The 72,089-nt window shown below is 40.3% G+C and overlaps 2 protein-coding genes across 6 annotated transcripts in view; one reads left to right on the forward strand and one right to left on the reverse strand.

The window, feature by feature from the left end:
* Positions 1-1,502: 1,502 nt before the first annotated feature.
* On the reverse strand, positions 1,503-42,833 carry arhgef38.L (Rho guanine nucleotide exchange factor 38 L homeolog). Of its 3 annotated transcripts, none has more exons than XM_018251855.2 (14): positions 42,050-42,833; positions 29,878-30,065; positions 29,058-29,181; positions 27,111-27,258; positions 24,774-24,791; positions 20,978-21,177; positions 19,899-20,029; positions 19,272-19,376; positions 16,699-16,821; positions 13,913-14,233; positions 9,242-9,379; positions 6,381-6,579; positions 3,199-3,455; positions 1,503-2,387 (listed from the first exon to the last, which is right to left on the reverse strand). In XM_018251855.2, the coding sequence occupies exons 1-14, from the start codon at positions 42,255-42,257 to the stop codon at positions 2,202-2,204; spliced, it is 2,346 nt and encodes a 781-aa protein (XP_018107344.1). In that variant the 5' UTR covers positions 42,258-42,833; the 3' UTR covers positions 1,503-2,201. The 3 variants fall into 3 exon arrangements, with proteins under 3 accessions (XP_018107344.1, XP_018107352.1, XP_018107360.1); XM_018251863.2 differs by lacking the exon at positions 42,050-42,833 and adding an exon at positions 30,714-30,863; XM_018251871.2 differs by lacking the exon at positions 42,050-42,833 and adding an exon at positions 30,718-30,849.
* A 21,943-nt stretch (positions 42,834-64,776) lies between these two features.
* Positions 64,777-72,089, forward strand: part of ppa1.L (pyrophosphatase (inorganic) 1 L homeolog) — an 18,801-nt gene continuing 11,488 nt past the window's right edge. The window contains exons 1-4 of one of the 3 annotated variants that reach the window (XM_018250197.1): positions 64,777-65,044; positions 68,546-68,610; positions 69,535-69,579; positions 71,923-71,976. In XM_018250197.1, the coding sequence (XP_018105686.1) occupies positions 64,891-65,044; positions 68,546-68,610; positions 69,535-69,579; positions 71,923-71,976 (318 nt within the window). In that variant the 5' untranslated portion in view covers positions 64,777-64,890. The remainder of the gene's footprint in view (positions 65,045-68,545; positions 68,611-69,534; positions 69,580-71,922; positions 71,977-72,089) is intronic. The other 2 variants (XR_005967034.1, XM_041590587.1) reach the window with 2 other exon arrangements.

Consider the following 72,089-nt stretch of genomic DNA (forward strand, 5'->3'; position numbering starts at 1 on the left):
GTGCATGTTACCAACAATTATTATATGTACATTTTTAAATTGATCACATTACCAGAACTAAATAAAATATAGAATTTGCTACCTTCATATACACCATAAAATCTTATATTAATAATAATAATATATATATTTTTTTTTAAAGCTCAGTGATCCCATTACCTGCTATAAAGACACTGTACTGATACTGTTAACCCCTTAAGTTTAGAGGTGGAAGAGGACCAAGTTTGCAGCTGAGAAGAGTTCGAGATTGTTGGTGTCAGGTAAGAGCTAAAGTTTTGTATAGCTCCCCCAACTCATTACCCGACCTCATGCCGCTTGTAATATGCGCAATATGGGAAACGACCCTCATTGTGTGCAGTAACCGCTCTGGTACAGGTTGTTAATGTTTGCTTACTCTGTCGTTTGTCAACCTTTCTCTCCAGCAAGCTGGCAGTGTCACTGGTTAATTTGCTTTTTATTATCCATGTACCATCTGCTAAACCTGTTGTTCATTACCTAATAGAAGGAATGAGAAAGGCTAAACTTCAGAATATGACACCTGACAGCAGCTCTAATTGGCTGAAGCTGCTTGGCATAATACTAGTATTTTGCACGAATCTGCCTTTTTCTCTGTATGTTTGCTGCGCAGTGCTGATTTATACTGTCTGTCTGGAGCATATGCGCCTCAGTTCACGATGTTCTTTGCTTTATAATTCCACTTTAACTAAGGCATTGTAGGCACATGCTTGCTTGTCTTTTCTTCTACCACCTGAGCTAATGTATTTTAAGGAAAGCGCTCAGACTCTAAAATACAGTTAACCTGTCGGTGCCCTGCTCTAGTTTCAATTGACCGGCTTCTGCGCAATGCCCCAGTATTTTATCTGACTTCACTATTCAAGGAATAATCTAATCACATCTTCCCTAAACTATGGAAAACTATATAGAAAAACTGATGATACATTCATTTATGTGATATCAGAAAAATACATACACAAATAAATTTGTGTCTCTTTAGCTTCCTGGAAATTATAAATAGTCACATAAAGCCTTTCTATTAAATGTGGCAGCTGCATGAACAACTAAAAAGAAAATGTTCAATGCTTCACCGTAATGAGCAATGTCAGTGGTTTGTTAGTCCTGGATGTTTTGTCTTAAATAAGGACAGAGTGAGGCCAATGGCAAAGAACAGCCATAAGAAAATATACACAGAATGCCCTTTGTACCTTGATGGAGAATATGATATGTACTGCATAAGTAAACAGTAATTCAGAGGTTATTGGGTGTATGTTTAGGGCTCTTACTGACAAGCATTTTTACCTGCACTCCCCTGCGTTCCGTTTTTCTGCGTTCAGCCGCAGGGGAGCGCAGGAATAGACGCATTACATTTTTTCCAATGGGACTGTACTCACAAAGGTGCGTGTAGGCGCCGAACGCAGGTTGAGACGCAACATGCTGCATTTTTCCTGCGTTCGGCGCCTACACGCGCCTGTGTGAGTACAGCCCCATTGGAAAAAATGTAATGCGTCTATTCCTGCGTTCCCCTGTGGCTGAACGCAGAAAAACAGAACGCAGGGGAGCGCAGATAAAAACGCTCGTCAGTAAGAGCCCTTAAAAGACAGAAAGACCAGTAAGTACCGTGCCCGTGAGCTTTGCTGTTAGCCCGTAGCCTGTTTTCATTACTAAAGGTCTAGATAGATAGGCAAGGCAGGTCTGCTAAAGTAGAAAGGTGCATTTTAGAAAACCTGTGCTCAAATGAAAGTAGGGCAATCGGTGAAAATGTGGCAAGTGTTTCTGAACATGATTCACATAGCAGCTATACAGAATACTAACGGAGAGCGAAACGTGGCTTCTGTGTGCAGGTTTGCATGATGCATCTATCGGCAACATACCTGGTGATTGACATTCATTCGAAGAAAACAATTAAGTGCATCAAATAAAAATAAATTATACATGAGAAATCCTGCCTGAAAGAGCTAACAAGTCATGGTAAACTTAATGGTCTATGATCAGAGGGATAACCCTCTTGCTGTTCAACAGCTCCCAGCATCCCTCAGCAGTAAAAGGGATTATGGGAGAACAGCAGGAGGGTCACTAATAGGACATCCCAGACTGAGGTTGACCAAATATGTTGACGTTAACAAATACTTAGCAAGACCTCCTTGTATCTGTTTCCTAGAAAAACCTTCATTATCCATCCGCTTATTTTCCTTGCTTAAAAGTTCTTAAGCGTATGTCATCTTGCCTAGGTAGTTAGCCGGCACGTAACCTTTCTGTCCTTGTGCTTCTCCAAGCCACCATTCCTTGTTGCCGCTCAGGTCTGAGAACTGAAGGATCCTAACTCGCTGATTCTCTTGAAGGCTGAGCTCCTGTTGGCTCCGAGCTTCAAAAGCATACACGGCATAGAACATCTAAAATGTACAAGGACAACAAAGTCACACAACTACCAAACTAGTGCTAAATGCACAATTTAGAGCAGCCATCTGCCATTCACGATTTCCAGCTCTTGGGAACCTACATCTCTCAGCTTTCAGCTGAAATTGTTGTAAACTGCATGGAGTTCCATGACCTGTATAAAAGCAATTGGCCTTCAGCCTCATGCCTTTATATAGTCATGGCGCTCCTCAGTAATAATATCCTTGTGTTTTACAACTATACAATGCAGACAGAATATATCTAAATGTGTGAAAATGAGTAAGGCCTTCTTGTACATTGTAAATACTGCCTATGTATAAAACACATGAGCATGAGAATTCCTATTGTTTACTTCTGTCGGACACTGTCCATAATTCTTGTACAGATGTGTGCGTTTACAAACTAGGGTCACTCATTCATGCTCTTTCCCTGTATGTGGGAGGTTCACAATGCCTTTGCCTTTCCTCCTTATTAAGCTGGCCATACATGAAGAGACATCTGGCGACATTGACAAATGAGCGGATCTTTCACTGATATGCCCACCAACAACAGGGCTATATCGGGGTAATCCGAACATTTGTCTCTAGGGCCGAACGATCGGATTACAATGAGGAGCAATGGGCTCCGACAGGTCGATTGGCAGAAAAATGTAACTTTACCAATCAATATCATGGCCAGATATCGATCAGGAACACCCATCGGAGACCCCCATACACAGGCAGATAAATTGCCAAATTGGTCTAAAGGACCGATATTGGCAGCTTTATCTGCCCGTGTATGGCCACCTTTAGAGCTAGTAATACTCACTTCATAATCGTCTCCATTGAAACAACTGTCCCCATCACATTCATGAAGCCTGTCATCATCCCCATTAATGGAGGGGCTACTTTCACTTGTGCTCCCCACAGAAGCTCGGCTATTTCTGTCCCGGGCTGGTCGCGGTGAGACAAAAAGGCTAAAGTTATCAAAATCATCATCACAAAAGGCGCTGTCGGGTGAGTCCTTTTGCGTTTTTCCTGGAGTATATGGTTTCAGGAAGGAGGAATAGACATATCCTTGTACAACTGCAAAATGGAGAAAAGGGGAAAGATTGGTGAGCGGGTGAGATTTATGGCCAAGTGTGAAACTTTAATCGCTCCAAACCGGTGCATTTAGGGCTCTTACTGACGAGCGGTTGAAGCTGCGCTCCCCTACGTTACGTTTTTTCAGCGTTCAGCCGCAGGGGAGAGCAGGAATAGACGAATTTACCTTTTTTCAATGGGGCTGTACTCACACAGGCACGTGTAGGCGCCGAACGCAGGTTGAGACGCAACATGCTGCATTTTTCCTGCGTTCAGCGGCTACACGGCGCCTTAGCAAACTTCATTCTGTATACAATAATACATAATAAAATGTGGTTAATAACATCACATTATGCCTGTCATTGGCCAACTTTGGTCTTAATAACTGACTATAGGAGGGCTGACTTGTATATGAACATCAGTTCTTAGATATCAGCTTAGATATCCCTGGGATATGAAAGTTCTCAGTAAGCATCAGGGGTGCATTAACCTGAAAAAAGAATATAACCTGCATTGGAAGAGAACTTTTATTCCAGTATAAGAATTGCATCCAGCGGGTTGCACAACTGACTCAAATGACAGTGAATGCAGGTTTTGATACAACTGAAGTCAAAGTCAAAGAGATGCAACATACTTTAGCACTTGCAATTGCGTTGCTTAGACTGCAAAAACTTAACCCTGTTATTATACATATATTGCCCATTGATGGCCATAAGGACTTAAATAGTAAGGAAAAAATGATGTTCCTGAGGCCTGTGACAACAAGGGAGCTCTAACAGCTACTGTGTCTGCCCATAGAGCTGCATGGGAAATGCTTTTGGCACATTTAGTGGATATAGCCAGATGGTGACAGGTTATACAACCCCCTGTCTACTGGGAGACTGACTAATTAAAGGGGTGATTCACCTTTAAGTTAACTTTTAATATGTTATAGAATGGCAAATTTAAGCAACTGTATTGATCTTAATTTTTTGGGGTTTTTTTTGTAGTTTTTGAATTATTTGCCTTCTTAGTCTTTCCAACTTTCAAATGGGAGTCACTGACCCCATCTAAAAAAAACAAATGCTCTGTAAGGCTACACATTTACCCCCTGATGTAATAAAAGTCACTATGTTTGCCCTGGAGCATTAACCCATAGCAACCAATAAGATTTTTGGTTTTAAACAGGTGACCAGTAAATGCTACCTGCTGATTTGTTGCTATGGGTTGCTGCTTGTAGGCAAACTTAGTGCCTTTTCTTATAACCCCCTTACTGTTATTGCCCCTTATTTTTATTACGCCACTTTCTATTCAGTCCCTCTCCTATTCATATTCCAGTCTCTTATTCAAACTAGTGCATGGTTGCTAGGGTAATATGGATATTCTGGAATGCTGAAACTGCAAATTAGAGAGCTGCTGAATAAAAAGCTAAATAAGCTCTCCGACTTGCAATTTCAGCAATCCGGTTGTTAGGGTCCAAATTACCCTTGAAAAAGGAACTGGAACAATAGGAGAGGACCTGAATAGAAAGATGATTAATAAAAAGTAGCAATAACGATACACTCGTAGCCTTAAAGTGGCCATACACAGAGATATCCGCTCGTTTGGCGATGTCGCCAAACGAGGCTATCTCTCCCTGATATGTCCCACCTTGAGGTGGCCAATATCGTGCTGAGGGCCCATGATTGGATCCGAACGATGGGTAACGGGCGGTCGGATCGCAGGACCGCATCAATAAACAGATGCGGCCGCGATCCGATGGGATTTTTAGTCCTGCGAGATCGACATCTGCCCGACTTTCAGCCAGATCTCGATCGGGGAAGCCTGTCGGAGGGCCCCATAGACGGGTCAATAAGCTGCCGACTCGGTCTGTCGGCAGCTTTTATCGGCCCGTGTATGGCCACCTTTAAGCTGGCCATAGATGCAAAGATCCGATTGTACGAATCATCGTACGATTGGACTTTCACATCTCCCGACCCGCCACTAACCATTCAGATCAAAGTCTTACCAGTCAGATTAGTTAAAGAACAGATCAGCAATGTTCTGCCCCTGACAGCAATCGTACGATATCTATGTCCAACCAAAGCTAGTGACAGTCTCCCACTGAAAATCGTACGATCGGCAATACACGCAGAGATATTATCGGCAGCTGACAGAAATTTTCGAACCTGTCCGATCGACCAAACGACCGATCTCCGCCGGACGAAAAATGTCGGGACTCTCCACACACGGTCCGAAAATCGTACGAATCCTCGATTCGTACGATCAGATCTTTGCGTCTATGGCCAGCTTTACAGAGCATTTGTTTTGTTGAAAGAGTGATGGAAAAAAGGCAAACAATTCAAAAACTATAAAAAAAGAAAATATGAGGTCCAATTGAAGTTGCTTAGAATTAGATATTCTATAACATACTAAAGGTTAATGTAAAGGTGCTCCAACCCTTTAAATTGACGATTCAGAAAAAAAATATGGGTGCAGTCTCCCTTATTTAACAGAAAGGGTAGCCAAAAAAACACAAAGATTTTGTCACATTTTTTACAAGTCGCAACAAAATCCCACCTTAAAAATGAATACATTTGCCCCCAAGATAGGCAGTTCCACAGTTAGACTAGAAAAAACTATAAAAAAAAGTGAGAAATATTTCCTGCAAATAGTTATAGAGAGCAATTAGATCAGTTAATAACTTTGTTTTTTGGGATCTTAGAGTATCATAATTGCTTCTGGGTTTTTTTTATCCTGAACATTCTAAATATGAGTCTTACAGAGAATACATAGCAAGAACTTCAAGTTCACCTCTGCTAAGAGGCCTTCATTTTTTACAGATCACGTGATGGTGCCATTTGTAACCTGTTCTCAGGTTTCTTAGCAAGGCACTGTGCTCAGAGAATGGAACAGGCAGATAGTCACACAAAGGAAAGTCAATATTTGTCTGAGTGTTTGGTTACTTACTTCCCGTGTCCACAAGCCACCTGCTGGTACTGCCAAAGGGATCCTTGTCCTCAACAACAGCCACCAGTTCTCCCTCATAGAGATCTATATCAAGCTCCTGGGAAGCGTTACACTTACGCTTTGCCTGATAAAGTTTCTCAGCGCCATAAGTAGACAATAGCTTGCTCCTGTGGCTTTCAGACTGCCGAGGGAGTTCAGGCTTAATGGAGAACAAAGGGGCATATTATTGATTCTCATTTTTTTTTTCTTTTTCAAATGCTTGTCTTCATTTGAATACTAAAGAATAAAAAGCATTTCACCATAGCAAAGGGAGACAAGTATTTACTGTAACATACGCTAACCCTTTAGGCACTATAACAAATTTCTTTTTTGTTTCCATCACTGCCAGGCTACATAGCAGAAGCAGGAGATGTTGGTCTCGCTATATTTCTGTTATGATTCTAAACTGTTACCATTAGAAATACTAAGAAGGTAGCTTGGCTTGACATGAGTTTTTTGTGCCAATAGCAAGCTATAATCCTTGTGTGTATACCCACCAGGGGGTAAATGCAACAGCAGACAAGGAGAAATACATTTGAAATAAATAAAATCTCAAGCAGGCTGAAGACGTTTGGCACATGTAGTGAACTCATGTGAGCTTTAAATCTATTTAAGATTGTTGTTTACCTATAACTGTGCAATGCCATTTGGCAACTGTTCCTGAAAAATTAATTAACTTCAGACTGAAACACAGCACGCAGGTAAACTACCTTTTAAAGGAGAACTAAACCCTAAAAATTAATATGGCTAAAAATACCATATTTTATATACTGAACTTATTGCACCAGCCTAAAGTTTCAAGCTTCTCAATAGCAGCAATGATCCAGGACTTCAAACTTGTCACAGGGGGTCACCATCTTGGAAAGTGTCTGCGACACTCACATGCTCAGTGGGCTGTGAGCAGCTGTTGAGAAGCTAAGCTTAGGGACCGTCACAAATTATCAAACAGAAAATGAGGTTGGCTTCTCATATAAACAGATGCTACAAGGCTGATTATTAAATTCAGATTCTAGTTGCACTGGTTTCTGTGCTGCCATGTAGTAATTATTTGTATTAATGATTAATCCGCCTTATATTGTGACATTTATATTATATATATATATTCAGTATATTGTGTGTCAATCCCTAAACTCAGTAAGTGACAGCAGCACAGAGCATGTGCAGTGAATCAGCAGAAAAGAAGATGGGGAGCTACTGGGGCATCTTTTGAGACATAGTTCTTCTCTGCTAAAGGGCTGTGGTTGCCTTGGGCTGGTACAGAAGCTCAAAACATATTGTACAACGTTTCTAGCAGACTTCTTTAATTAAGCTTTAGTTCTCCTTTACGTGACCTCTTTTATTTACCATGTTCCAAAGACAATAGCTGGTAGCAGAGAAATTAAATAGAATGTGGTTAACGTGCTTAAAAAGTTTAGTTTAGTGGAATTATGATACACTTCAGCATTTGTGGAGACCATAAAGTGTGCTGTTATGGTAGACAAAGGTGTGTGTGTTTGAAGGAGGGGTGAAGACAAACTAGGAAAGTTGTGCACAGCAGGTAGGTAGGCAGTAAAGGTGGGAGTCAATATTAAATCCTGCCGTTAGTGGCTGTCACTCCCCCACCCCCCATTCTTTACTATATGGGTAAGGGAATAGGGCAGGGTTATGCTGCCAGGCCTTCCTATGTCCCCACTATTTTATAAATAAAATTAAAATACATTGGGTTCCTAGACATCCCCCACCATACATTTTTAAGAAGTGTGCCTTTGTATTAACAAATATATAGTAAATATGATCCCCTGTCATTTGACTCATCACCTCAATATTCCTGTGGGCGTAGGCTGCAGTCCAGGGTCCATTATTGTGCCCTTCTTGTGTAGTCAACCAAAGCCCTTCATTCCATCTTCCCCCCCCCCCAAAAAAAGAAGATACATGGGGCAAATTCACTAACCGGCGAAAATTCACCAGTGCTGGCTTTGCGCACTTTGCAACACTTCGCCAGGCTTAAATTCGCCTGGACAACGATAATTCACGAAGAGCCGAAGTTGCGCACCGGGTGCCGAAAGCTGGCAAAATTACGCCAGCTAAATTACGCTTGGCAGTTCGAAGTTACGCTAGTGTTGGCTAATTAGCATACGGTGTGCAGTTAAAATACAATGGCCGTATATGCTGCAGCAAATACATTACACTACACAACGCCAGGGAACCTTAATAAAATTATATAAGTTGTTATATTGCCCTACACATGTGCCCACTGTATAGTTTAGGTGCCATATGTTAGCAAATGTAGGGGGGAAGGAGAGTACCCCAAAAAAAATGTACAATCTTTTTCAGTCTATCACCCTTTAAATAGGAGTTCCTCAAAAAATAGTTGAAATTTTTTTCCTATTTACTCTATTGCACTTCGCCTGGTCTGAGGTGGAGAAGGCAAGTCTGGCGATAGAGGTAACGGTCAGTAAAATCAAAAACGTAGTGAATTTGCATAGTAACGCTCTTTCGTCAGACCGAAAATTCACCTGGCGTTAGCGTGCGAAGTTCTTGGCGAAATTACGACAGTGAATTTATGCCAACTACCGTTAGTAAATCGCCAAAGTGCCAAAATGACGTCATGCTGGCGAATTTTCGCAAGCGTTAGCCACTTCGCCCTTTAGTAAATTTCCCCCACAGTCTCTAATAAAACAAAAAGAGGGCATTGTTATTCAAATTGTACTTTTCCATTTTGGGCTGGAAGCTGCATGGTGATGGTTCAGTAGAGATGACTATTCTTTAGAAGAACTTAATGTGCCGAATAGTATAAATGTCTGACTACATCATCAGATGTTTTGTGAAAGTGTTGCACTTACCAAAGGGGAAAGGGTTTTCTTCCTCTCAAAGCTCAGTTTTCTCTCAATAAATGTGGCAGTGCTGTTTTCCTTAAAAAAGTTGAGATTCTGCAGTTCTTCAATGATGTGCTGCTGGACATTATTCACGTTTCCACAGATCTGCAGTCAGCAACATAGGACAAATCATGTCATGACATATTAGGGTAACTGCATACATTTAGGCTCTGTTAAAAACATTTTCTTGCTGGCTTAAATCGAATATAACCAGCATTGTTTATAATATAAGCTTCTTATGCATTAACTATTCACTTATAAGAACTCTATTGACATGAGAAATTATGCACTGTTTATAAATTAGTATTTCCCTTGTGGAGCTACCCATTCATGAGGTGGAGGAGACATAGTCCGCCCTGCTGACTTTTCCCGTGACTGCTTGCCTGTCCAACATTTTATTCCCAAACCAGGGGTGTTTGTATGAATCTGGTCTTCCCTTTGCTGCATTAGTAGCCTCTAATCTGCATTAGATTTTGGCACATTGTTGGTGGTATTTGCTTCCATTCAGCCATGAGCCAAGTGAGCTTGAGCACTAATGCTGGAAGTCTAATTCATCCCACAGATGTTCAGCTGGGCTAACGTCAGATCTTGTGTCAGCCAAGTACTTCTACCCCATGTCAGTGAAGCCATTCTGTACAAATCTTGATATGTGCATGGGGGCATTATTGTGCTGAAACAGGAAGGAGCCTTCCCTAAACTGTTGCCACAAAGTAGGAAGCACAGACAAGAATGTCATTGTAGTCTTAAGGTTGAAACTACAGCAGCAGATCAATTATTCTCTGCCACCAAACTTTACTGTCTGTCTGTCTGCATTGGCAGGTAGAGTTCTCCTGGCCAGTGTCGGACTGGCCCACCGAGATACCAGTAAAACTCCCGGTGGGCCCAGGTGTCAGTGGGCCCTCATGCTGCTAAACTTTTGGACTATTTTATGTTCTCTGAGAACAAAGTGGCTAAATAAGTGGAATAATAGATTATAGTATGTAATGAAAAAAGACTAGAAGAATAGAGGTTGAGTGAGGAGAGGAAGAACGTAGTACTGAGAGTGGGCCCCCGGTCTAAAAACTTTTGGTGGGCCCCTGGTCTTAGGTTTTTTGGTGGGCCCCTGGTGTCCCAGTCCGACACTGCTCCTGGCATTTGCCAAACCCAGACCTTCCTGATAGATTATCACTCCCAAAGATATTGATCCACTGATCCAGAGCACAATGGTAGTGATGTTTACACCACTCCAGCCAAAACCTGGCATTATATACAGCAGTGATACTAAATCTGTTTCCCCCCCCCTTATCCCTACAAATAGTTCTTGTTGCTTTTAGAGGCAGTCTGGAACTCAGCAGTGATTGTTCCAAATGAGTGTGCAGATAATTTTCGCCATATAGTGTATGTCTAGCTCGTAGTAGTAGTAGTAGTAGTAGTAGTAGTAGTAGTAGTAGTAGTAGTAGTAGTAGTAGTAGTAGTAGTAGTAGTAGTAGTAGTAGTAGTAGTAGTAGTAGTAGTAGTAGTAGTAGTAGTAGTAGTAGTAGTAGTAGTAGTAGTAGTAGTAGTATCATCTCTGTAATAATAAAACAGTACCTTGTACTTGATCCCATCTAAGATACAATTAATCCTTATTAGAAGCAAAACCAGCCTATTGGGTTTATTTAAGGTTTACATGATTTTCTAGTATCATGTAAGATCCAAAATATGGAAAGATCCATTATCCAGAATGGACCCGAGCATTCTGGATAACAGGTCCCATACCTGTATTAGACTCTACCTAATAAAAGCTCCAAGGGTTCCTTTCATTATACAACTATCCCATACCTGTATTAGACTCTACCTAATAAAAGCTCTAAGTGTTCCTTTCATTATACAACTAAAGTGATTTTACTTGAGTAATGACCCTGTCCTTTATTATAATATATATGAAAAATAAACAAAACATAGATAGAATCAACAATTTAACATTCCTCATGCTTTTATTCTAGGAAAAACCAAATTGCAGATTCTCCTGAAGGTAGCAGCGCAGTTTATTTTTTCCTCTGGAAGGATGAGCTCGCCAGCAATGTACTATGAATAGATGTCAAGAAAAATGAAGGGAATCCAGTGATACAGAAAGGAAACATATGAGCAAGGTGATTGGTTGTGGCACGATGGATACCAAGCCGTTTGGAATTCAGCTCAGCTCTGTGGGGGATTGAGCAGGATATAAACTGGAGCTGATAAGCCTCAGGCAACATAGATAAGCTCCTTCCTTTTTGTTGCTTATCGCTATACTAAAACCCATGTGACTGCTGATACCCCTTGCATCCTATTGTTTATCTCCCCTGCTAATACAAAGCCGCAGAAGGCACTGTTGTGCTAATTATCATGCACTGCCAGGGTCCTTCAGGAGCTAAGGAGTTAATCTAAGGCTGTCAACCAGCCAATGAGAATATTGTGAAATATATTTAAGACACAGCCAGCACATAAGAGATTAAACACACATACTGCTTTTCAGTAAAAAGCTTTCTACCCATGTTCGCTTCTCCCAGTGGCACCCTGCCATCCAGTATACCGTGAATATTCCCCATCTGTGTGTTACAGATTATGGCAACTATTTAGAGTTACAAATCTAGTGAAAAAAATGTGGCTACAAAATAATAGTGAATTGGTTAAATCCCCCAAGTCAAAGCATACACAAAAACAAAAAATGCAAATGACTCCAGGATAGTAAAAATAAGAAGGAAACATATACAGGTATGGGGTCCCTTATTCGGAAAGCCATTATCCAGATTGCAATAGAAATTTGGCCAAACCATGTATGTATGCACCTCGTATGGTATTCCTCCCAATCACCCACAGCCACAACAGTCAAATAATATATGGGATCCCTTTTATTTGGGAATAATACATGCAGCATTTAAATATTTATAAATTTGCTTTTAGGGCAGAGACACACGCTGCTATTTCGGGAGATTAGTCGCCCAGCGACAAATTGCTTCTTCTTCGGGCGACTAATCTCCCTCTGATTGCTTTGGCTGTTCAAAGTCACCCGAAGTTTCCTTGTGATGCAACTTCGGAAAACGAATCGTTTCCGAGTGACATTCCGCCGGAGCCCGCCGGCAATTTACATTATAGCCGGCAGGAAGGCAGTTCGGGATGATTAGTCGCCCGAAGAAGAAGAAGAAGTGATTTGTCGATGGGCTACCAATCTCCCGAAATAGCAGCGTGTGTCTCTGCCCTTAAGGTCAACTTAGAATTGGACAATGCAGAGGAAAAGAGATAATGAAATTATACAGCTGGGAAGAATTAAACAAGCAGGACTGACTTTACTGAACTTTTTCTTCTGTGTGCAACCTTATTGTAACAAAAGGTTAGGTAGCTTATTTTAACACTGCTATATTGTTTGCAAATGAAATTAGCCTTGAAGAAATTGGTAAGTTGTGCATTATTGCTGAAGTATATTTCAAAGTGATACTGACACTAATATAACTACTCTTGAAAATATTAATGTACATTAGGGGGCAGATTTATTAAGGGTCGTAATGAAAATTCAAATTCTCAATTTTTTTTATGGTCTAAACTGTCAAATTCGACTAGTGAACTATCCATACTTGATTCGAATTTTTTTCAAAATTTCGAATTCGATTTTCGAGATTTATCAAACTCTGGCCTTTTAAGAATTTGAATTTGACTATTCGCCACCTAAAACCTGCCGAATTCATGTATAAGTCAATTAGAGAGGTCCAGTGACCAATTTGTAGATGTTTGTAGCCTTCCTGACATTCAAGTTTTTTTCGGAGGAAGACCTTTAAATCGAGTTTGGATGAATACGATTGAATTCTATTCGAGTTTTCAGGTCAGTAAAATTAGGATATTAAGAATTAAGAGTTTAAGATATTCGATTTTTTTAATATATAACCCCCCAATTTTCGAATGTAGAGGAAAATTGAATTGATTAGAGTTAAAAAAACTCAATTTGAAATTCAACACTTGATAAATGTGATAAAACGAGATGATGTCTGTGTGGTCTTTTAACTGTGATGTGGGAATTGGGCGGGATCTGGGGTGGGGCTTGGGGGCTGGTGTGGGCGTGATTTCTAACGGCGGCCCTGTAGGTCATGTTGACTGTTTTTCTCTTATAGTTCTGCTTTTATAAGTATTTGTTACTTGAAGTTCCTGGCTGTTTTGCCAACCTGACTGTACCTTCTCAACCGGTCAAAGTTTCTAATGCTAACAGATTACTGCTGCACAAATATGGCAGCACCCTGAGGGATCATATAGGCAATGTAAAATCATTGGGCAAATACTATTAAAATGATATATATATATATATATATCTCAAGCAAAGACAATGTTATGCAGGGTCGGACTGGGGGGCACGGGGCCCACCGGGACTACTGTCCAGGGCCCCTTTCGACCCCCCCGCCCCTCTACTATGACGCACCGAGCGCGCTACTCTGTGAAAGGTGCCACGCGCATGCGCAGATGGCACCCTATTTTTGTCAAATACGATCGGGACAGGGGACTGGCCCAGCGGGGACCCATTAAGGGTCGGGGCCCACCGTGTTTTCTTCCAGTATCCCGCTGGGCCAGTCCAATGTTATGATAGATATAAAAAAAAGTTTCTGGTGTAAGTATCACTTTAAAACCATGTACAAAACCATTTATTCCCCTTACCATGAAATCGTCGGCAATGTTGGAAGCTGACTCCAGTGCAGCAGACAAAAGTTCCCTCATAAGAGTGATGAAGAAGTACATACAATTGGAGAGAATTTTCCTGGCAGCCTTGTTAAAGGTTTGCAGTTCCTCCACCAGCTGAGCGTTTAGAGCCTCATAGTCTTTCCGTGCCTGATCCAACATACCATCAGGTGGCTTTTGTAGACAACTGTGGTAGTCCAAAAGTTTATCATAGCGCTTCTGAATTAGCTTCTGGGGCATGGGAAACATAGCATGAAGTGTGCTCAGAGGCGTATAGACACGTTGTTCTAGTCTGTTAACCTGCAGCGCAAAGAAAGAAGTACAAGATACAAAACTTCATGATAAAATACTACCTTATATATAAAATTCTCATCATATCTATTTTCAGAAATCACTTGGGCAGCAACACACTGGAAATGTTCCCATGTGCCATTGCTGTAATTATCCAGTAATCCAGAAACATATTTAGAGTAGTTTAAAAATACAGGTATAGGAATTGTTATCCAGAATGCTGGAGTTTTCCGGATAAGGGGTCCTTCTGTCGTTTCGATCTCCATACTTTGTCTATTAAAAAAATCATTTAAACATTAAACAAACCCAATAGGATTGTTGCCACACCAATAAGGATGAATTGTATATTAGTTGGGATTAATTGCAAGTTACGGTTTTATTATTACAGAGGAAAAATTTTTTAATTTTTTTTTTAAAAATTGAATTATTTGACTATAATGGAGTCTATGGAAGATGGCCATCCTGTAATTCAGAGCTTTCTGGATAACGGGTTTCCCGATAATGGATCCTATACTTGTATAACTATATACATGTACATTTAATTTTTTGGTAAGATCAGTTATGGACCACCCTACTTGATATACTGTAGGTAAAGAGCATTCTAATTTGCCTAGTTATATTATGTATTAACAAAAAGATCTGCTTAATTTTGCCTGATTTGACCATCCTTATTTTGGGGACATAATGATTGAATCATAAGAGGGACCTGTGCAGGGCAATGTGGTCCTTTCCCAATGATACTATTAAGCTTGAAGGAAAAATATCTGGTGGTTTTGCATATTAGGTGGGTTTCAATCACACCCCATTACGACCTAGCCATGTCATGTTATGCCAACGATCATGCCTCATGCTCTGCCCAACACTTACTGCATCTGAGGAAACTAAAGGTGACCATACACATAGAGATCCGCTCGTTTGGCGATTTCGACAAACGAGCGGATCTCTCCCTTATATGCCCACCTTGATGGCCGTTATCGGGCTGATCCAATCTTGGGCCCTACGGGCGGTCTGATAGCGGGACCATATCAACGAATAGATGCGGTCCGTGATCCCACATGATTTTTACCCCTGCCCGTCGGAGGGACCCACACATGGGTCAATAAGCTGCCGACTCGGACTGTCGGCAGCTTTTATTGGCAAGTGTATGATCATCTTAAGGGGAACTTTAGGCGTTTTCACTTGTAAATGTTAACATTAATTCAGGGGCAAATTACAGGTAAAGGGTGATTAGGGGTGGCTTCCAAAAAAAATCTTTTGACACCTGTCAAATACTTTGGCTGAAAAACTCAATGTGCAACACCAGCCTAACGGCAGACCTGTGATTTCCTTAAAGGAACAGTAACATCAATTTTTTCCAATGCATAATTCTCCCCAAAACAGCTATAATAATAGGCAAGGCTTACTTCCCCTTGGATTTTTTGAAATCTTTAGCTTGAATTTGACTTTTAAAGTGCCTCATAGGAGAAAGGCGAAAAAATGACAGCAGTTTCAATTCCTCTGTGTGCTGAACCAGAACTCAGCTTTGCACCAATGACCTAAAGCACCTAAGATTTTTTTTTCAGCATCTGCAGCTTAAATATATGCTCACATCATTAACCCCAAAACTGTCTGAAGGAATAGAAACATAAATTTAAGCTGCAGTCCAGTTCAGCACACAAAAGAATTCAAGTCGCCTTTTCTCCTTTCTCCTATGGGGCACTTTAAATGTCAAATTCAAGCTGAAAATTTAATTTAAGGGTAAGCAAACCTTGCCTATCATTATAGGTATGAAAAAATTGGGTGTTACTGGTCCTTTAAAGCCAGTAAAAGCTTTTCATTCACTTAAAATTCTCCTCTGTTTTATTCTGTTTACTGCAGGATTTTCCCCTGTTATTCCTCATTAAAATGTAAATACTCTTGTAAATCTCATGGTCTGTATAGGTCAGTTTTAATCCCATTAATCTGGAATTTCATTCTGTCTGTGTTCTTTCTGCTTTCCCTGTATAATTACCCTAATTAATTCAGATGGACACCTACCTGAGAATCCACCCTACCTTTTAAATTAAGCCACCATTGTTATTTCTTTAAAGGCAAGCAGTTTAAGGGGGAATAAAAACTATTTGGATTTTTTTTTTTACTGAAAGTTTGTCAGAAATGAGTGCTGAAAGGTTGTTAGAATTTATTGACACTGTGATGTATTCTATTCCTAAAATAATAGATATTTTGGTGCCATTGGTGAACAAACTGAATAGGTCGCCACAAATGGGTCAGTGCTCATTCTCTGGAGTGTTCCTATGAAGCAGGGAGAACCAAGTGGGAAACTGTTTCTGGGTGGCAAAGTACTGGAAAAAACCTTCCATTAGAAAGAATGGCAATCCTGCAAAGAAGTGCCCCATATGTCATTACCATTACAGAGGGTGGTGTGTTTGCCAATTACAAAAATACAGTCCAATAAATTAAGTTGCCTAAACAGATGTTTGACATATTTAACGTACAAAATTCCTATACTGTTCTCCAGTTTTATTGTGGTTATTCAGGTCTCCGTTGCTATTGTAGTTATCATCATGCAGAATGTGATGCATCTCCAAAACACCTTGAGCAGCCAGGGGCATTGCATCCTAATGGGGAAAAAAGTTAATTATGAAATTAATATTAAGCATAGTTTTGACTTTTCAGGCAGTTCATTTTGAGATTTTATTTTAGAATGTTGTAGACGTGGTCCCCAACCTTTTTTATGTATGCGCCACATTTAAATGTAAAAAGAGTTGGGGCGCAACACAAGCATGAAAAAGGTTCCTGGGGATGCCAAATAAGGGCTATGTGGACTGAGAGCCTAAGGGCTCTTACACACGGCCGTTCCGACCTGCGCTCCCCTGCTTTCCGTTTTTTGGCGTTCAGCCGCAGGGGAGCGCAGGAATAGACGCAAGTCATTATTTGAAATGGGGCTGTACTCACTCAGGCGCGTGTAGGCGCCGAACGCAGGAAAAATGCAGCATGTTGCGTCTGAACCTGTGTTCGGCGCCTACACGCGCCTGAGTGAGTACAGCCCCATTTCAAATAATGACTTGCGTCTATTCCTGCGCTCCCCTGCGGCTGAACGCCAAAAAACGGAACGCAGGGGAGCGCAGGTCGGAACGGCCGTGTGTAAGAGCCCTTAAGAAGCCTTTAATTGGCAGAACGCCCATTTTTTATGCAACCAAAACTTGTCTCCAAACCAGGAATTCAATAATAAACAAACACCTGCTTTGAGGCCACTGGGAGCAACATACAAGGGGTTGGAGAACAACATGTTGCTCATGAGCCATTGGTTGGGGATCACTCTTGTAGATGGCGGTATTCTAAAAAAGTTTGCAGTTAGTTTTCATTTTTACATTTCTCTGGATTTAAATTATAAAAATATTTAAGATTCCCTTTAGGTTTACCCCATGAGACACTTGCTGTGCACCTGTAACCTGCCATGCTTAGAATGCTGTCACTGCACCAAGGAGTCAAAGCTGTTAGATTTCTGGTAGCATGAATTGTGTGCTATAGCAAAATGTAGAATATGATACAGGCAATATTATTCTCTGCCTGGTACATTTATCCTATTCTTCTGTACAGGTATGGGATCTGTTTTCAAGAAACCCATTATCCAGAAAGCTTTGAATTATGGGAAGGCGATCTCCCATTGACTCCATCATAAGCAAATAATTCTAATTTTTAAAAATGATTTCTTTTTTCTCTGTAATAATAAAACAGTACCTTGTACTTAATCAAAACTAAAATATAATTAATCCTTATTGGAGTCCCAATCCTGTTGGGTTTATTTAATGTTTAAAATATTTTTTAGTAGATTTAGGGCAGAGACAGATGAGAAGATTCGGGGAGATTCAATCGCTCAGCGACAAATCGCCTCTTCTTTGGGTGACTTATCTCCTCAAACTACCTCCCCACCAGTTAGAATCTAAATCACTGGCTGCAGGGCCGGATTTACATAGTGGGTGTCTCTAGGCCCACTGCCGTTCGTCACCCCTGTCCCCCCCTTTATTCGTGCAAATTTTCATAATTAATGGGGATTGGCGCATGAGAAATTTAAAAAATTATTGTATCTCCAGCGCATCCCCAGTGTTTTTAAACCAATGTGGGTGTGGTTGGGCAGCATGCCACCCCCCTAAAATCCTGCCGTCCTAGGCCTGGGCCTAGGTGGCCTTTCCACAGATCCTGGCCTGACTGGCGGGATGGCACTCGGAGAGCTTCATTTTCCGAAGTCGCCCAAAATTGCCTTACGAGGAAACTTCGGGCGACTTCGAAAAATTAAGATTTAGATTCTAGCCGGCGGGGAGGCAGTTCGGGGAGATTAGTCGCCCAAAGAAGAGGCGATTTGTCGCCAGGCGACTAATCTCCCCGAATCTACGTGTCTGTCTCTGCTTTTAAGGTATGGAAATTACTGAAAACCACAGGTCCTGTGCAGTCTGGATAACAGGCCCCATATCCTGTATTAGCGAAAGTATGCAGTTTACATTAATATGGCGGGATTTTCCCAGTCCTTTTTATGCTGTATGATACCTTTTTGATCATTTACAGCAGGGATCCTCAGATTTTTTTTTCAACTTGTGAGCCACACTCAAATGTAAAAGAAGTTGGAGAGCCAATTATGAGCTGTGATTGGCGATTTGATAGCCCTATGTGCATTGGCTGTCTCAAGGAGGCTCTCTTTGGCAGTACACCTGGTTTTTATGCAACTAAAACTTGGCAAGCCAGGAATTCAAAAATAAGTACCTACTTTAAGGCCACTGGGAGTAACATCCAAGGGGTTGGTGAGTAACATGTTGCTCATGAGCCACTGATCAGGGATCACTGATTTAGAGCAACCGCACACATACACCCATTAACATTGTTAAAAGATACAACGTACCAAATATTTTTTTCACCTATATCTGTTATAATGTATATTTCTTTGCTCTTAGCACATTAGCTATAGATAATGGCCTGATATGACCTTATTTTCATATGTCCAACAAAAGCTGAAAGATAGAAAGGAATGGCAACCAGAAGAGCTCAAAGAGACATTTATCCTTAAAAGACTCACCTGCATATGTTGAAGGGTAAATGAAATGTTCTTTACACACAGTCTCACAGTCTTTTCCAAACTTCTGAATATTTTTTCTTCCTTGTTAAATATTTGGTCTTTCACCTAGAATATGTTTCCATAGAAAATCCTTAATGTGTGCTGGCGGTACATTCATAACACATTTTTTTTTTATGATAGGCCTGAATAGAAGTGCATATGGCTGGAATATATACATTTAATTTACATTCTACATAAAGCTTTTATAAAAAGAGGGTGAACATTTTCATCTGAATAGCATACAGTTAACCTACAAACATGGGACGCACTGAATCCAAGATTAAGTGGAATTCTAATACATTTCGCAGAATTCAGATGCAGCCAAATCATAAGCTTTCAGCTGAACTAAATACAAATGCACGTGACTTTAAAATTGTACACAACTACACGTGATATTGTTTGTGATTTTTTTTCATTTTCCTCGATATGTAAATTAGAGTTCAGATTCGGTTAGGAGTCTTTTGTGGAGGATTCAGTATACACCAAAATCCATAAATTGCACTTTAATGTGGGTTTTTAAATATAAATACCTTGTAGTTGCATTCTGTGCATGTTTTAGACAGCTGGAAAATATAATGTATAATGTACCTGTTCTCTGCCGGTCAGAATCTTCAGATGGCTGGTTACTCTTTTGGATTTTTTTGTTATGGAGTGAATACTGAGCTTGGAAAGCTTGTCTTTCAGTGATTCCTCTTCATCTGCCCTCCTGTATTTCAGCACTAAAACACATGGGAAACAACTTCACAGTTGAGCTTTGGTAGATAACAAATCTATGGCATTTTATGTTTAAATTAAAGGAACAGTAACACCAAAAAATTTAAGTGTTTTAAAGTAATGAAAATATCATGTACTGTTGCCCTGCACTGGTAAAATTGATGTGTTTGCTTCAGAAACACTACTTTAGTTCATATAAACCAGCTTCTGTGGCGGAAATTGAAAAACGGCTATATGGCACAGGTTAACTAATGGATAACAGATAACACCATTAGACAGACAGAGCTTATTTGATATCTTCTGTGTAACCTGATCCTTTTCTCTTTTGAATGGCTGCCCCCATTGCTACACAGCAGCTTATTTATATAAACAATAGCAGAGTTTCTGAAGCAAACACGGCAGTTTTACCAATGCAGGGCAACACTGCATTATATTTTTATTACTTTAAAACACTTTTATTTTTTGACGTTACTGTTCCTTTAAAAGCTGTATAAGCATAAGGGCACCCAATTTACGAAATGAAATGAAGAGGATGACCATTGACACCAAAGAATTATATTTACACTAATTTAGAAACAATAGGGATCTTTTACTTATGTGCCTCTGCAAGTACAAAGTCACTCCCCTTTGTACTCATTGACAAGCAAGAGAGGAGACAGCTATTTCCCCAATTACCAGCCTGAGCCTCATGAATACAGTGCTGTACAGACTCATGTATTTTGAGCACAGAGACCTGCAGCCAGTCAGCAACATGCAGGTGCAGTGCCCTTCACTTGGTAAATAAGCCCTAATGATTAGGTTTCCCATAGAATCACATCAGTCTGGGCTTCCTTATATGGTGTAGCAGAATTATTGCCCCTTTATCAGAGTTTTATTTCCTGGCTCTTTGTCAGCAATGAAAACCATCGGCTCCCAGTATTAGAACATTTAACTTTGCAGAATGTTTGTGTTACCTAGATCCTTCCTCCTTTTCAGTTCATTGATGTTCATGTTGGTGGTTCTGACTGCTATAAATGCGTCTTGAAGTGGTTTATAGTCCGGGTGACTCTGAGGTGTGGTGTTCAGCAGTTCACATAGCAAGAGTGGGTATTTCATCACACGCTGAATTGGCTTAATCATGAGAGATCCCATGTCCAACAGGTTTGGTTTGCCCCTGAAATATTAAGTGATACACATTATGTGCATTGTAGACTCCCCAATGCAGGCACCAGTTTGTCATGAAACCCAACACCCCAAGCTGTTCCTATGACCCCTGACCCCAACCCTGTCACACTTATATACTTGGAATAACATTAGGCCTAAAGATATTGCCGTAAAGGTTGCCATGCATGAGCGGACAAGGTACGAATCACCTCAATTGGGTGACAGACACTATATGAGGGACTATACATGTGCAAGGCCACCTTTAATTCGTTCCATTCGTTCATGCTCTTATACCATCCTTTGGCCAATGAATGGAAATTTTTGTGTCCTTTATTGACCAGAATCCCAGTATTATTGGTCGGTATGGCTGCATGACTGTCCAAACATACCCTGATTGCCAGTTAATATGACCAAACAGGTCTAGGCATGTACAGGAACTGACGATGTGGATCTTGACCTGCCTCAGCTCGGGCGCAGACAAGATCCACATCCTCTGTCCCTAGCCTATAAAGCTCTGTTCTAAATAACAAATGGGGCATTGTTTAATTTACAGATAATGGAACTAAACACAGGGCTGATAAGAAATACACTACAATAAAACCAGGACTTCTGCTTCAAAGAAAAGTAAAACTATAATTAAAATTATTGTCATTTTTGGATGCCATACAACACCCCCCTTGAAGTGGACACATTTTTTGTGGGGTTAATATGCATGTATTTTGTTTTTAAAGGCCAAAGTTAAAGCGTCAAAGAAAAATTACATGGGAATTATCCTTTGGAACTCTAACATTCAACTCTAACATTCAACTGCCAGTCACAGACTGTCATTCACTCATTTACAGAATAAGACAAAGCAAGGAGGACAATGAGTGATGGATTTTCTGTTATAGAGAGACATTCTCTACTCTTACCTTTCTCACACAGCAGGCTCATAGTACAGCCCCAGGGGACACCATGGGGCTACAAAGGCACTTCCATGCTAATCACTCACTCTACATGCTACAGTGGCATCAGTCATAATAATAATAATGAGAGAGAGAGAGAGAGAGAGAGAGAGAGAGAGAGAGAGAGAGAGAGAGAGAGAGAGAGAGAGAGAGAGAGAGAGAGAGAGAGAGAGAGAGAGAGAGAGAGAGAGAGAGAGAGAGAGAGAGAGAGAGAGAGAGAGAGAGAGAGAGAGAGAGAGAGAGAGAGAGAGAGAGAATAATAAAACTAGTTTCTGCTATTACAACTGGTGATGGGTGGTGCATTGACAACAGGAGTAGTCAGTAAAGGGCAACAATGTGCAACACCAATATATAGTTTACAAAATAATGACACCAACTGAATGAGTTTATGACAAAAAGGGTGTCTTTGATATGAAGGTAACATCTACTAGTAATAGTCAACAGTCTCTGTACATAACATTACGATTTTTGACATTCACCATCACCACTGGGTGTCCCCAGACACTACTGATTATCGCCTAATGCTCTGTTAAGGTGGATCAGTGATTATTGATACTGAGCAAACAAGGATATTTCCTGAACAGTTTGCTTTCGTGCAAGGCAAACAAACAGAACAAACACACATTTTAATTTTAAGTTTCATACTCCAAATCAAGGAAAAGCACAGCAGCAGATTGAAGCACATTAAATCTATTTCATGCTAAGGCTTTTGCATCATTTTCACACATTCGATTCAGACCTACCGTATCATTGAAATATTCCTGGCAGCTAGTGCTTTATATTCACCCTTTCTCCATTTCTTTCCCCTTTTTTATTTTAAGATATAGTACCTTTAATCACTTAAAGGTAGAGCATGAAAATGAGGAGAGACCAGAGTAGTCAATATTGTATGTGCTTCAACCACTTTATTTAACCTTGTAGGTTGGGTGAAAAGCAGTCCGGAAACCCTTGCCAGGGGTTTGCATAGATATACAGGAAAAAAATACTGCTGCAGCATCTCTTTGTTGCAAAAAGTGAAAACTTGGACTTATTAGGTCAAACAACTAGGCAACGTTTCGGGCTTACTCTCGCCCTTTCTGCAGCAAAGAGGTGCTGCAGCAGTACTTTTTTTCCCTGTATGAAAATGAGGAGAGAAGCAATCTATGGTTCGTTGCTTCTATGTATATGAAAAACCCACCTGTCCTGACATTAAATCAGCCTTTGGCACCAGCTCAAAGGTTCTAAATCACTTTGGAAAGTTTCTTTGATAGGAAAATGATTACTTGTAGTATAATGCAAGTGCTGGCTAGTGTCAGGAACAGTCCAGTCCATGCAGGCAACTGTCTACTTGGTAATATGAATGAATTTGTTTTGCATGTACTAATTACTTTTATGGAATTAGGTTACTGTGCTGTTTTACACCATTGTATATTCTTCTTCAATTCATTCCCAAAGCTACTGAGAAAGTGTTACTGGCTCAGCTTGCAAGTTTAGCTTTGATTTTATTTAGCTGCCATTATTTTTCTGGAAGGTTGGCCACAAACTTCCTCACCACCTACCTTTTGTGTTATTGTGTTACTAGACATTAAGCCGTTAAATGAATGGGCGCTAGAACATATGTCGTCACATACCTCCCAACATTTCAGAATGGGTAACATTAGTAGGCAGGGCCCCCTTTGTAGCACTGGTGGCCAGGGGGTTAATGCTGGTGCCCAGGGGGTGTTAACATTGGTGGCCAGGGGGTGTTAACATTGGTGGCTAGGGGGGTTAACATTGGTGGCTAGGGGGTTAACATTGGTGGCCAGGGGGGTTAACATTGGTGGCCAGGGGGGTTAACATTGGTGGCCAGGGGGGGTTAACATTGGTGGCCAGGGGGGTTTAACATTGGTGGCCGGGGGGGGTTAACATTGGTGGCCAGGGGGGTGTTAACATTGGTGGCCAGGGGGGGTTAACATTGGTGGCCGGGGGGGTTAACATTGGTGGCCAGGGGGTGTTAACATTGGTGGCCAGGGGGGGTTAACATTGGTGGCCAGGGGGGGTTAACATTGGTGGCCAGGGAGGGTTAACATTGGTGGCCAGGGGGGTGTTAATATTGGTGGCCAGGGGGGTTAGCAGCATAGCCCTGAACACTTCACATCTCCCCTGTTACCTCCTTTCTACTCCCTACTATCTTCTCCCCTCAATCCACCACAAAGACGACATCTCGCCTCACCTCGAGCCACAAGTAGCGTGACCCGCGTCAGTAAAATAAAGATGGCGGCGCCGGCTGGGCTGCAGCAAGCTCTCGCGAGACTTCGGGCCCGTGGGGCACATGCGCAGTAGCGCATTTCCACGGACACAGGGACTGGGACTGGACGCAGAGACACTTGGACTTTATTATATAGGATAATACAAGAAGACAAAAGGGGGAATGGCCTAGCAGTCCAGGGGTATGGCATGATACTGTTAGGGTGTGTTCAGCCAAATGAGGCCAACTATCACTATATGAAGGGTACATATTATTATGCCTAAAATAGGGCTCAGAAATAATTATAGTTTTGCTAGTTATGTTGTAAAATTCTTGCCATGCATTTACTGAATTTGGGATTTGAGTAATAATTCTGTATTATTATTGAATTCAGCTTTGACCTTTATTTTAGCAATATGGCAACAAACAACAGAAAAAGAAAAACATTGTACTTACTGATCTTCATAAATCTTTCTGTGGAATAAGGGAAAAAAGATAAATGAGTAAAGTGTGCTTTCCTTATTCATTTGATCAAATACAATACAGACATACAGTATAGTAAAAGACTGGCTATTACGCTTAAATTAAATTCTTCTCAGTACAAATCTTCCCAGCTGACTCATTTGTTAATAACACAGGCGCATCCATGGAGAGCTGTGACTTCAAAAACATAACCTTATTTTTAGCTTACTTCATAGCTGCCTGAGGGCCATAGTGACCGTATGCATACCAGTATTAAACCTAAACAATCACTTAGGTTAAAGTTTGCTGATTCTTGTCTGTAGTGTATGGTAATTAAGAAGCATACTGTATATTTCTGTAAGCTTTACATTCTACAAAAAAGAGCAAATGTAGAATCCTTCCTTCTTATGTGCCAGACTCTGCTGTTTTACTTTGACCAATGCCATGCTATGGGGCAAGCATGTGGCTTAGCAAGAACAAAGGCCAACAACAGAAAAAGGACTGACATAAAGGGTCCAAAATTCTTTTAGTGCACTGCGATTTGTTGTGTCCACATGCACATGCACACAACTTAGAGAAAGTTGGGAGACACTATTTACAGAATATTGCATCTGAGATATCATCTTTAATGATGGTGGTGCATCTCCAAGAAATGGCTGACACAAAAGTACTGTCGGAATTTGCATTCATACATTTGAGTGGGGGCTGACAAAAAGTAGAATGTACATTGCAGGGATTTTCTGACAGATTGCAACACATTACAGAACAGGCAAGGCATCTTGTTTAGCATCTCTCAAGCATGGGTACCATACTAAACATTCTTGTTGGTACCAGTGGAGTAACTAGATATTACTAGGCCCTACAGCAAATTCAATCTAGGGCCCCAAAATATTGATAAGTTGGCCTTTTCTACCAATATAGAATAAAATTGCTTATTAATTAGGGCCTCACTGAGCCCCCTACACTCCTGCCCCCCATCCCTGAAACCACAGGGTCTGCTTCCTCTGTAGTTATGCCCCTGTTTGGTTCAGTTCCCATAGAAAAAAACTCTAAATTGTGCTGGGGGACAGGCCCCCTTAGTAACACTGTATTTATGGTAATTATATTACTTTTTAGAAGCTCTTCTGTGAGCTAGCCATCTATAGTTCCATTGTACCACTGTACAATCATTTTCATTTCCTTTATTGCAGACACACAATAAAGGCAACAAAGTTCTCAAATGATGCAAAATAAGCACTAGGCAGGAATGCACTTCTTTGCCTGTTGTTGAAACGAGCAGTTTGTTTGCATAAGGAAATTCACACATCAAGGCAAACCAAGGTGTCAGTGTGTATTTTGGATGAAGCTCAGGGCTGTCTCCAGTGAGCAGTGTGGAAGGTGCTTTGACTGCACAAGAAATGGGCAGGAGTTGGCACAAGTGTCACATGATGGTTTTATTATAACACTACTTCCATCACAAACACAGCGTCATGGTGAGTGGCCCCCATAGAAACAAGGTATTAACATTTGAGCAATAATAGGCTATGTGCTGTTTCACCAGTTCAATTTAGAGCTTTGTGTATAACGGCCTTCAAAAGGATGCCTACCTAATTCAATGGCAATTACACAATAAAAGTTAGTGATTGGTTAGCTTTTAAGCTGGACTACTGCTTTCTCAGCAGATAGCTAGTATAATGATGTACTTAATAGCCCAATATAGCAAAACTGGACAGAAATTAAGTTGTCACGTGGTTGGACACTGCTAACATTGATTTTTGTCTATCCTTGCAGTGGTTAAGCCTGTGGGATGCAAACATGCAACTGTCACAAGTAGTGTGATCAAAGTAATGCACATCCATTTAGCGCTTTGGGTGCAACTGCATCTGATTTGACTTTAAATGCAAGGAGGAGTTGCAGTGTGTGACATAACCCCTTTTGATTCCCATATATTTACTTGGTGCAAATGGATTTTTCCAAGTGTCACTCAATTTTTCTTTCCCCACTGGATGCTTCATATTCGACTCACGTTACTGCACAGCAGCTGGAGAGCCGGCCTCTTTCTTTTCCTGCTTCAAATGGCTTGTTTTTGCACTGGATATTTAGTAAGGCTGTCTATTTATAGTGTTGCTAATGGAAGGCAGAGTCTTCCATGAACTATTTTTAGGATCATCACAAAAGGATCCCAACTGCGAACACAAGCATGCCAGCTTTCTGAAGGTTTTGTAAGAAGCAGTTGGAGATATATAGACTAGTCTCTACGAGTCTCGATTTAAAAATAAGCTTTTTTTTTGTGCATCGGTCTCTAGTGGACCCTGGCTAAATGATAACTAATTAAATTCAAAAAAATCTTACTTCAAGGCCTGTGTACAGTGTTTTAAATGTTCCTTTATTTCAGGATCCTTTTCATAAGTCTCCAGCACAGTGTGAGCTTCATCATTTTGGTAACAGTAGATTTTATATACATCTTCCATTGGGCTCTTAATCTCCAAGAATACTTCCCCTGGCAAATGAAAAAAAAAACTTTTGTGAAGACAACAGGTTCTGCTGCTGCTATTGCAAAGTATCAGGTTGGCATGTCTGCTGTGTAGCCCTTACAGCTAGTTACTACCAGAGCTGGATTATGCACAAAGCTCCCCAGGCTCCTGCCTATAGTGCAATAGGGACTCAAAGCCCAGTCCTAGCAACATAACAAGCATTGTTCAGTATTTTCTTTGCTTGTTACTGCAATGCTGTTAGTGCAGCCACAAGGCCAAGATGTATATGTTGCTAGGAGAGATTAAGGAGTAACTGTAAACTAGACTTCACACAAATGTTTGGTCCCAGTATAACAGGCAGACCTCTTTGCTTGATCATTTCTGAGCACTACATGTGCTTCAAACATAGTTTTACTAATAGATTACTATTCTAAATGGGGACAGGTCAAAAGGGGCATTTTGACTGCCACTTTTCCACCTAATGTGTTCAACAATGTGACAGTAACCTATATCATACAATAATATACAGATACCAGATAGATACCATTTAAAGGGATACTGTCTAGATATTTATGGTGAAGCTTTTATTTCTAAATTACACTGTTTACATTGCAAATAATTAATTCTACCATATACAATTTTATTCTTGAATCAACAAGTGTAATTTTTTTTTTGTAATATTGGTGTGTGGGCAGCCACCTGGAGTAATTTTGTGTATTACAAGTAACACTTGTGTATTATAATAAATAAAGTACCCCCTGTTGCAAAATATCAGAAGTCACCTAGGAGTTCTATGACCTGTAGGCCTTCGGCCTCATGTTTTTATATGGTCATGGAACTCCTCTATAACCTATAATATCCTTATATTTTACAAGAGGGGGTACTTTATTCACTATATATTCCCATTGTTCTGCTGGGGGGAAATGGAGGGGTGTGACTTCACTCCAACTTGCAGTGCCACAGTGTAGAGGTGACTGAAGGTTATCAGAACACATGTCACATGACTAGGGGCACCAGGGAAACTGACAACATGTCTAGCCCCATGTCAGATGATATAAAAAAATCTGTTTCAGTACAGAAGTCTGCTGGAGCAGCACTATTAACGGATGTGTATTGAAAAGAACATGTTTTTCCGTGACAGAATCCCTTTAAAGGAATAGTTCAGTGTGAAAATAAAAACTGGGTAAATAGATAGGCTGTGCAAAATAAAAAATGTTTCTAATATAGTTAGTTAGCCAAAAATGTAATATATAAAAGCTGGAGTGAACAGATGTCTAATAAAACAGCCAGAATCCAACTTCCTGCTTTTCAGCTCTATAACTCTGAGTTAGTCATCGACTTGAAGGGGGGCCACATGGTACATTTCTGTTCAGTGAGTTTGTAATTGATCCTCAGCATTCAGCTCAGATTCAAAAGCAACAGATATGACCCATGTGGCCCCCCCTCAAGTCTCTGATTGGTTACTGCCTGGTAACCACGGTAACTAGTCAGTGTAAACCAAGAGAGCTGAAAAGCAGGAAGTAGTGTTCTGGCTGACATGTTATACATCAAATCACTCCAGTCTTTATAGATTACATTTTTGGCTAACTAACTATATAAGAAACATTTTTTATTTTGCACAGCCTATCTATTTACCCAGTTTTTATTTTTACACTGAACAATTCCTTTAAAGTTCATATCTTTTTAATCCAGAGATTAAAAACAAATATCCCTGAACAAGTCCAGAACATTTGTACAACAATAAGCAAGACTAATCAGACTGAATCATAAAGCCTCAAGCAATCCCATCCCTATACACATAAAAGGAAGCTCCCACATAACGTACCTATCACTTGAAGTTCAGGTTCCACGTTTGTTGTGGCTTCTTCAAGCAGTGACACCAGCTTAGTTGATATCTGGCAAACAGACTCAATATTGCTGAACAAGGCATCCACATCTATCTGCTCGCACTGGTTAGACACAAGAAGAGAAAAAGATCTGCATGAATCATTTACAGGACATGAGTTTATAGTTGAGAAGAACATAAATAACAACTAGATATAACAAAAGTATCTACCACTTTTAATATTTCCAGTTAAGGCACTTTCTGTACTTCCGTTGAGAACAATGAGAAACATCTGCTGCCATTTTTTCCTATAATTAAACTGCTCTTGTTGTCATAGCCTGGCTTTAATTTGCAGTGAATATACTACAACCATAGGGTTGCAACAAAACATAAAGGGATGGTTTGCCTTTACATTAACTTTTAGTATGTTATAGAATGGCCAATTCTAAGCAACTTTTAAATTGGTCTTCATTTTTTCTTTTTTAATTATTTGCCTGCTTCTGCCTCTTTCCAGCATTCAAATGGGGTCACTGACCTCATCTAAAAACATTTTATTATTTATTTTTGTATTCAGGCCCTCTCCTATTCTTATTCCAGTCTCTTATTCAAATTATTGCATGGTTGCTAGGGTAATTTGGACCCAAGCAACCAGATTGCTGAAACTGCAAACTAGAGAGTTGTTAAATAAAAAGCCAATAACTCAAAAAACACAAATAATAAAAGAAAGAAAGATCTGATCATGTTGATTACACAACTTGGTAAAACTTTTTTCGGTAGTTAGTTCGGTGGATATTTTGGTAAAGAAGATTTTATTACTTACATGATTACTTCTAAGAGGCTTTACAACTTCTCTGATGCAGAACTCCAAGTCATTCAGATAGTCCTTCTCTGTCTGGATCAACTCACCAATAATCTTAGTCCTTTTAATAATCTTCCTCTGTTGCAGCTCCTCTGAAGATTGCGTTGGGGATACTGGAGCGGATGATGAGACATTTGGGGCCATTTTTTCTGTTAGATGGTATAGAACAAATATAAGGCAAGATGTTCCACATTTCCATAGATGTGCAGTAGATTACTACTTTGCTTGGTAAATTAGAATACACATAACACAAGTAATGGGGGTCACTGGCCCCATCTAAAAAACAAATGCTCTCTACTGTCTACTGTCCATCTTTCTATTCAAGCCCTTTCCTATTCATATTCCAGTCTTCAAATCAAGGTATAGTTACTAGGGTAATCTGGGCCCTAGCAACCAGATTGCTGAAATTGCAAACTGTTAAATAAAAAGCTAAATATCTCAAATAATAAAAAATGAAAACTAAATGCAAATTGTCTCAGAATATCCCCCTCTACATCATACTAAAAGTTAAATTAAAGGTGAACAACCCTTTTAAAGTTGCCTTGGGCACATCAACATTAGAATGAGTTAAATGCTATGGCTTCTGCTCTAGTGGTGTGTGGGTGTAGAAATTCTCCACACCCTCAACCCTAACCGCCTCCTCCCAACCCGCATCCGGCCAGGCCCACCATTCCCCCTCTATTTATAGACCCCTGCCCACCCCACAGTGACATCACAAAAGAAGCCGGGAGAGCAGGCGAAGAGCTCAACCCGGACCCGCCCGCGACCCAAAGATTTTGTGCAGAAGCTGGCCGAACCTACACAATCCGTGGGTAAACCAGCAGGTCCCGGGGGTATCAGGCCAATCCCGCACATCACTATTCTGTTCCCCTATTTGTCTGTGCACTGCACCTCATGCCAGACATGTTATCCAGTCCAGCTCAGCCAGATCTCAGACACAAGTGCTTTTTAAATTAGCAATATGGAGCTCGTTTGGCACGCCTTAGAGCACCTTAGTGCACTTATGTCTGTAAATGGCACCAATAGTAGACAGCTCGTAGAATACAACAGAATAGCAGAAATAAGTGCTTTGAAAAAAGAAAAACATACAGTCAAAATATTTTGCCTGAAAAAAATCTTAATTATTAGAATGGTTCTCCTAACAGTTTGTTTTCACTAAACTTCAGCCCTTTGCATCCAGCATATTCAAGCCAGCCACTTTTAATCCAAATGCATCCCAGTACTGATTTGGGTCTAATAGCTTCTGGTGAAGCTAAGTGGCAAAATCTTTTTTCTGTGTTCAGCTTTATTGAGGCCTGCTTTTATATAACGCTAAAGTCTGAGGGCATTAAATTAAATTAGAGGGTAAATGCCTATGGGTACATTACTACGTGGCCACTAGTGGTCCTCAGCCATATTTTATCTAATTTCATTAAAGAAAGAACCTTGGCTGTTAATATTTAAAAGAGGTATACTGGTTCTGTGGTTCATCCTCTTTTTTTAACTTCAACTTTTTAATGTAAGAAAATAAATGCTGACTGGTACTTTACACACAGGACTGGGAAGAAACATAGTTCAATTATTTTTCTGTATTGGTTCTAGCAAGAAAAAAATGAAAAAATGAAACAAGATCCACCTTGCATTTGGTTTAGACTACAAATTAAATTTAACGTGGCCCCAGGGTATTGCATGCCACCAAGCACAGTTTATATTTTCACAATTTTTGCCAATTACTATAAATCAGGTCTGTAAAGCTATGGGTGAGCAATATATTCTGCAGCCCCCATCAGTTAAGGCAAACCCAATGATCCATTCTCCCAAATCGATTCATACAGCCAAAGTGTATTACAGAGTCTGTTTTATTTATATCAGCTATATATGAACTATAACCATGCGCTAGTCAGCATCCTCATCCACCTGCAGAAATCATAAAAAACACAAACAATTGTAATTCTGGTTTTAATTTCTCTGTTTTTGTAAATATAGAATGATAAACCTGTTTCATCCCTCTGATGTTAAAAACGGCAACTCCCAGAATTCTCAGCATTCAAGTGTTACAGATAAGTGTTGATATATGAAAGGATTTGCTCATTAAAACAATTTGCTTTTTGGAATGGGTATTAGTAATTCAATTTATCTTGTTACTGTAAAACTCTGACCTTCGTTTTTTGGTGAGCAGATCTTTGGCCACACTCTGTGCCAGATTGGGATGCATCAGACATGTGTAGAGCCATCAGGCAAAAAATGTAATCTTCAACCAAAGGCATTGTTAAACCTGCCCAACAGACCTGGTCGATTTTCATACACTGGTTGGGCAGGCTGCCCCAACGTCACCATACACAGGCCGATAAGCTACAGACTGTAGGAGTAAAGTTAGCAGCTCTTATCAGTCCAGGTACCGCATGGACCCTCTAAGGCATGAAATAAGTTTTATTTGTTGTTTGAAATATGTTTTAAACTGTATAGCAAGATGACTGAAATAACAATGTTTTTATTTATCTGTGACCTTAACAAATAACATGGAGTATTGTGTTCACTTCTTAAATCTTAGACCACAAAGGAGGCTTAAACCAAAATCCATTGGTTTAACTGCTTATATGCCACAAATTGTAAACTCTGTGGAATCAGCTGTCATATATCTGGCTATCATATAGACATAGTTCCAAGTGTTCCCCCAAACTCTCACCCTAACAGACCTAAGGCTTAACCCCCTGCCATTGCTTCAACCCCCTTAAGGGTACAGTCTGTCCAATTGGAAGAATTGTTCTATGCACAGCATTGTCTTCCAAAAACGGAAGTATCTGAGTATTGGGTAAATGTCAATCCTTTACTAGAGGCGCTACATTTCCATTGACATGAATTAAAAGTTGTTTTACTGCAGTGACATTTTCCTTGAAAATGTTGTGGTAATAAGAGGTGTAAAGTGTTGTAGTCATTTCAGTATTGTAACAGAGGAGTCTATTGTACCCTGCAAGCCATCCAGTCAATGCTGCTTCCAAGCAAATATATATGTCTGTCTGTCTGTCTGTCTCTATCTATCTCTCTCTCTCTCTCTCTCTCTCTCTCTCTCTCTCTCTCTCTCTCTCTCTCTCTCTATATATATATATATGTGAAAAGGTCTGATATATATATATATATATATATATATATATATATATATATATATATATATATATATATATATATACCAGACCTTTTCACATATATATTGAATGTCAGTGCCAGCCCTCCTTTACATATTAACCAGCCCCATTGTTGCATGAGGCAGGTCACGGAAATATTAAATTAGCCTGATTGTAACATAACAGCTCCTCTGCCTATTTAAGTATACATGAAAGAGAATCATGAAAAAGCAGCAGTTGTCTCGAATCCTGCTTTCTGTTGCCACTTTTTCATTTCTAAATCATTGAAATAAAACCGCCATTCTGGAAGGCTTACAGAGTTAATGCTCTATGTTTAAATAATGATCTAAATGTACACTTACTGTTTTATGGTTGTGGAGTAGCTGTAATGCCATACTTCTCTTAGTAACACCATAAAATGCACCTGGGCTGTATGTACTTTGCAGGAACAATGCACCACCATAAAATGAAGCCATGTTAACCCTTAGCATTGTTTTTCCCAATTTTATAGGTCTCAAAAAAAAAAAAAGCACTAAAAAAAATGGGAAGGCTGTATCACATAGACTCTATTTTATCCAAATAATCCAGATTTTTAAAAATGATTTCCTTTTTCTCTGTAGTAATAAAACAGTACCTTGCACTTAATCCAAACTAAGATATAATTAATCTTCATTGGAAGCAAAACCAGTCCATTGGGTTTCTCTATGTTGAAATGATTTTCTAGTAGACGTAAGGTATGAAGATCCAAATTATGGAAAGATCTATTATCTGGAAAACCCCAGGTCCTGAGCATTCTGGATTATAAATCCTATACCTGTATTATTTGCCATTTTTATGTGATATTCTAGGCCCCAATATGGCATTTTTATAATACCCTATCTGCTCAGACTTAGGAAAGAGGGGATCTTGGGTAATGCCAATTATTTGTATGTGTGGAGGGGGGTGAGAACTGTGGACAACTTTCCAGTTCTTGTTGCACTTCAACGTACAGCACCTCCCAACAGGTGCCTGTAGGATTCAGGTATTGGTAGTGTAACAACAGCAGGACCAATGAGGAACATAGAGTGTAATTTATGACTGCAAGTTCAGTGTGCAAAGTGCAATTTCAGATCCCCTTGTTTTTTACCCACAGTGTTTTCTCTGTAATGCTCAAATGCAATTGCGCATTCAGTAGCAAATAAGATACAAGTTTCAAGTTCCAGTTTCAAGTCAGGATTGCTTTTTTTCCAGTGCTTGGAATTTTGCCATTAGCAAGTGATTCTTTTGCCACAAGTAAAGGTGGCCATACACGGGCCGATAAAAGCTGCTGACAGACAGAGTCGGCAGCTTATTGGCCCGTGTATGGGGCCCCCCGACAGGCTTCCCCGATCTCGATCGGATGGGACTAAAAATCCCATTGGATCGCGGCCGCATCTGTTTGTTGATGCGGTCCCGCAATCAGACTGCCCGTTCCCGTTCATTAGGATGTGATCCGTGTATGGCCACCTTTAGCTGTGTTTATAGACACAACCTGCTTTGGGACACCTAGAATTACTACCTCTTTAAGGGTGGTAGCAGCTCCAGGATGCCCCAGTGTCAAAATTTACATATGAATACTGCATCAAATTGCAAACAAGTTAGCAAAATTAGAAAGAAAGAAAATGAAAGGCAAAAAATAAGTATATAACCAAGTGAACCTTTCTAGACGTGCTGTCATTCTATTTATAGTGAATATTTGTTGGGTTTTGGTTAAACAGAGCTGGAAATCAAGGCTATCCCTTAGCCAAAGTGAGGCAAGAGTCTGTTTGGGGCGATGAAAAACATATCTGTAGGGAAGGTTGCTGATTTATTTAAGCCTTAATGGGTAAAAAAGCAGATTGAGTGGTGTGTGGAGACAATTTTAATCAAGAGACCCATTAACTACTGAAGTAGGGCTGTCTTATGCCCTTGCTTTTCAGAATCTAAAATCACAACCACCTTTAGTTATGTTTTTCAAGTCAGTGTCCTCCAACAATATAGATGGTGAAAGCAGGGAATGACAAACAAATGTACCTTTTCACGTTTGCCCAGATTACACATAGGGAGCATTTTCATTATGAATAATCAGATACTGACACATCAAATGGCTTTGTTTTACTGGAGCTTTTCTGCATATGTTTATATGACATTGTTGTGTTTGGTTTTCTTTGTTCAGCAGCAAAGAGGAACATTTACAGCAAACAGACATAAACCAATCAGCTGAGAGCCCTGTGGTGGGAAAACTGGTATAGCATGAAGTACAGGTACGAAAAGAGAGTATTTTAGTTTGTATGGCACACTGCAACACAATAATGAATATATAGTACTGTGTTCTTAGCTGTTTCAAAAACATTGTCATCTTAAATGATTTAGCGACAGGTAGGAATGTAGCTAGCCATTTACACCTGGAAGTACAATACCACTTAACTGTATTGTAAATGCACTTGTATACAAGCAGTAGATCTTGTTTTGTAGAAATTATAGACTAAAGGCTAGACAAATATTCTACTTAAAGTAAATAAGGGCTAGAAAATGTCTGTTTTCCTGCTGTTATTATACATTTTTGTTTATCTTTATAGATCAGCTTGTGTTGAAGGAAGGAAGAATAGATGTAAATCAATAATATATGCTGCTTTTTAAAAGCATAATGCCACTAAAATAAACAGAGGTAATTTGTGTCGAAAAACTGGGTTTTACAAAAAAATATATATTTACTCGGCTTTTGAAAATATTATAAATTATTTTATAAAATTCTGTGCATTTATTTCCTGTATTTGTGTGGCAGTCTCTAACGCCTTAATGGGAAAAGAAGTCCTTTTTTTGCTTTGTAACTTCAGCTCTACGTAGATTTGGAACAAAAGAAATGGTTTTAAGTGTCTCCTGCTTGATCAATGCTTCTATATCTGCAGGGCTTGTGCTCGTCTGGACTGTAATAGATTGTAATGGAAATGACAGCCCTTCAATATTCACATCTTTATGTACTCTATATTACTTTAACAGTGTTTTGTTAATTAACATTTTTTCATATTATATATTTGTGATATTTTGCCATTCCAGTCTTGTTGTTAATAACTGATGACAAAACACTAAGGACACATCAAATGTTTGGATACAAATAGACACTGAATCCAGCTCAACAAATTCAGCAAAAACAAAACTGGATTCAAACTCTATTTTACAAGTTAACGTTTTTAGAAAGAAATGCATCCTTTGTGAACAAAAAGTTACAGCATTCAGTTCTTTTGTTTCATGACTTGTAAGGAGGGTTCAGATTCTGCTGAAATCCAAATCGTGCAAAAAGTGCTAGGATTCAGACAAATCCTAAACTGAATGCTGGATTAGGTGCATACCTACATAACACAGATGTTGCAGACTCTAGTTTATCATTAGAATGAATGCTGATTGATCAATGAAAGGTTAAGAATCTCTCTTGTTCATACCTAATTATTATGGGATGGTAGTCCATGTTTTGTAATGTAGATTTTACCACAATCAAGTAAAAAAATAGATAAAATGACTCAAGCCCATCTGCAATTTTGTATGCAGTCAGATCCAACCTGATCATCAGTACACCAGTTCATTTCTAGGGTACTCACATCTAGTCATTCACATCCAGGAATAGATTTAGCACACTGGGGGTAATGTCATAAAAAGTACAAAGTGGCTGCTAGCATAGCAGCCAATTTTAACCAACTACAAAGAACTTTTTTAACCTTGACTGTTTGAAAGCAAACATCTCATGTTTTTATTATGGTGAGGTCGCTAAATGAATAATAAATGCTGTTCATTGGTGTGAGGAGCTGATGTGGTCCTTACCTTGTCCAGATGTTTAAACCTGCCTGATAAATATCTCCCTGATTCATCTGAATCATAACCGTGCCAATAAGTTCCCTACTTGGTCTGGACACGGACCATATCCAAGATTTGTTTCATCAAGTGGTCCCCAACCAGTGGTCAGCAGTGGTCCCCAACCAGTAGCTCGTGAGCAACATGTTGCTCTCCAACCCCTTGGATGTTGCTCTCAGTGTCCTCAAAGCAGGAGCTTATTTTTGAATTTCAGGCTTGGAGGCAAGTTTTACTTGCATAAAAACGAAGTATAGTGCCAAGTAGAGCCCCCCTGATGTAGTGCATGTCTATTTATCTGTATAGAGTTTAATATGAGTTGCTCTTTTATGCAACTCCCATGTGAATCATTAATAATAGTTTGGAATTTTGCAGCCCTTAGCACTCCTGTGGGTGCACCTAGCCATTGGTAAATAAGCCCTTATCTGTCCATCATTGTACAGTCCTAAATTTCTGAATCATTGCACACTGACATACTTCTGTGACCATATATACTTACAGTAGGTGTAGCTGTTGTATGTGTGCAAAACTGATATATTTCCCTGCAAAGAAACTACCAAAATTAACACAAAACAATGTGGGAATAGAAAAAAATATATGTCACTATGCCAGAACTCTAACACAGCGAAGTGCATGGCATATAATAAATAACTGCTTTACTCTTTTCTTTTGCTTTAAAGCAAAATACCAAATAAGGACCCAGACCTATATTTTGCTTTCTCCCATTGTTACCCTTTAGCAGCTAAATTGATATTGTCTCCTAGAAAAGTCAATTGGGAACATATTGCCATGGAGACTATTCTTAGGGCACTGTCACTCAGGTCAGCTTTCCCCAGATACCAATAATGTCCCTTTCAATGCACAAAATCACTATGCAAATGGAAAACAAAGTGGGACATACAGAAAGACTGTTACCAATCAGGATATTGCTAGTGGCGTTCTGTGACACTCCATCCCAGGTTTACCCACTGTATAATTCCTACAAATAGACAATCCTGCTGCATGTACCCAACTAAGTAACTAACATCCATATACTCCACATACAGAATATTGTTATTGCTGCTTTGTATTACTCATCTTTCTATTTAGATCCTCTGCTATTAATATTCTATATAATCAATCTGGTTGCTAGGGTCCAAATTACCCTAGCAACCAGATTGCTTCAATAGCAAATTGAAGAGCTGCTGAATAAAAAGCTAAATAACTCAAAAACCACAAAAAATTTAAAATTAAAACCAACTGCAAATTGTCTCAGAATATCACCCTCTACATCATACTAAAATTAACTCAAAGGTGAACAATCCCTTTAACGTACAAGGATATAAGGGCTGCTTTCCATAACCCTGCTTGGCCTGCTGCTTTTAGTTTGTCACTGAACACCTTGGGGACTTTCAGTGGTAGACTTAATACATATACACACACACACGCATACTTATTTACTGAGACCCCTAGACAATTCTGAATCGAATCAATGTGTCCATATTTGATCCTATATTACAATCCAAAGAAATCAAAGTGAAGCAATCACTTCTCCCCATTAATCCATACATTTGCATACGTGAGCAGCAAATAAATTGTTCCAGCTGTAGAAAGTATTATTTGCTCATTATGGCAGAACAGAAACAGGTTACTATGTGGACACACCAGCAATATTTGTGCTCTTCCTCAATGTCAGGCTGGGCAGTGAAAAGGCCTATCAATGACATCATCTTTCTTGGTAAGCTGCCTGGGAAGTGATAGTAGTATGTGTGGGGAGGTAATGTTCCTGTATTACAAAACACCGCCCGAGACCTCACTTCTGCTGATTATAGTGAATATAGTAAGGCAAAATTGCAGATATTCTTAGGCAAAACCCATCTACTTTTCTATGTGTTAAAGCAACAGGCGATAGGCTAAATATATGTTTATCTAACAGTAAACAAAAACAGAATACTGGTCAAATACTATATATATTCATTGCCCCTAACAAAACAAGAATGTTTCCCATGAATTGTAACACAACATGATTTGATTCGCATGAAGTCTTGGGGGTATATTTATCAAAGAGTGAAGGCACAGTCCTCTAGAGTGAAATTCCACCACTCTCTATTCATTTTTATGGGATTTAAGAGTACTTAGAGTATTTATCAATGGATGAAAGTGAAGGTTCATCTTTTGAGAAATGCACTTTTCAAAATCCCATAGAAATGAATAAAGAGAGTGGCAGAATTTCACTCTAGAGGACTGTGGCAAACTCTAACTTCACTCTTTGATAAATATACCCCCATGTATCCACCAACCTCTCTGTGAAGTATGACTTATTTTGTTCCCCTAAGGGTTAGTCCACACGAGGAGATTTGAGGAGATTTAGTCGCCTGGCAACTAATCGCCTCTTCTTCTGGGCGACAATCTCCCTGAACTGCCTTCACATGTCTTCCTGTCTGCTATAATGGAAAGTCGCCTGCGCTAAAGCACACGCGGCACTTCATTTTCTGAAGTCGCCCGAAGCTTACTCGTGAGGCAACTTCGGCCGACTTCAGAAAACGAAGCACTGTGTGTACTTTAGCGCAGGCAACTTTTCATTATAGCGGATGGGAAGACACGCAAAGGCAGTTCGGGGATTGTCGCCCAGAAGAAGAGGCGATTAGTCGCCAAGAAACTAAATCTCCCCGAATCTCCTCGTGTGGACTAACCCTTAGTGCAAGGGCACATGGAGCCTTAGCTCAGCTGCTCTCAGCCTGCGGTTTTGCTGCTGGTGGAGAGAAGGGATCTGAATTTGAATCCGTAAAATGCAAATGCTGGCAAATGTTGGTATTTTTTGCCTAAGGGGTAAGGGCGCAAGGATGGCAAGGGCACATGGGGGTATATTTATCAAAGAGTGAAGTTAATTGTGAAGTTCCGCCACTAGAGTGAAATTCCGCCACTCTCCATTCATTTCTATGGGATAGAACTTTCACTTTCACCCATTGATAAATACGCCTTTCAAAATCCCATAGAAATGAATTGAGAGCTGCGGAATTTCACTCTAGTGGCGGAACTTCACTATTAACTTCACTCTTTGATAAATTTACCCCATGGAGTCTTGGATCTGCTGCTCTCAGCGACCTGCTCTGCAGGCAGCGAGAAGTGCATCTGCTCTCATGTGCACCTCTGTTCAGGGTCTGACGGGGCTGGCCACACCGGCCCAAACCCGCTCCCTAAAACCGACAAGTCCTGGCCTACTGCGCTCCCTTTCTGACTTCCCCTGCTTGATGGAAATGATGCGCAAGAAGGAACATGCAAGCAGGTCTGCGCTGGCTGCTGGGGGTTAAAGGAGAACTAAACCCCTAAAAATGAATAGGGCAAAAAATGTCATGTTTTATTTACTGAACTTATTGCACTAGCCTAAAGTTTCAGCTTGTCAAGAGCAGCAATGATCCAGGACTTCAAACTTGTCACAGGAGGTCACCATCTTGGAAAGTGCCTGCGACACACACATGCTGAGTGGGCTCTGAGCAGCTATTGAGAAGCTAAATTTAGGGGTCGTCACAAATTATAAAACAGAAAATGAGGTTGGCCTGTAATATAAACTGAAGCTTCATGGCTGATTATTACATTTTGATGCTAGTTGCACTGGTTTCTGTGCTGCCGTGTAGTAATTATCCATATTAATTACTAATCAGCCTTATATTGTGACATTTATATTCTATGTGTACTGTATATATTGAGTCAGTCCCTAAGCTCAGTAAGTGACAGCAGCACAGAGCATGTGCAGTGAATCAGCAGAAAAGAAGATGGGGAGCTACTGGGGCATCTTTGGAGGCACAGATCTTTACTGCTAAAGGGATTTGGTTGCCTGAGGCTGGTACAGATGCCCAAAACATAATGTAGCCTACTTCTTTAGTTTAACAAACAGGGAGGGATTTGCTGGGGCAGGGGGCTTGTAGGGATTTGCGGCTGGGGCCTGGGGGGTGGCACTGATGTGGCAGCACCGGTGGGCCCAGACCCCACCAGTCCGAAGCTGCCTCCGTTTATCTGCAATGGAAAGTACAGCTTTCGGCTGAGCGTAAGCAAACAGAGAAGGTTTGGGCTGTTAAAGCAACATTTTCAGGACTATATCCACTCCTTGTAACACAGAAGTTGTACTTTTCATTGCAGATAAACAGAGATGCAGAAAAAAGCGTGTCTGTATCTCTATGCCTGCAGAAAAAAGCAGGCTAAGAGCATTGGAACCACGGCTTCATGTGCCCTTGCCCTTAACGCAAATGCCATGCGGATTCCTTCTCTCCTCCTGCACAAAAATGGCAGGCTGAGAGCAGTGGAGCCAACACTCCATGTGCTTTTGCCCTAAAACCTGTATAGTGCTACAGTTATTATCTGAATGAGATAGATTAATACATTGTAAATGGAGGGTTGCCAGCAACAGTACTTAAAGATAAGTGTAATGGCAAAGGATATAAAGATGCAGATTATAATTGGCACACCCGTCTGCTGGTAACTACATTTCCTCAAGTATATTCAGTCAGCTAAGTTGCTGGGAATGCTGGTAGGTGAAGTTAAATGGCTGCAGTGTTTCATATACATATTCTGTTGTTGCCCTGCATTGCTGGGGTTCTTGGTTCCACTCTTCCTGGGACACCGTCTGCCTAGTACTTGCATATTCTCCCCATGTCTACATGGGTTTGCTTTGGTTACTTTGGTTTCCTATGACACTACATATAAATATAGGCAGGTTAGCCAGCTTCTGTGCCCTATATACATAAGGAAGAAATTAACCTTTCTTCATAGTATCCAGAAAAGCAGCAGTGTCAGAGGTCCAAAAAAAACCGAGAAAATTATTTCCTGATAAATGTAATCATACTGTGTGTGACCGTAACAGGGACCTTAGCTTGGAAGCTCCACTGATGTGAATTATATAAAATATCTGTATAGTACCAACATACTATTTACATATTGATTAAGAATGTGGGTACTGATAATGATTTCCCAAAGTTCTATTCAAAATAAAAATTAACAGAACCCCTGCAGAAAAAGGTGAAAATGTGCAAGGAATGCAGAAAAGTTCTTTATAATACACATTTCTAGGCCCAGCCTATCCATCCAAACGTTGTGCAAGTCCTCGAGATGCTTAACAAAGTGCTGCAAATATGGTGACAAGGAAATATAGTGAATGTGTCATTCCTCCACCCATGCAAATGACCAACAGATGGTTTCCCAAGGCTATTTCCACTTACCTTTTAGCTTTTGATTATACTCTGTTCTGTCAGACTGGCTCCTGCGCAAGGTGCCTGAGTTCCCACAATCCACATTATTACTGGGCTCCACAATGGTGTCAGTTTTCCTTCTCTCTAACATGTACAATCTACTTTTCAGGAAGGTCAGATTCCTTTTCTTTGGCAATGCTGTAGATGTATCCTTCACATTGCTTTCCTTGGCTTCCATGGCAAGTCATTGGATTTCTTTAGCTTGTTTGCCCCAGTTTTATTGTGACAGACCCCAGATCCAGCAATGGAATGAGTCAGCTCTCCCTGGAAGCGATCAGCTGTGTCTATACTAGTAACCTAGCTCAGGCAGACACCTGTACAGCCCGTTGCTCCACCCCTATGAAATCATAGTACAGTGTACCTGAGGGCTTGTCACCTGAGAGTCTCCCAGCACGAGCAGGCACACCAGCATTGGCTGCCACAAACCCAGAGCTAAAGTTTACCTCCCAAGGCAGAGGTGTGTGCTCCCTTCCCTTAACTCCTTCAATGAAAGAGAAGCCAGCAATGCTCACACATTCCTTACCCCTTCATGCCTAAGGGGGGATGCAACTTTGAAATGCTGTCTCTTTGTTACCATATCCCTATTGTTCCGTACAAATATCCAAGCTCATTTGGAGCTCTCACATGCAGCCTTATCCCATACAGTGCTAAAAGTGTTAGAGAGACTTGTGAAACTTTTGCAAGCTCTAATACATAAAATAGCAATTGTTCTGAAGGTGCTTTGTATGTAGATGATACACGTTGATAATGTAATGTAATCTTAAATCCAATTTCCTCCCTTTAACTAAGAAGTAAAGCTAACAAGCCACAGCCCTCTCACAGCCCCCACACTATCATTGTCCTGCTAGTAAATGAATGAAAGAGCGGGACTTGGCGGTGAAAAGAAAACTGGTGTCACTGCCCTTTTTTCCAGCCTGCCAGGCACTGCTTGCTCAATGCATTCAGAGAGCAACCATATTTATTTTATGTGGGTGCGTTTTGATTGGTGTATGGATGCATACTGTTATTTGAGGTAGAATAGGATGGAACAGCATGAACCAAAGCTCTAGTTACAAAAATCCAAAAGTAAGTCAAACAAACAAAAAGCACAAACTAAGGTGGCCATAGATGTTACAATTACATCTTTCATGGAAAAGATGTTTCCAAGACAGATTGTTCGTTTCAATACACACGTGTAGAGCTGAATCATCAGATGTACAGGTAGAAACAACAGAATTCTATTTGTATCTGACGATTCAGCACTAACAATGTCCAATGTTGCTAAAAAAATTTCCGACCAGCCCGATAGACAAGCCGTCCTATGTTCAAGTCTTCTGCCCATATCGGTCGGCTCATCTCCCACAATACACACACCGAATTTTGTACAAAGTTTTTTTTGTACGATATTATCAGTGTGTCTATGGCCACCGTAAGTAGTAGCCCAGAGGGTATGTTTGTGCCCCTGCCTCCACTATCCAGTCCACCTCTGTTGTTCTTACACGTTGGCTCATTAAAATGCAGCACCGCATGTCTGTGCTACTTTGACATGGATTTAAAAAGAAAAAAGTAATTTTGTATGTGCCAGTTTACACAAAAGTAGGGCAATTAGGGAAAATAATAAAGACAACAATCTGCACAGCTCTGATACAGGTAAAGACACCAAATTAACATCCCAAATAGAATAGAAATCCCAATATTTTAACAAAAGCAGCTTCTGTTCAAAAAGAAGAACAATATTCAGTCATAGACAATCAAAAAATCCCTGGCGACAGCTTGCTTTCCAGTTCCCTTTCTTGGTGTTATTAGCTCACACATTACTAAGGCCTTTTGCACACTTCTGTCTTTACTTTCTAAAGCTGGCCATACATGTAAAGATCTGCTCATTTGGCTTTTAAAAGCAAACAAATGACTTATAAACCTGCCTGATCAATATCTGACAAATACTCGTCAGTGGACCCCATACATTGGCCAATAAGCTTCTGACTTGGGGGCAGCAGCCCCTGAAACGTAACTGGCTAGACATAGTCAGTTTCCCAGCTGCCCCCAGTCATGTGACTTGTGCTCTGATAAACATCAGTCACTCTTTACTGCTGTACTGCAAGTTGGAGTGGTATCATCCCCCTCCCTTTCTCCCCCAGCAGCCTAACAAAAGAACAATGAGAAGATAACCAGATAGCAGCTCCCTGGTAGATCAAATAACAGCATTCAATAGTAAAAAGCCAAGTCCCACTTTGACTCCTTCAGTTACATTGAGTAGGACAAACAACAGCCTGCCAGAAAGCAGTTCCATCCTAAAGTGCTGGCTCTTTCTGAAAGCACATGACCAGGCAAAATGACCTGAGATGGCTTCCTGCACACCAATATTATAGATTGAAAAAAATACACTTGCTGGTTCAGGAATTAAATTTTACACGGTAGAGTGAATTATTTGCAGTGTAAATAGTGTATTTAGGAAATAAAAACAACACCATAAAAATCATGACATAACCCTGTATTCCCTCACTTGCTAAAAAGCCATACAACCCAACCTACTTGATGGTAACTAAGATGTGTGAATCCATATTGGTGCTAATACAATCCTATTAGTTTTATTTAATGTTTAAATGATCTTAGCAGACTTAAGGTATGAAGATCCAGATTGTTTTTTTTGGAAACCAAGCTCCCAAGCATTTTGGATAATAGATCCTATACCTGTATTTGTTTCAATTTGTTTGTACATATTTCTATATGTGTGAGAATGATGAATGATTGGTCAATTAAAGGGTAATGGCTACATAGCACTGCATTGAATTTAAATACAATTAGTTTGTAATCAGTGCAGCCCCCACTATGGGGGAATATACAGTGGGCCACAGAAAGCAGGTAGGGTTCTTACACTTTGGCATTTGTAAACCTATATATATATATACTTTTCCCCCAGATAATGTCAGTCACAGCTGTTCTGCAGTTTCCTAGTGAAAGGGAAGAAAGTTAATCCAAGTGTCACATCACACATAGCTAGCACAATAGGGTCACCATGGTCTTCTGTCTGATGAATAATGCCATTTGTAGGCAGGATTCAGAAAAGAGAAGAATGCACTGTGTTTATTGGTGTGAAATTCCACAAACCTCCTTCAGCCAGTGATAACAGCCAGTGGGTAAGTGGTGCAAACTAACGCGTTTCGTGCCCTTTCTATTGGCACTTCACTCTGATGAAGTGCCAATAGAAAGGGCACCCACTGCCTGTTATCACTTATGGAATCTGAATAAAGACGTTTTCTCAAAGAAAATGTGTAGCGAATCTTGATGTGGAGGATGGGCCAGCGCTTAACAGCGTTACACAGAGATTGCCTTACAGATGCCGGCTTGGAGTTGCCGGAGTATCGCGAGAGCTGCAGCCAACACGCTACACGAAAGGGTGAGCTCCGTTTAACCTTCATTACCCGTGTTTCGCATTGAACTATTTTATTCCTACAGCCACATTACTTCATCTGCTCAGAGCATGGAATATGGTTGCATTTGGTTAAATTACCCAAAAAACCTGCACTGGCATAATGTTGGCAATAGTACAAGATGTGTTGTGCTAGAGAGACATAAAGGTTGGGATTTTCAGTGTGTATCCGTGCATAACAACTCAATGCTATATAAATAAAGCAGAATAATAATGAGAACACAGTAACACGCTCTTCAGTAGGACACTACCACACCCCAGTAAGTTATTTTTCTTTAAGAAAGTAATTTTGCACTTATCTCAGTCTAGAGGAACCACTTTAGATGGCAATACTGTGCTGGTTTACCAGTCCGGGACCTCTCGCACATACAGTCATAGTATATTCATATACATTAACTGAGGTTAGGTAATGAAACTGTGTTCCAGAAATATGATACCTTTTAATGGCAATGGCAATAAATAAAGAAACATTACAGTGCATGCTTTCAAGACACTAAAGGGGAAATTTACTAAGGGGTGAAGTGGCTAAAGCTGGCGAAAATTCGCCAGCGATACTTCATTTTGCCAGCCACCTTGCCGATTTACTAATGGGCACTGGCGTAAATTCGCTAGCAAAGGAGATAGACTCTGGCGCAACTTCGCATTCTAATGCCAGGCGAATTTTCGCACTGGCGAATGGACGTAACTACGCTAATTCACTAAGTTTTTGATTTTACTTTACGTTACCTCTTGCGCCAGAATTTACTTCGCCAGCTCAGACCAGGTGAAGTGCAATAAAGTAGATAGGAGTTTGTCAAAAAAAGTTTACATTTTTTCTAAGTTCCAAAAAAACGCTGGCGTCTTTTCCTATTTACAGGGTGATAGACTGAAAAGTTTTTTTTGGGTACCCTCCTTCCCCCCTACATTTGCTAACATATGGCACCTAAACTATACTGGGCTCATGTGTAGGGCATTATAATAACTTTATATAATTTTATTAAGGTTCCCTGGCCTTTAGTAGTGTAATTTATTTGCTGCAGTATATATACGGCCATTATACTTTAACTGCACACCATATGCAAATTTGGCAACTCTAGCGTAACTGCTGATCGTATTTCTGCTAGCGGAATTTCGCAAGCGTTCGGAACCCTGTTCAGGCAAATTTACGCCTGGCGAAGTGTTGAGATGTGCGCAAAGCCAGTGCTGGTGAATTTTCACCAGTTAGTGAATTTGCCCCTTGGGGCAAACATGTTAGTAATGCAAATTTACACTTTATAATGAAAATATTTGTAAGCTGTGCACTTGATGAAAGAACCAGAGTGCCTAGAACGTATGCAACACTACGTAGTGTTCTATAATCTACTATACATTACTGTCAGAAGCTCAAGTAGTCATAAATACTGTAGACCGCTTTCTGATGTGTGGATGGGGCACAGCTCCTCCTCCTTATAAAACATCTAACTCCCAAATTTGTAGGGGCCATGAAATGGTCTTGCTGTGGGGCCCAGTAACAAGTTATTAGTTATGTCATTGGGCACATTATATTAGATATTTTGAGATTATTTTTGACTCTTTATGGCACACAGGGTGATTCCATGCATTTAATGTCAGCTAAAAAATGTGGTGGGCAAAGTTCCAGAAATAACCCCATGCTCCACTGCTGAGGTATTTACAAAGATAATAAAGACTCTACTTTGTTTCCTACAACCTTTGGCTACTTGCAGTCACAGTCAGACCTGGCTCCTGAATTTTACATTTGTTGTATCTAACCTTTGCTCTATCACACATATTTATCACTTGCCTCTCTTTTTAAATATCCACTAAACTGATAAAAACTGTTTTATCTTGACAACCCTTCCATAAAACATTAGCAGTAAAGGGAAAAAAATCAAAGACAACTGAGATAAGTCAAGGTGTAGAGATGACAAATTGTACAGCCATACAAACTACCTGGTTTTAACAATAAATTGTAATGCTTGATGATTTTATTTCCAGTGACACAGGATTCTAAATTTCTCCTTACTTGTCCATTGTTTCCCTGTCCTGTAATCTTATCTCCATGAGAGCAGAACAAGCATTGCATGGTATTAGAGCTGTGGCAGAGCCCCTGTCCTTATTAGCACAACAATAGAGTTCTGTAGTAATGTTAAACAACCCCAGCCCCATGAAGCACCTTGCCTAACAAACCATGCTGTTTCCTAAGCACAACAAGAATAAGGGAAGAAATTATTAATGTTAATAAGGCCTATGGCTTAATTATTAAAGCACTAGTCAGACCAGGAGATGAAAAAGTCCTAAATGTTTTTGTCAAGTGATAATTGCCTGGAAAAGTAAATAGGGGAGCTTTTGGCTGGCATGTTTTAGTGCCTGGTGAGCCATTACCCTATTTCAGTATTTTCAAATAAATCAACATTTAGAATGCATGATATTTTTAATTAAAATAGTTTTTGAGTCCATGAGTTGATCAGGCAGGTTGGACATACTAAAAAGGTGGTTATGCACAAGTAAGCCATCTTGTACATGGAATTCATTGTTCTATGTTCCCTAATTCTAAAATAACCAGACTGACACTCAAATATGTAAATGCAAAGCCGTAATTTGTTAATTAGTCAAATAAACAACAATACTCATTAATACTTAATATCCATTAGAAACATTACCAGCCAGCCCCTGATCACCCCAGCAGGCATTTACACATTAAAGGAACAGCAACACCAAAAAAAGAAAGTGATTTAAAGGAATGACAATATAATATACTGTTGCCCGGCACTGGTAAAACTGATGTGTCTGCTATAGAAACACAACTATAGTTTAAATAAACAAGCTGCTGTGTAGCCATGGGGACAGCCATTTAAGCACAGGATAAACAGTAGTTTGCAGATAAATTCAGAAGGATCTCATTGAATACATCTGTAATCTGCTGTGTAACCTGTGTTTTTTGCCTTTTTCAGCTCTGGCTGCCCCCATGGCTACATAACAGCTTTTATATAAACTATAGAAGAGTTTCTGAAGCAGACACATCAGTTTTACCAGTGCAATGCAGCAGTACAATTATATTTTCATTACTTTAAGACACTTTAATTTTTTTGGGGTTACTGTTCCTTTAAGGTTCACTACTGCTCGCTTCTTGCATTTATTAAGCAGGCAAAGAGAAATGGATCTGCTCTTTTCTGCAGCTCCATGTAGCTGCATTGCAGGCACAGCAGGAATAAAGAGAGGCGCAATCTGGCAGTTTTGTCCAGGTTATACAGGTCTGAAACTCAGACAAGCAGTTCTGTGTAAACCTTGAACTGACTAATCCAAAACCGGACAGGTGGCAACCTTAGTATGGGCTCATCAGTTGCTCAGGTCTGAAGTGCAAGGACCTACAGTTATTGCAGGCCAAGCGAGGGATCACTGAAGTTTTGCTTTCAGCAATGTGTAAATTCCACCAGAATGACTCCGTCCTCAATTTAATTTCACTCCTTGCATCCGAAGAATGCTCAGCATGTCAGTAGATATTAATTCTTTGGTTATTATAAATGTCCTAAAAAATGTGAAGGACAAAGCAGCAGAGGGGTTGGTATAACCCAGCCACAACTGAATAACAAATGTTCCTCAGTGTTAATGATACCTGTCATTATTAAATACAAAAGCAAGGTGCTTTCCAGTGGTGTCTGCACAATTATTTACATTTTATGGGGTTTTGGCAGCACATAACAATATCACTGATGTACTGTTTACTTTTCCCTTAAAAATAACTGGTTGGAGCAAAGTTTTTTTTAACTATGATTATAGGACTAATCTGAAATGTCATCAGACAAAAATGCCCTTTTTTTGACCATTTTGGGGGAGAGATCACAACAAGAAGAACAACTAAGGGTCAGGGCACACAAGCAGATTCGGGGAGATTAGTCGCCCGGCGAGAAATCACATCTTCTTTGGGCAACTGCGGAAAACGAATCGCTCCACCGCGATTTACATTTTAGCTGGCGGGAAGGCAGTTCGGGGAAATAAGTCGCACTGAAGAAGAGGAGGAACTTCGGAAAACTGAATTGGAATTGCCATCCCGTCGGGGATTTACATTTTACCCGGCGGGAAGGCAGGGGAGGCAGTTCAGGGAGATTAGTTGCCCCAAAGAAGAGGAGGAAACTTACGGCGACTTCGGAAAACGGAATCGGAATTGCCATCCTGCCGGCAATTTACATTTTACCCGGCGGGAAGGCAGGGGAAGCAGTTTGTCGCGGGGCGACTAATCTCCCCGAATCTGCCTTTGTGCCCTGACCCTAAAAAATAGTGTTTCATTACTGGAAAGCCTGAATAGGAGTAATTTCCAACCTCAGATAAAGGAAGTAATAAAGTTAATTAATGATAATGCGATGTATTTAAAAATGTACTATACCAGAAATAAAAGAAGTAGAAAACATTACCAACGATGGACTCAATGGTACCAATACATATAGAGTAATCCACTCAATACAACCTGAGGATATAAAATCATACAGACCAAATAAGCAAGCACACCACACGTGTTTGGGAAACCTGTACAAACAGTGAACACGGAACGAAAACCAAGGTCAAGGGATGATTCAAAATCAAACTTATCAAAAAATTACAAACCTAGTTAAAATTATTGCAAACAAAAATAAAATAGTGTTTCTTTGGCATTTGTCTAATTTTAGGTCAGTTTTATATTTAAATCAGGAGACCTCAGTTCCAAAAAGTGACTTTTTATTACTAGTATTATTTTTTATTATGCCTTGTTTGTAGTGATGAGTAACATTCTTCAGCAGGTATGGCTTTTGCGGTAAACCTCCACACTTTACAAACTGCATCAAAAGTTTGCCGTGGAATATTGCACTGAATATTTTGCATGGAATAAGATGCTACGGAAAAAAACCACGGCAGAAAAAGTTGGTTTCAAAAAATGCCCATTGACATCCAAGTTTTTGCAAAATTTCGCTGTTTTGAGATTTTTTCAGCAAAGTGAAAGGATTCACTCTTCACTACTTGTTTTTAAACAGCTCCATCACTCAGAATAGTATAGCAACACAATTGTTAGCACTTCCTTGCAAAGCTGGGGTTCAAGGTTCAATTTTGGACACTGACTATTCAAGATGTTTCAAGGTTAAGTGGCTCACAATAAAATGTTTAGTGCTTGTGAAGGCAATAAGTACCTTAGTTTGTGGCATGTTTATGGTACCAACTGCATAAATGTTCCCCCAGGCCCCCACTTTACCCCCATGCAAAAACTTGAGAGACCTGCAACATATGCAAAGTCGTGGGTCACACGTGAAAAAAATCACGTGTGACCCCTAATTTTGTGTGCTCTGCTGGTCATCCCCTGGGCCCCCCTACAAAGGAAGCAGGCCAAGGCCCCCCTTGCATCCACTGGGGCTGCTTGTTTCACTAGTGCAGGGACTGATGAGAATGATCTTTCATCAATGTAAAGCGCTGCAAAATATGTCAGCACTACAAGTTAAGGATAGCCACAGAGTATATGTAAAGTATATTAAGAGTATTATGACAGAGGTGGTTCTGCTCTAGGCTATTAAAAGGCTATTATACAGGCTTTGCAGAATTCACTAACACGTCACTATTTACAAGCAATGTTTACATACATAATATGCTCCTGTGTACAATAGTTAATGGTGCATACGGGGGTACTGGGAGTGGCAATGGAAACAAACATCTAGATAACCTGATGGGAATCCAAACATCTTCGTGTATGTACCTACATGTTATCAAGTTATAAAGGTACAGTGTTTCCAAAAACCATCATCATTACAGATTACATTGCTGGAAAAAATCTGACGGCAGCCTGTGAACACTTATTTCAGTCAATGTGATACAAAAATAAATAGTATTTCTTAGTACACTGACACTCAGTGAGGATCATTTTTTTCTGAAGCCGAAGACTACTATGAGAAGCACATAGTGTAATGTAATAAAAGGTGCACATTTTGCCCAGGTCTTGTCACCCATAGCAAATAATTAGATGTTACACAGCAGTTAGCAGATAAGCTCTGTAGAACATAATGGTTTTATCTGTTATCCACTATTTAACCTGTGCCATATAGACTTTTTCCGCCATTGCTACACAGCAGCTTGTTTATATGAACTATAGTAGTGTTTTTGAAGCAAACAGATCAGTTTGACCAGAGCAGAGCAACACTACATGATATTTTCATTACTTTAAAACACTTTAATTTTTTGGTGTTACTGTTTCTTTAAAAGTAGTAGCAATATACCTTCCAACTTAGACAACCTTGGTGCTGGGCACCCCAGTTCAAACTGCCGGTCAGCATGTCCCAAAATATTTCTGCACTAGCTGGATGCTGCTTAAGCTGACCATACACAAAAATATTTCTTGCCTGTGTATGGGTCCAAATCAGTCATCTCCCTGACTTATCTCTGGTTGGAAAATTTCAGGTGTTAGTCAAGCTGTCTTGAAAACCCCATCAGTCAAGGACAACATCATACTACAGCTGCAATTCTCTCCCAACAGATCTGTGCATGCCCCCATGTGATCTGATTTACTGTAGGCACAGGAGCTAAACACCTGAATTGGTCCAGTTTAGTTCACTATTTGATCTAAACACAGACGATTACTGTAGATGTGATCAGCAAGGGTTGTATATCTTTTGGTTTTGTAGGCGTAGAGCAGAGATACCCAACCAGTGGCTCACGAGCAACATTATGCTTCCCAAATCCTTGGATATTACTTTCAGTGTTGAATTTCTGCTTTGGAGGCAAGTTTTGTTTGAATAAAAACTAGATATACTGTCAGACCGGGCCTCCTGTCTGCTCAGGTTGCTCCCAAATTCTTTTTACATTTGAATGTGGCTCATAGGTAGAAAAGGTTGGGAACCCCTGATGTAGATCATTCCTGTACATAGTGCTAACTACAAACAAGGCCTTGGTGATACATTTTTTTACTTCTAAAAAAGAACTCATCTTCTCATGACTTTTATTGCCATGATTTTGCATGGGTTAAAGGAGAAGGAAAGTCTTTGTGCACTTTGGGGTGCCAAATGTTAGGCACCCCCAAGTGATTGTATTGACTTACCTGAAACCCCAGGCCAGTGCTCCTATCTACAGAAAACTGCACCGGCCCTAGGTTATTCCAATTAGCACCACGGAACAATCCTCTTCCGTCTTCCGCTTTCCTTTGCGCAGCTGCAGCTGCGCATGTCCAGTAGAACCAAAAGCCGAACTTTAACTAAAAAGTTGGCTTCTAAGGCAGAAGCTCAGTGATCAGAACTGTGGAATGGGATCTGAGCTGTCTCCTCTACGACGTATAAAGTATCACTTTAAAAAGGGAAAGGCAGCTTTCTTTCTCTGTCCTTGTTATGGTACACCAAGGAATAGCCACTCTCATTCAGTATAATGTGCCTGCCGTTAGTTTCAAGCATTTTGATCACAATGGGTCTCACTGAATACTGGAAATATACCTGCTTTTTCAACATGAGCTCATTCAGTTCAGCTTATGTAGAAAAGGTGCATAAACAATATCTGAACTTCCAGAAATAAATCTAAATGTATTTTTTTACAAAAACACTTCTCATTCCACATTTTGAAAGGAAACCATGAACTATTTCCCAACATCTCTTGTGAAGTAATGCATTCTACAACTTGAAGTCTAAAGCTCCCCATAGACGCGACGATTCTTCTTGCCGAACGACCGATTTTAGGGAAGCCTGACCAATCCTTCTAAATTATCGTGCGGTTAGTGGGATTTGAACGATCGTACATATTACGATTTTTCGGCCGACATCTGTCAGAAAATTGATCAACCAGGTCAAAAAATCTTTGTCGGTCCCTGTGCAATCTATTTATGTTTGCAGGGCCAATCAGGCAGCTCCCCTTTGTTTTCCTGGCAAATTGGTCTTTTTAGTTGATGGTCAATTCGTACAATAGTTCTGAGAAGATCGTGGTCTCACGATCAGGATCTGATCTTTTAAAAATCTCAACATCTATGGCCATCTTAAGGTGCTTAGATTCTAGATCCTCTAGATATTTAGTGGATTCTGAGTCCCAAAATCCAAGGTGAGGTAGGGGCTGTTTTAATCTGTAGGGGGAGGAACTGGTCCTTGTAGAACAGTCAGGCTCTCATGGTTTTCCTTTCAAGCAGTGGTATCAGGTATTTCAGTGAATAATACAGTTTTATATACAGTATTTATATCTGAGAGATCGGACATTGTTTATGCAACCCTTCTACATAACATTGAATAAGCTCAAAATAAAGAGGTGTATATTTAGGGGCAGATTTATCAAGGGTCGAATTTTGAAGTAATGGGAGTTTTTTTGAACTCCCATAACTTTGACATTCAAAGAAAAAAAGATCAACCGAAATTTATTAAAAAATAAAAAAGTGAATAGATGTTTTTTCGATCGTTCAAATCTAAGTAACATCAAATTCGATCGAATTTGATTCGAAGTATTTTCAGAAAAAAAACTTTGAATTTTCAAAGTCCACCAATTGACTCTAAATAGATTCTAAATAGAGTCCCCCATAGGCTAAAACAGCAATTTGACAGGTTTTAGATGGCGAATGGTCAAAGTTTTAAAGAGACAGTATATGATAGTGACACTAACCCTAACCCGTCCGACTTCAGCCTGCGTCCACACTTCTGGGTTCCTTTTACAGACCTGCGCCGCCCGCCGATGACATCACAAAAGGGGCAGGGCGAGCAGGCGCACGGCAATAAAGCCGGAAGCCGGCATTTCAAGGTGGCGGGCGGGGAGAGCAGGAGAAGAGCTCAACCCGCCCGCCCGCCACCACCACAGAGCAGGGAGAGGTCGACCCGAACCCACCCGACCTGCAGGTATCGGGTCGGCCCGCACATCACTTGTACATGATCATTTTCGATAAAATTAAAATTTGGACTATTCCCTATTCGAAGTACATAAAAATTAGCTCGAAATTTAAATTTTTTTACTTCGAATTTCCACTTCGAACCTTGATAAATCTACCTCTTGTCATCTTATCACTTGATAAATCTGCCCCTTAATGTAAGTAACACATTTTCTTGCTTTGTGGGAGAGGAAAACACTAGAACTCATTCTCACAAAAAAAAATAGGAATTGCCTTTCAACAATGTCAACGATTCCTGTCAAGTGAAATAAGTGTACCTCCAAATTTAGTAGTGGGTCAGATGTGACCCTCCAAATAATTTAATGGCCACTAGCCAGGTCAATGGCTTCATTTGCATATTTCCATAACATCACTTTTAATATTATCCAATCCCTGAACATACAATATATAGCCAAAATTATGTGGGCACTTGCCTGTTCATCTCATTTCAAAATGAAGTGTATTAATATGAAGTTGGTCCTCTGTTTGCTGCAAAGACAGAAATTACCCTCTACTCTTCTGGGAAGGTATTTCCATTTTTGTTGGGATATGCTTCCATTCATCTGTAAGCGGTTGGATACTGATGTTGGGTGATTAGGCATGGCTTGCATCAGTGTTCCATTTCCTACCACTCCTACCTTATTAAACCAATTCTTTATGAACCTTATTTTGTTCCTGGAGGTAATCTCCTGCTTAAATAGGCAAAGGCCCTCCCTATATTGTTGCCACAAAGTAGGAAGCACTGACTGTCAAGAATGTCATTGTATGATGTAGTGACAGCCTTGTCAGTAATAGGTGTGGCTTAATATTGGGGTATCCACACACTTTTGGCCATATAGTGTATAGTATAATGAGTAATTAAAGGAAAACTATACCCCCCAAACAATGTAGGTCTCTATAAAAAGATATTGCATAAAACAGCTCATATGTAAAATTTGTCTTAATGTAAATAAACCATTTTCATAATAATATACTTTTCTAATAGTATGTGCCATTGGGTAATCATAAATAGAAAATTGCCATTTTAAAAAATAAGGGCCGCCCCTGGGATCATAGGATTCACTGTACTCACAACCATACCAACAAACCATACATGTTAGGTCACATGAGCCAATTAACAGACAAGTTGTGTCTTTTGCTTCCACACTTCTTCCTGTTACAGTTAGAGTTGAAGTATTTCTGGTCAGGTGATCTCTGAGGCAGCACACAGACCATCACGAAATGGTGGTTCAAGGCAAGAGATGTAAAAGGGCAATATTTACTTAAATATATATTCCAGTTTGGGAAGATTCTTTAATATGCCACTTAATATGATATGAACTATCTGTTGCTTAAGTGTTCATTTTGGGGGTATAGTTTTCCTTTAAGCAGGGGGACAATGCTGAGATACAGAATTATCAATGATCTTCAAATGAGTCTTGTTATATTTTTCAGTCCAAAAGGAGAGAGTCACAGCAGCAATAGTTAATGGACACTCCAACACAAGCACAAAAATACATTTATAATTTGCCATAACTAATGCAATGTAACTAATGTAATTTTCCTAAAACTACACAACTGTGTACAACCTTAGATGTTGACTTCAGGAATAAATAAAGCCCATTTAATATTGAAGACAATATCCCTTTAAATACACTTGTCGTTTGTTTTGTGATTGCTTGAGTTGTTTAGCAACACAATTCTCTGACCGCAATAAAAGTCTCTCCTGCTGAGGGCTGTATACACAGTGGATAGTCCTGGAGGAGTTGCCAAAGTAACCCATTACATTAGAATTCTTTATAAGCTCCTCCGTGTGCACTCTAGTGCCAGTAACACCACAGTCAGAATTACACATGGGAGCCATTCAAATTATGTGTGTGTATCAAGGGAAAGAAAACTCTCTTGTCAATAGGGAAAATCTGCTTTGCACATTTTATGGACTTGAATCATGAAAACAATCTTCCTTGGGTTTTGCAACACATTAAAGTCTGTTCTGTGCAGCTAAGGAAGGGACATCAGTCAGCATTATTTTCCACCCAATCTATAAAACATTTTCTGGTACAAAAAGAATATACATGCCAATGCCACTGAAGATGCTGTAACTTAATTGTACACATGTCTACACTTTCCATAACGTGAAACATCAGGGTAACAAATAAAGCTGAAGATAAAATGGAGTTTAAGGGGAAGATTTATTATGGTTCGAATTGTGTTTTCCACAAAAAAATTTGATTTGTCGACTTATTATGCAGAAATGCATTATCTTAAAAATGTATAAATGCCGTTTTCTAAAGAACAATAAAGCAATCTTTTGATTTGTAGGGGGTTATTTATTATGGTTCGAGTTGTATTTTGCATGAAGTCAGGTTTTGGGGATGCAGGTATGAGCACTGGCCCAGCCACACGTCAGTAAATGATCACTGAGGAAGGGCCATGTGGCCCAGAAACAATTGATGTTTTGTAAAGAATCTGCAGCACCATGGAATAAATTTTGGGATCATCCCGTTTTCTGCAAAATAAGGTATTGGCTTTCGTCTACTATTTTACATGAACATTTCAAATTTCAAGGGTTTTTGAGTTAAAAAAACCAACTCAAATTTTACGAGCTTTTAATTTTTTTTTTTTTGAGATTTATTATACCCCGACCCTGGAAATAGCTCAAATCTGACAGAGGTCCCTTGAACCATTTGAAGATGTCAATAGACTTCATGATGTTCAAATTTTTTTTGGAGGGTTTCCTTTGAAAACACGATCAATTCAAGCATTTTGAATTAGTCTTGAATTGTTGCACGACTTTGTCGAGACTTTTCCTGCACCGACTTTTTGAAACTGACTATCTGATAAAAGAGTTAAAGGAGAAGGAAACCCTTTTGGCGCAAAACCCCTCCCACCTCCCAGCCAACCCCCCGGGCAAATGCCCCTAAATTGCTACTTACCCCTCTGCGCAGGTCTTCTCCCGTGGAGTTCGCAAGCGCCATCTTCTCCCATGCGGTCTTCTTCCTGGATTCCCCGGCATTTGGCGGTGCATGCGCAGTAGGAGCATTTGCCGGTTGGAATCTACTGCGCATGCGCCGAAAGTCACAAAGTTGCTGAAAAAAGAAATGGGAAAACTTTGTGACTTTCGGCCCATGCGCAGTAGAGCTGAACCGGCAAATGCTCCTACTGAGCATGCGCCGCCAAACGCTGGGGAATCCAGGAAGAAGACCGCATGGGAGAAGATGGCGCCTGTGAACTCCACGGGAGAGGACCTGTAGGATAAGTAGCAACTTAGGGGCATTTGCCCGGGGGGGGGAGGTAGGCCGCGGGGAAGAGGGAGGGGGGCCTACGGGGGGAGGGGTTTTGTGCCAAAAGGGTTTCCTTCTCCTTAAAATTCATGGATGGGAGTAAGGATCCATTTTTTAAATTAAAATGAGGTAAATTCGAGTTTTAGTAAATACCCCCATAGTGTTTGACACTCCAACTGTTTGACAGCAATCCAATCCACCAACACCACCATCCTACACAAGTTGAGAATAGAACAGCAGCAGAAAAACCTTGACACTAGAGGGTGACAGAACCTTGCAGGCATGTGCATTTAGCATGAGGAACTGTAACTTACAAAGCACAGGGCTGCACTGTAACTCTATGCCCTAATGCAGGGGCGTAACTACGTTCTTTCCTTACATGGTATATTTGTGTCTATTCACCCACCATATTAATGTGCAGCAAAAAGGATATGTGAGAACACATTTTTAATGAAGTTCCCATAGCCTGCACTTGGTGGGACTGGCACCCTCAGTGTGCATTCAAAATATTTTATGGTATTATGGTAAAGTGTTTTTTCTGCCTTTTCCATATTATTATGCAAGGGGTCATCTTCCCATGTGTGCCTATATATTAATTATATATTCTTGGCCATTGGGGAGCATTCATATATCCTTGAGCTTATCATTTTTCATTTAACTGTTGGTACCAGATTAACCCCCCATGTGTTTGCCCAGGGGCAGTAACCCATAACAACCAATAAGATGTTTGCTTTTAAACAGGTGACCGATAATTTCTACAGTACCTGCTGATTGGTTGCTATGGGTTACTGCTCCTGTGCAGCTTTTATTACATAACACCCAATTTTAAGGTGCACACTGGTCTTGTGTTCTTATGTTGTTTTTATGTTCTTACTTTTAATAACAAATCAATTAAAAAAACTACCTGAGAGCCTACAATGTAGATTGAATGGATTTCTTCCTCATTTATACCATACCAGGTGTTTACTGGCAACATGTGGCACTGCTGGATTAAAAAGAAGTGGCACTAAACCGGATAAAGAATCCCTGGTTCTCCCTGTATGAGTGCTGTCGGGACTGGGATCAAAATAGGCCCTGGGATTTCAGGTACACAGAGGCCCAAACAGCCCCCACCAGCCCAATAAACATTGACTGACTATGGCAATTTACAGTAGCCCCTCTGTCATTTGCCAGAACCCTCAGATTGCCAGTCTGGGCCTGGCTGTAATCCAGTACACCATATAAGTATCTGGGAAATATTTATGAAGGGTTAAATTACAATTCACTGCAGGATTATCACAAGAGGTAAACTCTACAGCTTTCTATTGAATTGTGTAGTCCAGGTAGCGGATCGATTATCCAAGCAGCCCCCCCACCAGCCCAAGAAATAGTGACTGTCTATGGCAATTTATAGCAGCCTCTCTGGCATTTGCCAGAACCCACAGATTGCCAGTCTGGGCCTGGCTTCCTTTTAGTCAAATAATTCACATATTTAATGACTTCCTTTTTCTCTGTGATAACAGAACAGTACATTGTACTTGATCCCAACTAAGATATAATTAATCTGTACTGGAAGAAAAACAATCCTATTGGGTTTTACGAATGCTTTAATTTTTTTTTTTTAGTATACTTAAGGTATGGAGATTCAAATTACAGAAGGCCCCCTTATCCGGAACACCTCAGGTCCCATGCGTTCTGGATAACAATTCCCATACCTGTACAACTGAACAGAGAACTGTGGAGTTTCCCTTTAGAGAGCTCTGTTTTCAAGTTTTGATAATGATTCTTCCTTTACTTACATAGACAGGTAAAGAACCAGAATGTAAGTACTTTTCAGTGACGTGTGGGCCGACCTGAAGTGCGAGGGATCAAAGTCGACTTCCACAAAGTTTGCGGGCCTCCTAGTTCCCCACTTACACCAGACACACTCCTTTATATATTTGCCCCATCTTGACATCACGGAAGGGGGCGGGGCACACTAGCATGCAGGTTTATAAAATTAGTTAGGGTCGGGTGTGGGTTCTCGGCGGTCGGGTTAGGGTCAGCTCCCACACATCACTAGTACTTGTCACAACTGTCTGGGTGCAGATTCTAACACAGTTCTTCAAAATAGGCACCTGTTTGCAATGTAAAAAAAAACATAGAAGCAGACATAGAAGCAGCATGGGGTGAAGGTCTCACAGCACTGTATTGGACTTAAGGGAAAACTATACCCCCCAAACAATGTAGGTCTCTATAAAAAGATATTGCATAAAACAGCTCATATGTAAAACCCTGCTTCATGTAAATAAACCATTTTCATAATAATATACTTTTCTAGTAGTATCTGCCATTGGGTAATCATAAATAGAAAATTGCCATTTTAAAAAAATAAGGGCCGCCCCCTGGGATCATAGGATTCACTGTACTCACAACCATACCAACAAACCATACATGTTAGGTCATATGAGCCAATTAACAGACAGAGTTGTGTCTTTTGCTTCTACACTTCTTCCTGTTACAGTTAGAGTTGAAGTATTTCTGGTCAGGTGACCTCTGAAACAGCACAGAGACCATCACGAAATGGTGGCTCAAGGCAAGAGATGTAAAAGGGCAATATTTACTTAAATATATATTCCAGTTTGGTAAGATTCTTTAATATGCCACTTAATATGATATGAACTATCTGTTGCTTAAGTGTTCATTTTGGGGGTATAGTTTTCCTTTAAGGATGCTTCCCAGAACCCAGTGCAATGAACTGAAAGCAGTGGAATGAGGGCTCCCTATACAGCAGCCTTCTGTTTAAAAAGGCCTCCTGCCTCATGGATTAATCACTGGTCTGCCATCACTGCAGGAGCTAGCATATAAAAACTGGAATGTAAAGCTTTTTTTTCTAAATTAAAAACAGCTCCTGAAGAATAAAATAAAATGCATGAATCCAGAACTTTGTCTGTGCTCCACAACTTATAGGGGTACTGGAGAACCTTGTTTGCAATTCCGTTTCAGACTGTGTAGGGGGTAATGCTACTTTTTTTTCCAAAAAAAAATATGGAAGATTGTCTTAACCTAATACAGGGTTATTTATCAAAGGTCGAATGTTGGAGGTTTTTTTATACCTCGAATGAACTCACAATTCAAATGGTTCCTTATTTAAGAAAAAACTTGAATGGAAAGAACTCGAATAAGTGAGTTTAAATTGCAAACAACTCAAATCACTTGAGCGAGCGAGTTTTAGAAAAAATCTGGAACATCATGAAGGCCATGACCTCAACAGGTTTTAGATGGTGTTTTTTTGAATTTAAGCTATTTCCAAGGTCGCGGTATAATACATTTTGAAAAATTTGCGGGTTTTTTTTGTAATTTCCTTGTAAACTTGAATTTTCATGGAAACTTGAAACTAAAAAAATAACCCCCTTAAACTATAAATGATAAAGTGTATTTATCATCAGAGAAAGCAAAAGTACTATTATTTGTCCCAGCTTTGTTTGATGAGCTAATTTGTTCTTAATTTCTAATAAGTGAATACAGGCGTAATCAGAAGCACACAGGACACGTCATGGTAAGGTGCATCTAATGCCACAAAGAATGAACTGAAGAAAACCTGATGGAACATGATCAGTCTGAACAGGACAAGTTATCTTTGTCTGGCATAAATATTTATGGGTAAACGGTTTATGAACTCAGTGTTGTCCTGGCCGCCTGCTGCCCCTCTCACTGAAGAAGATGTGGAATGAAAAGGAACCCAACTCCTTTTCTCAATATAATTAGAATAGAGGTCAGTGTAAGGATGTTTTTGTCCAGTATACAACCATTATGTTTTTTCTAGATAATCAATGTACCAGGGGCCGAATACATTTTATATCAATAGATGGATTCAATTTGTTATAAATTACCTTCATTATTATTTTAAATAGTTGCTGTAACACTTGGTTAGAGAATATATAAGTAAAAAAACACTCTTCTTGATGTCACTGTCAGAGAAGATGATCTTACAGCTCCAATTAGTTTCGGAACTGTAAAGCAGATATGAGACAGCAGACTTATATGGTGATACCTCACACCCACTGGTATTTGACCAGATGGACAATAAGACATATGAGCTCACACAAGAGTTGGTGCATGCTTTCAGGTTGTCAAGACCAGTCAAACTGAATTGTGTTGGATGGCATAGCTCAAATTTGCATACTACTTAAGGGGTTGTCACTTTTATTATGAAATAGAGTGTGATATTCAATTTGCAATTGGTTTTAATTTTTTATTACTTGTGGCTTTTGAGTTATTTAGCTTTTTATTCAGCAGCTCTCCACTTTGCAATTTCAGCAATCTGGTTGCAAGGATCAAAATTACCCTAGCAACCATGCACTGATTTGAATAAAAGACTGGAATATGAATAGGAGAGGACCTGAATAGAAATACGAGTAATAAAAATAGCAATAACAATATATTTGTAGCCTTACGGACAGGGCCGGCTTTCATCGATCAGGGCCCAGAGGCCAGCGCCGGCGTTCTACACACACGCCCCCCCTCCCGGGCCGTCTAATGACTTGCATGACGTCAGAAGCTCATTATGATCATGTGCGATGTACTACATGGCCACTTGCACTGGGAAATCCCTTCCGTGTGAGTGTCTGAAAACTCTTGTTACCCCCACCGCACCTTTGGTTGGGGATAATATATTGGCCCAACAAGTGTCCTTTAAAGGTGAACAATCCCTTTAATACAGGGTAACAGATTCAGATGGCTTTTTTTTTCTAGGGTAGCATTTATCATTTCAGGTAAGTTTCTTGCCCTGTGTTAGCTGGAATAGCTGCTCACTGGGATCTACCTGTATCTAATCTATTGGCTCATCTTGTGGATTTGCAAATGAACTGAGGAGAAACTGAGTGGGTTTGATACATATGTAATCAGACGCCAGCCAATAGAACCTAATATTGTGGTACAGTGACACCCTAGTGCACTATACTTTCAGTTGTTTATAACTCTGGGTGTGTTGTGTGTAGGACTGCCACCCAGCTGGTATTTTGCTGGCCTAGCCGGTAAAACACCTGCCAAGGCCGTTATTACAAATTTACCCGCAATGTAGTTGGCAGTAAATTTGTAATACCCTTAACAAAACCCCTTGGCCCGCCCCGAACGTGCTGAAATCTTAACTGTTCTCCTTTCTGGCCATTGCAGCGACGTGGCCCCCGCTCATGGCCCACCCCCTTTTGCCACAGCCCGCCCCTTTTTTTAACGCCCCCACCACCGGCCGGTAGAAATTTTATGAAAAGATGGCAGCCTTGTTGTGTGGTTCAGCTTTCTGCAGGGGTACCATTTAGTAATGTGGTGGGGGGGGACTACTATTCGTGATGTTACCTCCCAACTGTCCCGTTTTTCATGGGACAGTCCCAATTTTTACAGCCCAGCCTGCAGTCCTGGATTGTTACTGAAATGTCCAGACTTTCTCTTTGATCTCCTGATAAAGAGCCAGAGATGGCTTGAAACTTTGCTACCATTGGTCTGTGCCATGTTTGAATAAAGGCCTTTTTATTACATTAAGAAGGTGCTGTTCTCGTCTATATTGAATCTCCTGCACTGAACAGCCATAAAAAGATTAAATAAGAAGCTTTTGACAGAAAGCCTAGCATACTCAGCAGGTGCACTTAGATATATTTGTAACTATTTAAGATAAGCAAAGATACATTTGAAACTTTTTAGATAAGCAGTAGTGATGGGCTAATCTGACCCGTTTCTTGGGAAAAATTGTGATTTGCAGCTTAAAGGGAAATTCATCTTCATTAGCAAAACTGTAATAACATAAAACCTGACCCTAAAACCCCCAGAAATGTGTTCAAACTTTCCATAACCTGCCAAATTTTGTGAAAAGGATGTGGTATTTAGGAGGTGTGGCTATAAAATCGGCGTGATCCTAAAAAAAACGCCATACCGCAGATCTTTTTGTCCCTATTTCTGTTTTTTTAAATGTTGGGAAGTTATGTATTATTCCTTACACAGACAGATAAAAATTGTAATATCATATAAAACCTGACCCTAAAACCCCCAGAAATGTGTTCAAACTTTCCATAACCTGCCAATTTTTTTAAAAAGGATGTGGTATTTAGGGGGTGTGGCTATAAAATGGGCAAAAAAAAAAAAAAAAGTTAGGGAGATGGCCTCCCTAACTGATACCTCCATGACTGCATCAGAATGTTAACAGGTCCTATCAGCATTGCCGCCATCAGGGGGACAATTGCCCCAGACCCAGTGGCTTCTATACGTTAACGGGGCCTGGCCATGCTGCATTTCTTCGATTAGCCGGGCCCCCCTTGAGTCACCGAAGCCACTGTTGAAGTAGAAATCAACGTCTAAGTACCCGAAGCCTGCAAAAGGAGCCGAGGAAGAAGAAAGGTAAGTTCCACTGAACACCAATGGTCTTTTTTTTTCTTTTAAAAGAGAAACAAACCCTTAATAAAAAAACCCAACCCCACTCCCTCCCAGCCTAGCTGCCCCTCCCAGGCAAATGCCCCTAACTCTTTACTGACTCATCCATGCAGATTCTGTCCAGCGGAGTTCACGGGCGCCATCTTCAGCAATCTTTGGAACGAGACCAGTGCTTTAAGAATTTTCTTGAGTTTCGTCGCATGCGCCGGTCTCATTTTGAAGATTGCCAAAGTGAAGAAAATTGTGCCTGGACAGAATCTGCACAAAGGAGTTAGTTGCATTTGCCCGGGGGCCAGGAGGGAAGGGGTCTATGTAGGGAAGGAAATGATAGCTGATCACAATGTTATAAATAGGGAAAAAAGATAAATATATAGGAAGGCCGGTATTTTTTTCCAGAAAAGGTGGCAACCCAAAGGGTGGGGGTATGTTTTTTTTAGTAAGGGTTTGTTTCTCATTTAAACCCCTGGGCTATTTTTTTTTACCTGTAGGGGGTCCTAGCCACCAATGTTTTTTTTTCTCAACTTGTAGGGGTGGCTTCTTTATTATCCAACTTATATTTGGCCAACGGGTTTGAAAAAACATATGTATTTGTACCCATTGCCAGAGGTAAAGGTATTGTACAACTATAAGTGATTCCCACGAATTCCCTTCCTAAACACCAAGGATTGTAAAGCAAGTGACAACTAGTCTGTCTATAGGTCGAAGGCAACAACAACAATGTTCATGTGCAAATACAAGGCGGCAGCATTGATACATGCTACTACGACCCGTGTCGGGTCAGCCATTTTCTATGGCCATAGGTTATGCCTCCCAGCAGCGGCCATCTTCTAAAGGCAACAGTGCCGTGCTGTGATACAGCGTGTAGATGGCAGTGTAGGATCAGAGCGAGGCAGACGCTGTTACAGCAGCCTAGGCCGCACGGGAGGGCAGGGCATATAACGTGAACATGCTGTCACTGTGCCGTGGCTCCCTCAGGCTTAGCCGAGCTACCTTGACGCACTGCTCCGGAAGGCTTGTGGCTTCCCGCTGGGTGAGCATGCAAGGCTACAGCGTAGAGGAAAGGGGGCGGCCGAATACCGCTGAATATAGGCTGTTTTTCAGTAAGTAGCGCAGCATCACTTTCTGGGTTTGTAGGAAAACGACCTACCCCTTGCAGGTTGAGAATGGAACTGGCAGTGTTATGACTGCAGTGTACTGTCGGGCTGTACCACCGTCCAGAGGGGGAGGGAAGTCTGGGAAGGTAGCTGCTAATGCTGTAGGTGAAGATATTGATTTAGCAGGTTACAGGTAACTTCAGTGCGGACTGTTTCCCTGTGTTACTATCCCACGGGTTCAAGGTCATCACCATTGCCAACTCATGATTCCACCACTGCCGCAGCTATTCATTGGACTGTATAGTAAACTATAGAATATAACACATGGCGGAAATTGTGCGTAATTAATGCGAACTTACTTTAACATCGCTGTAGTCTTAAAAGTGGCGCAGAGCTATATAAATAAATTCCACAGCTATTGTGGAGACTTAGCAGTGCTTTTACATTTTAGGTATAGCCAGAGTATAAATATATAGACAGTGACCATAGATGTGCAGATTTTATTTGTTTCCCATCCACCATTACAAATTAAGATTAAAATAAGTAGGAAAAATATCAAATTAGACCACGATCTGGCCATTAATTGACAGACCGCAATCGTATGGCAGTTGTGTCTGACAAATAGCAGTGACCGTCACCTACCGATCTATTCATATAGGCAATACATGCAGAGATCTTATCGTTAGCCAATATAAATCTTTTAACAATTGTTGGCACTCTAAAAATATGAAAAAAATAACCTGTCCGATCGACTGAATGACCTATAGCCATGGCACGGAAAATGTCGGGACACACACATGGTCCGAAAATCGTATGAACCTTCATTTGGTACGACGATAACTTTGGATCTTAAGGTGGCCATACACGGATAGATCCGCTCGTTTGGCGATGTCGCCAAACGAGCGGATCTCCCTCCGATATGCCCACCTTGAGGTGGGCAATATCAGGCTGATCCGATCGTGGGCCCTAGGGCCCAACGATCGGATCCTAGCGTTCACCAAACGGGCGGTCGGATCGCGGGACCGCATCAACGAACAGATGCGGCCGCGATCCGACGGGATTTTTAATCCCATCCGATCGAGATCTGGCCGACTTTCGGCCAGATCTCGATCGGGGAAGCCCGTCGGGGGGCCCCCATACACGGGCCAATAAGCTGCCGACACGGTCTGTCGGCAGCTTTTATCGGCCCGTGTATGGCCACCTTTAGGCTGGCCCTGGTTGTAAGGGCACATTTGCTTCTGATTGATAGTTTCTGTGATGCTACTGCTACCTCAATCAATGATAAACCTTTTGGGGAAATTAATGGGGCAGGTATAGATGCCATGGTGGAGGAGTGTACATGCAAAGGTGTAAAATTGATGCTGTACTATGTACGATTCCTGTAGGACTAGCGCCCATGTAATGTAAAATATCAGTACTTGGAAAAATTCAATATATTTTGGGATTATGTAAAAAAAATCAAAGTTCATCTGTCTTGTAGTAATGTGTGCCATTCACAGCACATTTACCACTGTACAAATACAGGCAAACAGACTCAAACAGAGTTCTTGCATGTTGGGTTTATCTTTTTTTTTTTTTTAATTAAAAATCTATACTTTAATATATATAGTCTTCTCTTGCTGACCTCACTTAAAGGGCACCTGTTGGATAAAAATGTTATCCCCAACCAAAGGTGCAGTTTAATATATCCCATATTCCTGTTGGGGATAGCAGTAGGTTTTTTTTGTAAAAAAACTGTGGTTTAAAAAGCTGTGGTTCCCAAACTGTGGGGCTGGCCACTTTAGAGAAGTTTAGGGGTAGTGACTTTCTGGCCCAATCGAGTGTAATTTGGGGGGAAAGCCACTTTCCTCTTTCGGATACTCCTGCAGTTTAATATGTGGTTACAATTGACTATTGAAAAGTTCCTGATAGCAAAAATTGCTTGTAAGCATTACTGTCTCGTTAACATTTACTGGCGCATTTCACAAAATTTAATTGGAGAATGACTTCCTGACTTCAGCTTTCTGTAAACTTTGCTTCTGTTTTTTGACTTTGTCATTGCCCTTTACATTAGGAAGTACAGTGTCCTGGTGAGGTCACGTGTTTGTGTGCATGTATAGCATATAACATTATATGTTATGCGATTTGAATGAATCTGCAAAAAACATAATCCGTAAACCATGCAGTGAATTCAATTCCATTCCCGCTATATACAATTATTGAATTCCTTTCCTGCTATATACAATTAGCTTGTTCCAAAGAATTAATCAACTGCTTGTCATTCTGAGTTCTCTTGATGAAGGGTGAACGCTGCTGACAACCGGCACATCATTATTTATGCCAATATCAACTTTTACCACTTATAATTTAGGCAAAAAATGTTTTGCCTAATTCTTCGTAAGTGATCCCCCAGTATGTTTGTAATGGAAAGAATAAGAACAAGTTGCTATGCAGGCCATTCTTTTTTTATTAAGACATTACAAGTGGAGGCCAAACGCATTCCTTGCCTGTTGGGGCACTTACTTATAGGCTGGTCTAACCTATGAGTATGTGCCCCAGCAGGCACGAAACGTGTTAGGCCTCCACTTGTAATGTCCTAATAAATGTACTTGTAATTTTAACTATCTTTTAACTTTTTGCGGTTTTTCTATATACATGCACCTATAGACTGGGGTGAACTGTTGAGTATATTGAAAAGTGATGTGGCATTAAAGGGAAAATACTTTCTCCAACTAGTCCTTGAAACACCTTTAATCCCCAAGGTCCTTTTGAAGATAACAATAATAAAATCAATAATTTAAAAGGTGCAATTAAAGACCAAGTTGCTATGGTAATGTAGTAATTTTATTAATACTTAAAATGTTATCCTTTTTTTGGGGGGGGGGACACGTGTGTGGAAAAAGAAGGGCTGTGGAGGGACACATCCCCTGTATACAGCAACATTCTGAGATCCGCTTTAGGAGAAGTACCTCTCACTTTATCTTATATTCTCTAAGAGAGTGTGGATATTGAACATTTTGGAGAACTATAACTCACATCAAAACTTTGCCCTACATAAACTTCAGTTGGAGTTTGAGGGGTGGGGTCTACCCAGCTGTTACCTACTCCAAAAGGTAATATTTAAGAAATTGTTTGTAATTATGATTTATAAATAAGTGACCACCAATTTTAATGTTATTTAATATTTATGCATTTTTATTGATTCATTACTAATTTCCTGTCCGGCCAGGTTTTAATTAATTGACCCAGTAAAAAGGGATAACATTTTAAGTATTAATACAATTACTACATTTCCATATCTGCTTGGTCTTTAATTGCACCTTTTAAATGATTGATTTATTAGTGAACTGTTAGTATATCCTCCTCTTCATGATTTTTGTTTTTTCTATTGGACTTAATACACTGTGGTAGTGTCAAAATTTAGCCTTTGGCACTATTTTGTCAATTGTTTTATTAACATGTCTTCTGTATGTTTTATGTTGTTATATTGTCTTGTATATATATGTTTTTCTCATTTGTGATTTGCAGAGAATACAGATGGCAAATTCATTTCACCTTTTCATGACATCCCTCTGCATGCAAGAGCTGAACAGGTATATATATAAATTTAGACCAGTTGTGTGATTGAACTGTTTTGATTGGTGCCATTAAGTACAACTGCCTTATACTTACTGTGGATTTGCTCAGTGATTATTTATCAGTGCGTGTCATGTTCCAAAGAGCTATAAAACAGGGTGACCTATTGTCCTATATGAAGAAGCTACTTAAGCTTATTTGGACTTACTGGATTCAAAAAAACATGCCAGGACCACAGATTTTGGGGTAAATCATTTACTTGTCAAGTAATTGCATCCAATTAGTTGCTATTAGTTCCTAGATGTGGGCAAACTTCAGGGTATTTATTCCAATACATTTTTGATCATTTTAGGCTGCATGTAACCCAATGGGCAAAGGATAAAAACAACCCATATTTAAAGAAAAAAATTGCATTTACTTTAAATCTATAGTTGTGTAACTGCAGACCGAGCTGGCAGCTAATTGGCTTGTGTATAAAGGTTTCCCCATAGCCTGCCTGACTGATTTATCTGGTTAAAAACTAGGATTATGATTTGACCATTGGTTAAAGGGCCAAAGATTAGCCCAATGTGGCCCATAGTATAAACTATCTTGCCAAAGGTCCCATCTTGCTGTATATGGCCAGTTTTACTTGTAAAATGGGAAGCTAATAATAACAACCAATAATTTAGCACTCCTTTTTGAATACAGTTCTTTTTTTTCTATTCTGCAGCAATATCTAGGCTGCTTTATATTCAAGCTTTCTATGTTAGAATGCCTCCGGTTTGGTGAGAAGTGATCATGTAAAAGAAAAAATCATAACATGACCTGGAAAATGCAGTGAGCTGTAGAAAAAAAGCCTGCAATACTAAAGGGCCACGTGCTGTTTTCATGGCTAGGTTAATTATATCGGTTCCATGCCTCCTATCAAATGACCTTAATATAACTTTCTGTTTATGCAGGACAGTGATGTGCCAGCGAAGAAATCAAAGACTAATTGGGATAAGGTACACTTAAGCATTTCTGTTCTCTAGAGTCTGGCACTAATGTGCTTCCTACATATAATGGCAATCATTAGCACTTGTGGTCAGCCATAATGATTGTGTGTGCCTTCCCTCCATGCTCTCTTCAATACTTGCAGCACTGTGTAGCAACTAATAGTGACCTCCTTGTTGCACACCATGTTTAATCCTGAAAATCTATAATGTTATACAGTACTTAGACTATTTAAAGCCTAGGCATATTAACCCCTCTTTTGGCTGTTGAAAAGCATGGCAGGTCATGAAGCTGTGCATTCTCTGGCCTACGAGTTTATTGGATTTTTTAGTTCAGGCAGGAGATAAGATTCTTTGCAGTGCAACTCCCCTCCCTGAAAAAAAATAAACTGGCCATTGTGTCCTCTATGTGAATGGACAGAAGGCAGATTAATTCTTCTCCATTCCCTAAGGCCTCTGTTTGCAGAGGATATTTCATATGCTAATTCATTTTGGCCCAAATTTGGTAGTGAATAGTCTAGGCCTGACCAGTTTTAACCTAACATCTAGTGATGTGGAGGTTGACCACCGGTTTGGTGGTCTCAGGTTGAAATTTGGCCAACCATTGTGTATCAGACTGGGCAAGTACACTCCTACACTGCTACCAACGGGCAGGGCTGCCATCAGGGGGGGACAATTGTTCCCGGCCCCCCCCCCCCGGGTTTTTGTGTCTTAGGGGGGCCCAGCCATGCTGCACTTGCTTGATTAGCCCCCCCCCCCCCCCCCCGCTGTCAGTGTGCTGCAAGCTTCAGAAGAGAGGACGGGAAGCTCCGGTGCCTGCATGATTTTTCTCCTATTCAGTTCTCTGTACCGTCATTGGTCACTGAAGTACAAGTCCCGGTAAAGCTGTACAGGGATTGGATGGATGAAGTAGGAACGTCCCCTCCAGCCTATCCAATCCCCTGCAGCTTTACCAGGACTTAAACATCAGTGACCAATAAGGGTACAGAGAACAACAGAATAGGAGAAAATTCATGCAGGCAACCGGAGCTTCCCGCCCTCTCTTCTGAAGCTTGCAGCACGCTGACAGCGGCGGACCTGGCTAATCTAGTAAGCCTTTATGGGGGACCCTGGCAACCAAATGTTTTTTCTGGCCACCAGTGGCTTTTAATAACTTGTGGGGGTCTCAGGTAGGGTTGCCACCTGTCTGCTTTTGACCCGGACAGCCTGTTTTTTTGAAGGGCTGCCTGGGTCAAAACTGACTGCGCGGTTTTCCAAATTAGGAAGGCCGCGCAGGATTTCCTAGGATTGACGTGGTGATCGGTAGTGGCACGCCGTCACAGACTCGCTCCCGATCTAATTGAATTATGAATTCCAGCTCACTTTTCATCTGGATGCCTGCACACCACTTTTTCTACCCTATTCATCACCATTCCCTGAATAGATTGTGCAGGCTATACGGGATCTAGTGATGTGTGGCCCAACATACAATTGTGGGGTTGTGTGCAGGTTCGGGCTGAGCTCTTTCTTCCGCTCTCCCTGCCCTGCCGGCTTCTGCCTCCAGTGAGTGGTTTTTATTGATTTGCACCTACATGGCCCTCCCCTTCTATGACATTATAGTGGGCTGGGTGCTGTTCTATAAACGTGGAGCTGCGCCGGGTTAGGTACGGGTGGTGTAGGGGCTGGTTAGGGTTGGGTGCGGGTGGAATTTTTTCGACATGCACATCAGTAACAGGATCCCTTGTCTGGAAACCCTTTATCTAGAAATCTCCGAATTACAGGAAGACCTCCCATAGACTCTATTTTATTCAAATAATTACATTTTTAAAAAATGGTTTCAGTTTTCTCTGTAATAATAAAACATTACCATGTACTTGATGGTAACTTAGCTTTATGAATCCACATTGGAGGCAAAGCAATCCTATAGGGTTTAGTTAATGTGTAAAAAATTTTTAGTAGACAACTTCTAAAGTATGGAGATGGAAATTACAGCAATTTCCCTGTACCTTTACATTTTATTTTGCATACAGAAATATTTTTCTGATGACATTTCCTACTGTTTCAAGGGAAGCCGAGAGCTCCAATTAGGCTTATGTGTGGAAGGCTAGTGCTGTTCTTACATAGCCAGAGGCAGACCAATCCCCTTGTGGGTCATAGCTAAGAATGTTTTGCACTACATACACATTTTGTGAGAGTAGGCACTGAATGTTGGGTTCTCTGATGGGCCCTAGGAGGCCTGTCCAACACTGGTCAAAGGAGTGAAAGGTGACAGATGGTGAGACCCCTTTAATGGAACCCAAGTATTCAGCATAGTTACTCCTCTAACTGCAGAACCAAAGGGGTTTTCTTTAACCTTTGCCCTCTTTATTTTATTAGAATGTGTTTAACATGGTGGTAGAGGTACCTCGTTGGACAAATGCTAAAATGGAGGTAATTCTTGCTATTTTTTTTTAGTTTGAGTAGTGATGGGAGAATAAATTCGGCAGGCGCTAATTTGCGGCAAATTTAAGCGTTTCTCCGGCAGGGGAATAAATTTGCAAGAC

This window comes from Xenopus laevis, chromosome 1L (assembly GCF_017654675.1).
Source record: "Xenopus laevis strain J_2021 chromosome 1L, Xenopus_laevis_v10.1, whole genome shotgun sequence".
NCBI lineage: Eukaryota > Metazoa > Chordata > Amphibia > Anura > Pipidae > Xenopus > Xenopus laevis.

Bases quoted from the DNA above. Each gene is read 5' to 3' on its own strand.
- arhgef38.L (XM_018251855.2), bottom strand. From the start codon at position 42,257: ATGGAAGCCAAGGAAAGCAATGTGAAGGATACATCTACAGCATTGCCA. The intron at 27,259-29,057 runs GTACGTTATGTG...TTCATTTGCCAG, and splicing joins ACCTGAACTTCAAGTGATAG to GGGAAGTATTCTTGGAGATT. The intron at 14,234-16,698 runs GTACGTTAAATA...TTTGCGCTGCAG, and splicing joins GAGAACAGTATAGGAATTTT to GTTAACAGACTAGAACAACG.